Source organism: Onychostoma macrolepis, chromosome 01 (genome assembly GCF_012432095.1).
Source record: "Onychostoma macrolepis isolate SWU-2019 chromosome 01, ASM1243209v1, whole genome shotgun sequence".
Classification (NCBI taxonomy): Eukaryota; Metazoa; Chordata; class Actinopteri; order Cypriniformes; family Cyprinidae; genus Onychostoma; species Onychostoma macrolepis.
In genome coordinates, this window is record NC_081155.1 from 24,286,020 (window position 1) to 24,358,108 (window position 72,089).

Here is a 72,089-nt window from a genome sequence, read left to right on the forward strand (position 1 = left end):
TGCTCTTTTAAAATGCATTTCAAATACAATTTTGCTGTTTCTTATAGTTGGCATGAAATAGAAGTTGTGACTGACTTTATTTCTGTATCGTGACTGATACAATTTATCGAGCTTGAAATGGCACAGAGCAAGACTTGATGTAATTTATTGGTTGTTGATTTGATTGTAAAAAGCGAGTGTTGCATACTCTATTGGAAGCAGATCTGAATGTGATTTGCTGAACTGCAATGCATTCTTGCATTTGTCAACAGAGAGAAGAAACGGTGCATCTCAAAAAATTACAATATCGTGAAAAAGTTCATTTTTTTGTAACTTATTTCAAAAAGTGAAACTTTCATATATTCTAGATTCATTGCATGTAAAGTAAAACATTTCAAGTTTTTTTTTTTTTTTTAATTTTGATGATTAGAGCTTACAGCTCATGAAAGTCAACAAAGTCAGCAAACCACTTGGAAATGGTTTTGGCACTGTGGCCAGGTGCTAAAATCCTGCTGGAAAAGGAAATCAGCATCTCCATAAAGCTTGTCAGCAGATGGAAGTATAAAGTGCTCCAAAATCTCCTGGTAGACGGCTGCATTGACTTTGGACTTGATAAAACACAATGGTCCAACACCAGCAGACGACACCCCAAATCATCACTGACTTTGGAAACTTCACACTGGACTTCAAGCAGCTTGGATTCTGTGCCTCTCCACTCTTCCTCCAGCCTTCAGACCTTGATTTCTAAATTAAATGCAAAATTTACTTTTATCTGAAAAGAGGATTTTGGACCACTGAGCAGCAGTCCAGTTCTTTTTCTCCTTAGGCCAGGTAAGATGCTTCTGACGTTGTCTCTGGTTCAGAAGTGGCTTGGTAGCCCTTTTCCTGAAGACGTCTGAGCGTGGTGACTCTTGATGCACTGACTCCAGCTTCAGTCCAGTCCTTGTGAAGCTCTCCCAAGTGTTTGAATCGACTTTGCTTGACAGTATTCTCAAGCTTGCGGTCATCCCTGTTGCTTTGCATTTAATATGTTTTGATACAGCACTCTGTGAACAGCCACCCCTTTCAGTAATGACCTTCTGGGACTTACCCTCTTTGTGGAGGGTGTCAATGATTGTCTTCTGGACCATTGCCAAGTCAGCAGTCTTCCCCATTATTGTGGTTTCAAAGAACAAGAGATACCCAGAATTTAAATTGTAGGGATGGTCATTTAATGAAACTCAAATGTAAATATTATAACATTTTGAGATACTGGATTTTTGATTTTCATGAGCTGTAAGCTCTAATCATCAAAATTATATTATATTATATTATATATATATATATATATATATATATATGCATGGATCAGCATGCAATTACTCACCAGTCCAAACATAATGAGTCCAAGTGGAGAATTAAAATATCCAAACAAGCAGTGCTTGCTGGAGCGATGAAACAAAGCTATGACAAACCTCAAGTGGGAAGCATGAAAACACAGCAGATACAACTGTACCACAAAATGCTTCCGTTAAGGACCCAGCTGGGTTATATATACAGTGTGTATATGTAATTTATTACAGTTATAATAATACAAAGTAATACCTTAAAATAAACTAGATTTTGATTTTATTTCCAGTGGAGCAATTCAAGCTTGAACTGCTACCTTCACATGCAGTTACAAAAGGCAACGTTCCTCATCAAACCAAACTTACACAGGATGTATAATGGAACAGAATGGACAGGTCTACAATGCATTTTACAAACTGAACTGTTTTTCACTGACATCTTGATATCTTAAAAACGTGGCACTCGTTGCATTAAATAATAGCCAGGCGCAATGCTGAGAGACATCTTTGATTATATTTTTGTGTGTAGATCTTAAACTTGTTTTCATAAGCAAAATTTTGATGCCATTACTCACAAGCAAGAACAAAGACGAGACATAACAAATCAGTCAGTTCCCCATTATGAATAAAAACCAAGCTGAGTCAATCTGATGATGCAGACTGACCACCAAGCAATTCATTTACAAAGAGCCTTGCCATTATTTGCAGACTTTGAGGAAAACAACTGTTAAAATGATTTATTTGTGTCATACATGTGTGTCTGCTTTTCTGTAAAAGTCTGAATAAAGTCAGATCAAATTCCATTAACAATTCACTCAAAACAACCCTGGATGAACAGTGAAGGAATCTGGTACCCATAAGGCCCCAAGAAAAGCATTGCAGTTAATTAAATAGAAACGTTGAGTGTTTTAAATCAGTCTTTTGTGCGAGTCCAAATCGTGATGAAACTGATGCATTCTGACAGTTACAGCCATAAATCATAAATATGTTCATATAAAAGTCTCCTCTATTGCTCTTATCCACCGCTTGGAAAAGACGCAGATCAAATATAATATTATTTCAATTAGATCTTCTACTTCTCCATGCAAGAAGATCCCCTCTAATTTCATTCTCATTTCCGTGCAACGACGTCCCCTCTAATCAGACCGTTAGACTGTAATCATGAGAGCTACAGTTCACTCCTTCCCCAGAGGCTCTGCAAATGGACGTTTAGATCTGAGTAAGCATATTTGTGCAATGACCATCACCAGAGAGGCCTGCTCTAAATTCAGCTGCTGTTACACTCAACAGCTGGTTAATCAAGAAATATTACAGCATTGCCGGTGGTCAAATGGGGACTCTAGGCTGACCTAGATATGGTCTCTATGGCTCTTATATATACTGACCTTAACTGTTCCCAAAACTGCAGGGTTTTGTGCCTGATATCCGCTTGCTTCAACTGACACTTTAGTTTATCAAAAATTTATTTTTTGTAATCATTACTCACCCTCATGTTGTTCCAAACCTGTATGACTTTCTGGTTACACTTTATTTTGATAGTCCACTTTAGACATTCTACTAACTAGAAGTAACTTTGTAACTACATGTCAACTAATTCTCATTAATTTGCAACTACATGTCTACTAACTCCCAGAGTAGAGTGTAAGGGTAAGTTTAGGGTTAGTAGAATAAGTTGACATATACTTGCAAAGTTTCTCTTAGTCAGTATGTTGTGGACCCATCAAAATAAAGCGTTAAAAATGATTAAGCAGACAGTCTACTAATACTCTAATGACTGCTAGTTGACATGTAGTTGCAAAGTAACTTACTGTTAGTAGAATGTCTAAATAAAGTGTTACCAACTTTCTTTATTCTATGTAATAAACAACATTAGATCCCACTGTCTTTCATTGCATCGATAAAAACAGTTGATAACATTTTTCAGTATAAAATTATGAGTGTGAAGTAAATGATCATTTTAATTTCTGGGTGAACTATTCCTCTAATAATAGTTGGAATAGTTTTTGAATATAAATGTGTTAGAAATTAGATGGCTTCATTCATAAACCATTGCATGGATTCTCTTTTGATCAGAAACCTTCTCCAAGTCTGCAAAAGTAGTTAGATTAGATTGTGTGTTTACCTTGATCGACTAAAGGGGACGGGGATATGGAAATTATGAGAAGAGAAATACAATTAGTGCATAACTTAGAAACAGATGCACTTTGAGTTATTCCTGTTACAATATCCAGCTGCCTGCTTTCTTTGTTTACTTGAAACAAATCTCTAAGAAGTATGTTCCCAACCATGCTTCAAATGAAGTAAGCGGTTTAACTATCTGATGATTTGCTTTTCGTCTGCTTTATCGCATTTAATTGATGTTCTTTTTTTCTTTCTTTTTAAAAAAAATCAAAGTCCTTACCATACAACGCACATCTGACTGAATTACTGGAAAACATCAGAATGGGAATAAACACTATATAGACTTAAAGTTGCTGTAAGTTGAAATTCAGCGACTCATTTTGCAGGTTTGCTGACATGTCTTTGGAGAGAGGGTGGAATTTGGTAATGGAAGTTAGCGAAATGGTGGAAACTAGGAAAATGCCTGAAATCGCTTACAGCTCCTTTAATTACCAAGAAGCTGCTCCCAGTGAGTGCACTTACAGGAATAGTAAACTATGCCTTTAAAACCTAAAAGGATATTTAGTTTGAACTTAGTTAATACCTTGCCAGGAACTTGCTGTTCTAAGCCGTTTTTACTCCCAGGTCCTCTGATATTGCTGCATGTCCAAAAGAAATGCGGCCATTATACAGACACCAAAAAAAAAATCTTAGCCTGTTCAAAGTCAATGCTTTTTTATATTATTATATATTTTGGGTCCCATGTAATGTACTTTAATGTAAGCATTTTTTATTTTATTTTTATAATGGACAATTAGAGTTTCACGACTCAGTGCTGATAGTGCTGGATCTCAACAATGCAAAGCTTCTCCAGGAGACTGAATGTGAGCCAAATCTGGGATAAACCATCACTGTTTTTCTATTGACCGAGACAAACTCTCAGACGGTGAGCTTCCCTTCCTAAGTACTAACAGGTGTGTATCAGTGAAAGACCTGCATATGATAATTCTACACAGAAAACGTTCAAATCAGAGCCAAATGCAAACCAAGTCAAGTATCTGAAGGCAGCTTGATCACATTCACAGACACACTCCTCCTTTCAAAAAAGAAGGACATTGCTTGGTGTAGCCCACTAACAGCTTTCTGATGTGTGCACAATGTACAACACATCTACAGTAACTATAAAAATGTTGGGTCTTTAAAATTAATTCATAAAATGATCAAACATTTTTACTACAATAGATTGAATATTAATTCAACAGAATGAGTCAAAATTATGGTGCATGATTTTATTTGTTGGATACAGCTGAGAAGGTCAAGACCTCCAAGTTGGCACAAGGCATGCTAGATGATAAGGTAAGCCGCCATATCCAATAGTTCTCAAAACAAAAACCACAGTGAATTTCTACATTTATCTGATCTAGTTTCTGCCTTTATATCATGATTAGTTTGGCATTATGGACAAGAATCTGTCTAATTCTGCCTAAACATGCTGATTTCCGACTTCCCAATTCTGAAGGTTTAAATACAAATTACAAATCATGGAGGACACCAGGTTCATATTTGCTCATTGCTTGCGGAAATCTTATTAAAGCCAAAATGCATTTCAGATATTTAGTCAATATCCAACAGATTTCAACAGATCCAATGTAGTGTCCCATTTCTTGCCAACCATATAAACATCATTTTAAAAAGTTTTGCTCACATGGATCTGCAAAAACAACTAAAAACGCTGTATGATGCAGGCCAGTAGTTGGCGTTGTGACTTTGTAAAGAAAGACTATGCTTTTGTGCATATACGCATTCATCTACAGAGCTGGAGAGCGGTAAATACACATAATACACGATGCGACCGCTTTTACAAATTTGCATAATTGTAGTTTACATGGAATCAATAACAGTATCATTTTCAACAATTTGCCCTTTGAACCCCCAATTCTCAGGCCCCCAAAACAAATTGTGTAAATGAACAGCAAAAAAAAGCATAAGTTTTCTGTTTTTAGTTCAAAACGGTGTTGTGTAAGTGCCCCCTTAAACTGCCCAACTCTGAAACTCGGGAATCAAAATAATCTCAGAGGTTCCTAGTTGTAAACTTGAGAGGCCGTTCATGTCTGATAGCATGTGAAGGCAGCATGAGGTGTAGCTGGTAGATGGGTGGAGTTTCCTCTATGATAATATCTCATTGCAGGTGTGGTGGTAGTCTGATGACAGGACTCTCTGATGAGATCAGAACCTAAAGCCATTTAATTGCACTGATCACTGTGGTTACCAGTCATTACAAGGTGTCGTCCCGCGTAGTTTTGTTTCTAAATGGAGGTTTTTGGGGGTTTACTCCAGGAGGTGAGGGGTTAAGTGAGAGCCATGTAGGTGAACGATGGAGTAATGGTAGGTTTGTTGGGTTTATAGAAGTAGACTCCACCACACTCAGCAACTTTTAAGATTCCTTGCTCCAAGCTGCAAATTCACATCAGGTTTATTTCCAACACAGCAGCACTGACACTGTAATTTCTTTTGCTAATAAATAAAGTAACTCTGATGCAATAAACGAACAAAATCAAGTCTTCTACAGGACAAAAAGAGATTAAAGAACAGCATTCAGCGCCACTGACTCAGCCAAAAAGTGTCATCAGGTATAGAGCTGCGTTGACAGTACCAAGAATTAAAACAGCAGCTGCAACCTTTCGGAGAACATTTTTCAAATGGCGATGCATCCAAAATTTGTTGTATTTAAGCAACCCGAACGCAAACAGACGAGTGTACACAAAGATGAATACACCATAATCGTGTTGTTAAATGAAAATGTGTTTTTCTGCTTTCCTGTCACAAGTAGAAATATATTACGCAGAGCTGCCAAAGTGCGGTGGGTACATATACCATACATTAAAACCATTTCCTATAAGGTTGGGGACAGATCCATCGTACAGGCATTTTGAAGACCGTAAGGGAACTATTAAGTAAAATTAGTCTGTCCCAGCGGTGTGTCTGAAAGGACTAAATGTCTTTAAAATGTTTAAACTGTAGTCAGATTTTACAAGGAGCAGAGCGAAGAAAGAAAGTTACGTTTGAACATTTCTCTACGGGTGAAGTCTAACCACAGGGGTTAGAGAGTGAAATAACCTCTTAAAAATGCAACCGTCTCAAGGCACCTTAATGAATGAGATCATTCATCTGCTTTTGCAGGGAAGGAGTGATGCTAATTTGTTCTGTTAATGCACATTTAATATACATTTAACATGAATACTTAAGGAAAATAAACTATAAAGGGACCAACTGAGGGAAATACTAGCATATGAAACTGTGGCAAGCACTTAATCGTGGGTATATAGAAAAATGAGAATATATTAAGACTCTTACTAACAGTAAATGGTCTAATAATTTCCACTAAGCTTGTAGTTTAAAAGGTTCCTGAGTGAATGAGCGTATGGCTTGGTGCCATCAAACTGAGAGTCCAACCCATCTCAATAAGACTTCAGCAAGTTTGGTCAGAGTACACTGAAAAGTTATAACAGGCTGCAGGTCTATTAGTTTTGCCCACATGAAAAGTTCAGTTTATTTTCATGGATATAGGATTTGCAGATTTTCTCAAGTTTTTGTAACAGCTTGGTTGCAGGTAACATTGCACTTTTACCATCCAAAATACACCATAATGTTCAGAAGGCAATAAAATGAAAGTACCGATAAACTAAAAAAAGAAAAGTGTGATTAAAATCCAGTACAAAATCCTATGCTGGGTGTGTGTCAATTTTTAAGTTCATAGAACTTCAGTTTAGTTTTTGCTGTTGCAAACAATATAAATTACATTTTTTTTTTCTCAAACAAGTGTAAAAAAGAAAACTCTAAAAATTGAAAATACAGCAAAATTATTCACACAGGAAACAATGACCAACAAACAGTGAGAGAGAAAAAAAAAAAAAACCAACAAATATCCACAAGATGGTAACAGCTGTCAAGTCCATATGAAATCTGCAAGTTGCTTTCCTTAGTATAAAACTGCATTTGCAATTTAAAAAGAACAGTCATTTCAAGAAATTATATCAAATAAATGATATTCAGTAGACACTGTACAATGATAGATTACTGCTTCAGACAAAAGCAGTTAAGAAAATCTATGGAAGTCCAGAAACAGGAAGAATTGTTTTGAACATACACACAGTAGCTACATTTCTAAAGCATTTCACACCATAGTCAATTCTCTTCCCATTATGCAAGGCTTTTAAACGCCAAACATATATAAAGTAGCATTACAAAGCAATGTAAACTGTGTTTGCTAAATTCACCCCCATGACTATGCAAGGCAACTTTAGAAAACACCTGGCTAGTAAATTGTTTATGCACTTAACCAATTAGTAAACACATACAGAACATCAAGCACAACAGCCAAAGTATGTGAACAGGCATCTCATAATACAAGCATTAATGCTAATTTATTAGTTACCTACAGGTTTGTGAGGTCATGTTTGATTAGGTAAGTGCTACTGTGCCTCTACTTCACCTGCTATTCTTAGTCTGAAATCCTGGTAGGAACGTGTTCAAAAGCTCTTTGGATTCTTGGGGCCATTCACACAAACTGCGCTTTTGTGGTCAACTTGAGATGATGCACAATAGTATCTAACTGCAGAGCCGCAACACTGATGAACACTGATGAATGGAAAACAAGGCAGGGCAGTTGTACTTATTTGAACATTTTTAACTTGCCGCAATTATAGCGCTGATGCAAAAGGAAAACAAAATAAGCGAGACAGCGCAATGGTCAAACACATCGGTCTAATGTATGTATACTTAGAAAAAGAATGAAAAAGCAGCACAACACAAAAACACGTTCTGTTTCACACTGTAGACGACTCCTGTGCATTTATTTTGGGACTCATATGTTTGAAAGCTTTGGTAAATAAATCATGACAAAGTGTCTAAATTATTACTTGAGCAAGTCATAATTCTAAAATAAAAGCTTGCAATTATGACAAAGAAACTGTTACGAGATAAAATGATGCGATAAAAGTAGAAATAAAAATACAAATGACGAAAAGTCCAAAATCTCATATTATGAGATAAAATGGCATGACAAGTTGAAACAGAGTCATGACATTTTAATCTGAATTTCCAATTATAATTACAACTTTTTTTTATTTCAAAGTTATAATTTCGACTATGGGCGGGGGGGTCATAAAATATATATAAAGTCATAAACTGAGATCAAATTTAACTTATAATTCTAGCTTGACTCATAACTTCATCCTTTCCCCCTCATAATTATGATTTAATGTAATAATTAATTTGCCAAAGCATTTTTTTTTACATAGCCTACAACATCAAAAGGTTGCAGTATATAAATAAAAAAAACAGGAGTAAACTATTGACTTATCAAAACACACACACAGCAGCACTTTCTGTTTAGTAAATATGACTGAATCCAAGTCATCGCTATAGTTTGAAATTTGGGTTCTGTAGATTAATGACATTTTGGATGTACATTTTGTAGTCTTAATTATTTTAATAAATTATCATTTTAAAATGCATTGCCGTCATTTACATTGACTATGCATTTTTTGTTTTTTTGAATAGGCTGGTTAGGTTGTTATGCTGGAAAAATGCTGCTAGTATAAAAGCATAATGTTGCAGTTACGCTTTTGCTTTGTTTACATGTCTGCTCGAGAGTGCAGTGTGAAACAGGCCTAATGTTGCGAAATGTATATAGCAATACCATGTGGGAGGAAAGGATCAACACGGCAAGTTCAGATAACCAGAAAACTAAATTTGTCAGGCTTAAAGCTCTAATTCAGCAAGATTTTTAAGATATAAAGCCAAAACACAACCATGACCATACATGTTTAGGCATAAGCGAAGACATTGTTTTGATCCAGCAAAAAGAACATTGAACAGAACCTTGATATTGCTTATTTAAACTCTTTAAAAACATTACTTTTGCATAATATAAGAGTGTTGAATCAAGTTGCTCATCACTTACTAGATGATGCTGAAGTGATGAACTGTTTCCTCTGTAAATGTTTGACCATGATTATGTTGACAACAATGATGATCAGAAGAAGTCTGTTTCTGTTTCTCAAGTGTGCAGGACTCAGGGACAAGCAGGCAAAACATGCCTATAATAATGCAACTATGACTTTTTAAATGTCCCCTGAATGGTTAGATTAAAACTTCAGCTCTAAATCATTATCTTCTACCAGTCCTGTCTTTTTATTCATTAAAGAATATATATTTTTTCAGAAGTTCTTGAAAATTTCCAGATCCTTAGCTGGTACTGGTGTGTCCTTCTTCCACTCATCCTCTGGATAGGTGTCAAAGTTAGACGTGTCACCCTCGTGAGATACCTTGGGAACTATGGGCGGCTGTCACAGCAATGAGAAAAAACTCATTAAAGAGGCTTTAGATAAAGTGAAATACACATTATCATTCCAAAATGTACAGTCAGTAAAGAAATGAATCATTAAATTGATCAAAAGTGACAGTATTCATCAAAAAGGCTTTTAAAAAAATGTATCACAGTTTCTAAATGTATTACTGTTTTCCCTCCTCAACATTTATAATAATAAGAAATGGATCATGTGAAACTAAAAACTGGAATAATGGCTGCTTTGCCATCACAGGAATAAGCTAAGTAATTATATTTAATTCATATTTTGTTATGTTAAATAACCATTTTAATATTACAACAATATACAATGCTAGTGTTGGTCACACTTTATTTTAAGGTCCAGTTCTTGCTATTAACAAACCATTAACTATGACTTTTACCTCAATAAACTCCTATTTGCTGCTTATTAATAGTTAATAAGGTAGTTGTTAAGTTTAGGTACTGGGTAGAATATGGTCATGCAGAATATGTGCTTTATAAGTACTAATAAACAGCCAATGTGTTAATAATAGGCATGCTATAAAGCAAATAGTGAGAATCGGTCGCTATACTGAAGTGTTACCGTAATGTTTTTACTGTTTTCAATCGACTGACCCCAAACTGAATGGGCATGTAAACTTTCCACTATCTGCTACCAAGTATTTCTGGGGAACTGCAATACGTCCAGTAAACCATGGGAAATATTCCAGCAGTATAATTCTACCAGTAAATCAAGTAAAAGATGAGGCGTTGTCACGGTTTATGTGGCCAGTAATGACTTAGAAATCTTACAAAAATGAATAGTGGATCTTTAATAACAGGACATATTCTAAAGCTCTATACGATGCTTACCTTGAGTTTTCTACAGGGCACAGAATCCCAGTCTACTGACTTAAACCATCTGTGCTTCTTCACATCATCAGCTCCATTCTGGAAGACGACAAAAATAATACACAACACGATTGATTACTATAAGTAAATGAACATAAATGCAGAATGACGTCTAACATTTTGAGACAAACCACCAGAGTAAGAATAAAAACCTCATTTAACATTGTACATGACACTTCTCATTTGACCCCAAACAGTCTTTTCAGCCACCGTGCTGTCTTTTTAGTTTCTTAGAGAGGGAAAACAAAAGTAGGACAACTATGCTACCCTACTGAGGTCTTCTAGAAACCTCAGAATTTGGGCCATGCATTGCACTGTGGGACCATGACAGATACACATTCACTCAAGTGGAATAACAGATATCAGCACTTGTGAATGAGCGCTGTGGAAACAGTGCAAACACAGCTGCGATTAGGCTGCCGCGTCTTAAACTCTCATTGTATGTAGTCAGAGGAGTAAAAGCAAAAGAAAGAAAGTGCTAAATTAACAACAGAAGCATCTAGCCTGGGAAGTCCACCCAAAGTGACAAAAAAAGAGAAGCTTTTCCATCTTTGTCTCTTGCTCTGAATCTGATCTGATGACAAAAAGGAATAAACCCCAAACAAACAGAACAGTGAGATACATATTTCAGCAGAGCTCATTCCTCACGTGTGGAGAATTATAATAACGGCATTAACTGGATCTAATGGGAAAATGACGCACAAACTTCCCATGACATCACCGTCACAATATGCATCACATTACGCATGACAGGCCTGGCGCATGCTGCCACTTCATCTGGCGCCAGTTACTGAATTATTTCCTCTGAAAGGACAATTTAGAAAAGTAAATGCCATTAAACCGTAACTGTTTGAATTACTATAGCTAAAGATGCAGAAACCTTTTGCACAAGAACTCTGTCTGTAGTTCTTTCCCCAGTATCCACCTCGTCTGATGGGGGTTGGAAGGAGGTGTAGTGGGAGAGTTGCCCGGTGTCAGAATCACTCTCTGAATGTCCAGGGAGTTTCTCCAGAGCCTCATCTCATCTCCTCTAGGCAGATAGGAAGCCTTCTTATCGTAACTGGAAACATATGTGGCATACTGTGGCCTTTGGGAGAAAGATCTCGCAAGACTCAATCAAGGTCTTATTATTTGCCACGTGCAGCTTTATTAAGATGCATAGCTGGCCTAGAAACAGAGTTTATTCTGTTAGATGATTCATAGATTTTCAACATGGCCTTGAGTTTGAGATGACTATAAAAAGGCCATAAAGCCATACAGCCTTCTCAAAGGAAATATCCCAGATGCTGATTCCTGCTGAAATACTTTGCTCAACCATACAAGCAGTATTACCATATAAAATATCTGTCACCAGCATCTTGCTTACCTTCATGTTTCCAAGCCTTCTTGCCCGATCAATCACCAAAAACTTCTTGATTAGGTCCCTAGATAAACAAAGACAAGATGAGAACCAATATGCTAAAATGCACCTGATTTAAATATTAAATTATTTTAATAAACACAAGAAAATTAAGATGCTCAATTTCATGAAGGCAGGCATTACGAGTAGAGACACATCGATATTTTAAGGGGTCGTCGGATGCACATTTTCCACAAGTTGATATGATTCTTTAGGGTCTCAATGAAAAGTCTATAACATACTTTGGTTAAAATTTCTCAATGGTCAAAATCAGCTCTGTTTTCAGCAAGCCCTTTTAGTCCATGTTCCTTTAAATGCTAATGAGCTCTGCTCACCCCGCCCCTCTCTTCCGTGGGGTGACGAGCCGTTCTCATGATACTGTTTACTTTAGCCACGGAACTTGCTAACTAGCATGTTATTAGGAAAGGCGATTTGCAAAGATTCATAACAGAACCTAATACTCACTTCTGTAGGTGAGGCTGGATCACAAATGATTCGCGCAAATATAAATGCATTCAGATAGATCATGGGGCACATTCCCTTCAAAAACAATCCACTGTGTCTTCAGCGGCTCAGATGTCGAGAGTAAATGACGACTGCTATGTTCATTATTACATCCAACAACAAAACACCTTAATTGTCTTTCTTGTCAAAAACCGCTCCGGCGTTGAAACAATGGCGGACTGATGACATCTCACTCAGGGCGGGTCTAAGGTAAAGTGTCAATCAACAATCATGGGAGGGGCCTGGGTCTGTGTGACGTCACACAGACAGGCATCCGAGAATGGCTTGATATGAGAAAGGGGAAATGATTTAACGAGATAAAAAAAAAAAAAAAATCACTGGGTGGATCTTTATCATTATAGGGTGGTTGTGTACACACACTGCAAACATACATTTCAGTTCAAATAACTTGCAAAAGTGCATGTCGCGTCCGATGACCCCTCTAAATTTAATATTTAAATTTATATTCTATGGAAAAAACTGGGTTTGTATGCTTCAAGTGAATTTAGGTATCACAGCATTATAAACTTACAATATCTTAAATCTGCTCTTTAACATAATATACTATTTGAAAACTTAAAAACAAGTCCTGAAAAAGTAATGTAGTTAATACATAAATAATTACTTCAAAAAGAAACACGAATAAAGTGTGCTGTTCCCTTTTGCAAGAAATAAACTTTAAAGGAAATGGTCCCACTAGCTTACATTGCTTAATGCATTAACTAAAACTTTTTAAAGGAAAAGAAAAAGAAAAGCTTTACAGGTACAGTTTTATTATTAATCTTAGATAACATGGTTGTAATAAATAATAATAATTGTTATAGTTAACAACCATTCAACTGCTACAACTGTTTATTTTTAGTTTATGTTAGGTTGTATCCATTAAATAATACTAACAGATATGTGATTTTAATAATGTATTAGTAAATGTTAACTAACTGTTAATAAATACTTTAGAAGCTTTTTTTATTGTTAGTTCATGTTAGCTAATGTATTTAAATACTGTTAACAACAGGCCCTTACCAAAGTGTTAAAATATGCCAAAAACAAAATTCATGAAAATAACAAAAATGTTATTAAAAAATAAATCGCGCACACACCTATATTTTCTGACAAAGGCCTGCCGTACACCTACTGAAAAAGTATAATCACTCTCTTAAAGAGATTATTCATGATGCAGCTTAATAACATAAACACAATTTCTACACACATAAAAATCTAACTGCACTAAGCCTTTCACATAACCCTTATGCATTAGGTTTTAAAATCAATCTGTATCTATTACCCAACAGACTTCAAGCTGCGAACACGAGCGCATTAGCATGTTTACTGCTGTGCCGTTGATGTTCTCACTCAACCTAACACCAGAGACGCCTGGAGCAATCGTGCTACAGATGACCTTACCATTCACTCTAGCCTCCCTTGCAGATGTTATTCATTCTCCAATGATCATGTGTGTTTGACTTCAGGATACCATTATCTTATCAAGCTTGTTAAATCCCTACTGACATAAGTCGTAGTTTCGGATATTTTCACAATTGTAACTAGAGTAAACATGCCAGTCGAAAGGAAACATGGATTCGCTTTGCCTGAGGTGACTGTCTGTCTCTATTTCTGAGAGCTTCCTCAAGCTGTCTTTGTCTCTGGAGTGCAGACTACTTGCAGCAGTGAACGCCAGTTTAGCCCCTAGTGGACACTAGCCATATTAGGAAATGCAGCTGTGATGTCATTTTGTGTTTGTACAGCTGCAATGACTAAAACTAAGAGAGGATATTGTTGTATTTTATTAAGAGGGATAAACTAAAGGATTACTTTTTTGAACATCAAGAGGGGACAGTGGGTCATTTGCTGAATCCTGAGCTTCTTTAGATCAAAAGCACCATGAGTAATAGTGTAGAGTAAATAGACACCCGCCTGTCTGCAATCTGGAGGATGCCTCCACTCCAGTGTGTTTAGCTGACATGTTTAGACAAGTTCATTAGAGGACATGAGCTAGTTTGAAACAGTGCACATGAAAATGCATGTGTAACTGTGAGAGCATCTCTCTTTTAACTATGAACTCTCTAAAACAGGGGTCTTCAACTTTTTTCATGTCAAAGACCCCTTTCTGGTTATAGAGATGCAGCAGGGACACCCTGTTATTACTGAAAATAAAAAATGTCTATAAAAGTTTCATCTATATAACATGTAGAGTACCGTATTAAAAAATGTTTTTACTGTATACAAGATGCTTTTGTTGCGGAAGCATTAAATAGTCATTACTGATGTTCAGGGACATATATTTCTGTATATTTAATGTATTTTTGTTTTTAACAGTGTTATTTTAGAATTATTTACATAAAAGTATTTATCAATCATTTGAATGATCTTTTATTGTTATATTTTCTGTTAGTTTTAGTGTTATATGCTTTTGCCATTTTTATTAGATCTTCTTTAATATTTCAATTTAGTTTATTTTTATTTCAATTTGAGCAATTTTAGTACTTCAACTTATTATTTCAGTTCCTAATTTTCATTCAATCTTTTCAAGTTTTAGTTACATAGTTTTTCACCTAATATTTTTAAAATCTAAAAACAAAACTAAAAGGTCACCTCCCCCCAGATTTATTAAAAAACAAACAAACAAAAAAAAACACTACTTATTACTTTTATCTAGCAATAAACAGACTTGTGCTTTTCCCCCACACACATAAGTTTGAGATCAAGCAATATTTCATGTTGATGCTGACATGATTTCACTAGACGTTGTGTTTTATGTATGCTATAAATATGGCATGTGTCATTCGGTTGGGTTTTCTTGATCAAACTCACTTTACATAGAAATCCAGATGCCGTGGAAACTCCAGCTTTCCGGACAGGATCTTCTGGTAGATGCCAAAGGGATTATCATCAAAAAACGGTGGATACCTTAGGAAAAAAATAAAAAATAAATTAAAATTAAAAAACAACCAATTAATGTGTCAGAATGACACTGAACAGGAAAAGCCTTAAAAATATTTACTAGTGTCCTCTGTCTTTATCTGAATTCAATAAATTTCTACTGAAATACCAAAAACTAATGCACAAATTTTATCTTTGGCTTAGTCCTGTCAGTTTTTTATTTAATTTAATACTGACCCATAATAATTCAATAACAACAGATCCTTTTTTTTTTTTTGTATTTAGCATCAAATTTTGGTGTACATTTCACATATGCATCCCTGGTCTGCGCCACTGGAGGAGGACCACAAGGGCTGAGGGTGCCATTTAGGCCTCTAAATGACTACTGTTTACTGTGTCTCAGTATAATGCTTTTTGTCCATGTGATGTGTATTCTCTAATGTCCGTAAGAGTGATTCTCCAGCTCATACTGTGTAATCCATTACTCCTCCATTACAGACTTCCAGCCTCGACCAACATGCCATCAAACATCCTTGCAGTCTCAATGAGCTTGTGTTTAATGCCTGCATCCAGCTGGCACTGAAAAGAGCCGCTGAATATGAGGGATAGATGAGGTGAGAGATGCTAATGAGCCTGTTACTAGGCGACCACCCGAAGTCTCATGAGGGCACAGATCACTGACAATGACAGAACTTAAGTGTCAACAGTGAAGATGAGATGACGAGACATACATCAGCAGCAAAATATAGAGTGAAAGACCCTGCAGTGATTGACACTGAACAAGCCATTACCGCAGAGTTGCACAACAGGGAGGACAAATGTGAGATGGCTTAAAAGAGTATTACCCAGAATGACCGCAGTAACATATTATTTAAAGAAATAGTTCACCCAAAAATGAACATTTGCTGGAAAAGTACTCTGCAGGCTATCCAAGATGGAGATGAGTTTGTTTCTTCATGGGAACAGATTTGGAGAAATTTAGCATTACATCACTTGGATCCTCTGCAGTGAATAGATGCCGTCGGAATTAGAGTCCAAACAGCTGATAAAAACATCACAATAATCTACAAGTAATCCTCATGAGGCCAATCTATCAGTTGAAGTCTTTTGAAGCAAAAAGCTGTGTGTTTGTAATAAGCAAATTCACCATTAGGGCATTTTAACTTTAAACCATTGCTTCTGGCCAAAATATGAGTACATAATCCATAACAACACTTACTACAGTGAAAAAGTCCATCCCTTTTTGTCCTCTCACATCAAAATCCACAAACATATTTGTTTATAACTGATTATAAGTGACTGTTTTCACTTGTAAATGGTGCTTGATCTGTGCAGATTTCTCACCTGATTCAGAAGCTGACTTCTTTTCACTAAAGAAAGCAATATAATGGATAAAAGGACTTTTAGCGTTACTAAAGTAATGGTTGTTTCTTAAAAAAACGCAGCTTTTCACTTCACAAGATTCACTTCACAATTGATGGACTGTGGATTACTGTAATGTTTTTATCAGTTGTTTGGACTATTATTCTGATGGCACCCATTCACTGCAGAGGATCAATTGGTGTACAGGTAATGTAATGTTTTTTTGGTCCCACTTTATATTAGGTGGCCTTAACTACTGTGTACTTGCATTTAAATTAATCATTTGGTACAATGCACTTATTGCGTACATACATGTTTTTACATTGTACTTATATTTTTAAAAATACCTATATGTGTTTGCAATACAGTATGAACACAATAAGTACATTGTACTTATTTTTTGGTGCAAGTACATAGTAGTTAAGGCCACCTAATATAAAGTGTGACCGTTTTTTTTTTTCCCCTCGCCAAATTATTTCTTCAAATCGGTACCAAGTTCATCTACACCTTGGATGCCTTGAAGGGGAGTACATTTTCTCCAAATCTTTATTTTTGGGTAAGCTATTCCTTTTAGATTTAATACTTACCGGTAATTTAATTCTAGACCAACCATGTAGCATTAATTCTTGACAAATAAAAGCCATACACATATTTCAGTCGTATACATTACTGTTATGATTGATTTTTTGTATGATGCCTGAGAGTGTCTGGTCACCATAAACTTTCACTGAATGGAAAAGAACATTATAAACATCTACTTGTGTGTTTGACTGAATAAAGAAAGGTTTGGAATGACATTAAGGTGAGTAAATGATGACAGAATTTTCTATATCTTTAAAGACCTCTAGCTGCAGCCTTCTGAAAGAAGTAAAATAAGGTGGTTCCACATAATGGATTGACCAGGACTGACAGTACTGACTGAGTGTGGAAACCATAAACAGAGAGAGAAGCCAGGACAGCAGAACTTGCAGCTATTCCTTCTTGTGGCTGATGGAAAAGAGAGATGGAGAGAAGGAGAAAGTGAGCAGAAGAGACATATTAGTCTCTATAGTGTTACTGTAAGCAGTGGCCGGTAATGGGAAAAAAAAAAAAAAAGGAGAATTATTAAACTGAAACTTTTACATAACTGCACAGGTGTCGCCAAGATTCCACTGAGAAAAAGATAGAAAAAAAAAAAGAAAAAAGAAAAGTGTGCTCTTTAACTTGAAGTAAATATTGTACTATAACTAAGACTGTAAACGGATTTAAAAAAAAATCTAATTAATGACATGATTTGCTGATTAATTAATCAAAATAATTTATATCAGTCAATCAATTATCAATCAATTTATTGATATTTGCTAAGAAAGACATTATTGTGGCAGACAAGTTGTGTTTAGGATCAATATGTTGTTTGTTTTATTTCTTTATCATTGAATAGGCCTACTACTAGCCTGAATTTCAATCAATCAATCAATCAATCTGTCAGTTTCACACAGGATACATAATTGAATTCCACCTGGGATATTTTCAAATCTATGTACACATGCACAATAACATTTATTTGCACTTTTTCAGCACCTCATGCCATGACTGTAGTATTTTTAAGACACTTTGAAAAATGTGTTTTGACTCGAGACCCTTGCATTCGGTTACAGCTGTTTTTGAACTCAAGGGCACTCTGCTTTTAGTAAATGTGCTTGTTGCCTGTAAAGTTCCTAAAAATATAATAAAAATCCTTATTACGAAGTTTGTATACGGTCAGAAGATGATATATAGAAGATGTAATATAGAAGATGTATTGTATATGTAGGACATGAAACGTATAAACACTCCATGTTAAACCAACTGGGTTTTGTTTGTTTGTTTAGTTTTGTTTTCAGAATTTTGGCAGCCATAGATGTTTCTGTGAGTAATGGCTTCAGCCTAGTCATCCTACCCCACAGCCCAGACATATGAAGAAAACAGGATATTGTTGTCTCACACACACACACAGTCTGGCATTTGTGGTTTACGGGGACTCTCCATAGGTGTAATTGTTTTTATACTGTACAAACTGTATGTGCTATTGCCCTACACCTAAAGCTACCCCTTACAGGAAACTACTGGCAATTTTTGAATCTCATAAAACACTGTTTTGTATGTTTTCTAAGCCTTTAGTTTTACAGGGACACAGGAAGAGTCCTCATAAACCATAACATTGTAGTACCCATGTTATTATACACTCCTCATAAACCATATATACCAGTACACACACACACACACACACACACACACACACACACACACACACACACACACACACACACACACACCCCTGTACTTTGTTCTTTGGATTGCTGTTATGGTTCCCTAGTGTCTCCACTTGTTACTGACGGCCGTCAAGGTTTCCATGGCCAATCTATTGTTTTGGAAATACTTAGTACCCCTTTCCTGATTTGTACGTACTTCCTCTTAACAAGATTCCACACATCATTTGTAAGATCTTTGCAGGCAATGGCTTCAGCAATAAGAAATACCCAATTTTTTTTTTCAGGATGAATCAGCATCACTTAAATGACTGGAGGTTTTTAATTATAAAAAACAGCTGTTTTAACGGGTGTTTCAACATTTTCCAGTATATCCATTCCACTCTACCGTTCATATGTTTGAGGTTGGTAAGATATTTTGTAATATTTTTTGAAAGTTCTTGAACATCTCTTATGCTATTTTTGGATTCGGGATTTATTTATGAATAGAAAAAAAAAAAAGTTATAAAATGTATTTTGTCAGTTTTGATCAATTCAATGCCTCCTTAATCTTACCTTTGAATTTCTGATCATTAGTATATGTGATATCCCACCCCTCTCCCATAAAATCTGATTTCCTTTAAATGAAAAAATGTGCAGATTTTAAGGTGAATCAACATGGTGCATGGCCAGAAAAGCAAATCTTAAGCAAAATAAGCAAAACTTGTTTTACTGAGTTGCCAGTTACATTAAAACCAGTGGAAAAATGTACATCAAATTTTACATGAACTCTGAAGCTAATCAAGGAAATGATCTCTCTAGACAGCCCAGAGTGAGATTAGAGTTTCCGGAAGCAGTATGTTTCATTTCCTACGGACCCCCCTACGATTTGAGTGTGAGTTTCTCTCACATATGCATAAATGCAACCTCTCTGTATCTTTCTCACTCTCCAGACATGTGAAGCATCTAACCATGTCTCAATCTAAAAAACTTCTGTTTTTTTATTTAACCTGTTTGTGAACAATCTTTTGAATGCATTTGTAAGATAAGTTTTTGACATTTTCACCAATTTTGTACCTACATGTAGTTAGGTCTGAAATAGAATAGCACCAATAAGACATTTGCTCACATCCACATATGCGGTCACTGCGTTGAGGTTGCGACCCTTTTCATAGCTCAATCCAGAAGGAAGCATTTCAACTCTTGCTTCATTTTCCGTGAAGGAGTCTCAAACAACCTTTGACATACACAGACAAGCATACCCACAGTCTTAGAGATGACTGAAGGGAGCTTTTGTATGTCTGGGCAAGCTGTGCCTACGTCCATGTGTCTGTCTCTTGAAAAAAATAAGCGACCAGGTCTTTTTCTCTCACTCACATGCAGGAGCCAACACTTCAAAAGAAGTCTGGGATGAATGAAGAGGGTGGGTCACTTTTTCCTCCACACGAGAGCCTGTGAAAGCTCTAGGGCAGATTTTGAGGTGGGAGAATGGAGCAGTTTGGATGGGATATACACTACAACATCCAAAATTATACCAGGAGGGAAGAAGTTTAGTTTCACACTGGCTTTGGAGTCCATGTGACAAAATGAACACATTTACTTGTGCAAGACAGATATTATGCCAAAAGAAATAAAAATATCATGAATACCACACATTTATGCCCACATGTGTTGGTAATAAGAATTTAATCTGGATGTAATCTTTTTGTAAACAAGATAGATTCCAAGAAATGTATCCGCCCCCTGAGATACTGTAAATATGAGCAGATTATCTGTGTGCATATTAAATATGCCAGTTTGTGCACACTAAATGTAGGCTGCAGGGATAAACGTCAAAGGATAAATATCATAATAAGGATAAATATCAAGGCAGCACTGAAAGAGGCCATCTGCTTTGAGACATGCACATAGAGGTTTGAGCCTTTGGCAGAACTCAGTGTCTAATATTCCAATACTGCCCTCTAGTGGTGTATCTTTGACAATAGCTGATTTTTCCTGACCAGAAGCCAGTACAAACACAGTCTGAGCCACACAGGATGAAATAGCAAGTATTTTTCTTCATGTATTTATTCATGACTGGTTTTGGTCAAGGAGCCATTAGCTTAAGGGCAGTTAAATTATACATGGAAAATAGTTGTCATAAAATAGGATTTTAAATTCCCATTTATTTCTTTCATTTTTTTCACAAACACGTGAAAGTCACGCACATGTCGTGAAATTTTAAAAGATGGAAATTCAATTACTGAGTTGTTTTGCTGTAAATCAGGGGTTTTCCGACTCTCAACTACCCCAGTCACTTCCAATAATAAAAATACAGATATTATTGGTAAAACTTTGTAATAACATCATTACAATATACTATGTTTATCAGGTCATTAGATAATTTTCCTTTAAATTACTAAAACATGTAATAAACATTCATTCATAATCTGCTTTATACATCTCTGTGGAGCCCTTGAAGTAAATTACAAACATTCAGGGCTACACAGATTCCTGGTTGAAATCCCTGGTGTAAAATGTTTAGGAGGTGATCATAGTGCCGTCTTACCCTGCAAGCATTTCAAAGATGAGAACACCCAGAGCCCACCAGTCAACGGCTCGTCCATGACCTTTACTTTGAATCACTTCTGGAGCCAAATATTCAGGAGTACCACATAGAGTCCATGTCCTGGAAAGAAAGAGAGAATAAAATAGTGATGGACAGAAAGAGATGGAAATCCTACAGGGTCTCAAATTCTTAGACCACCGGGATTAAAATCTGATTTATATCTGGAAATAAAACTGAAAGTTTTAGCAGTATGAAAATAACAAAGAAAGAACAAATGTGTAAAATTCTGTACTATTTCTCAGCCAGTAAATGAATCAACAATACAATGACAATGACAATACAAATAAATGCATTTCACTAATGGCCTTTTGTATAAGTACGAGATATATGTGTGTAAGTAATGTCAGCCAATCATTATTGCAAAATAATGATCAGAAACCCAAAATATTTTGTGATGGCCAGTTTTCATTGTCATACTTATAGCTATTTACCATAAAAATAAATGGACATGAAATATTGATTTGTGTTGGCTATATATTTATCACCGTAAAAATAGATGCATAACCAGTGTAACATGGCCCACCTACTACAGTGACTGTTTACATAGCACACAGAGGGGTGTAATTACACTACACCTTTGTGACAGCTGGCTATCTGGACCCGGATTGTATTGGCTGATGCAAGGTAGAGACAGTATATCCACTTCAAGCCAAGGATACTATAAGCGTAACTGTATATTGAGCTAGAAGCTAGGGTGAAAGCCCACTACACTGTAGTAGAGGGTTTCTGATTACACGGAGTAGATACAGCTCCATGGGGTGAAATGACAAATCTGTGTTTGTTTGTTTGGGGCCATGGGGCCAGTTGATAAACGAGTCTGTTGACCTGTCCTTCAGCAAACGGCTGCCCTTTGCTTCTCTGTCTGGATATGGTTTTGTAACAGAATTATAAGATTGTATCTGTTGATACCAGAATGTCAATAAGGAGAATATATATGTAAAGGAGACTATTTTTTTTTTGGTATACTAATACCAGTATCTCAGTATAAGGAAATGATGAGTAACATAAATGCTATACTGGAGATTTCTCACAGAAACCTTTTGCGGTTTTAGCAGATGTTTTGCTTGACCTTCTGATTGTTCTAACTCCTGGGTCTTTAACCTTTTTTAGGACAAAGAACATTATACTGTATAAGTATGAGAGTATATAACTTTCTAACTGGGCCAATAACAACATAGTAAAACAATATTAATTTTCTAACTTAACATTTAAAAGTCCAGATTTATGAACTTGTCACTTGTACATTACATATACATTTGTGTTAAAACATTTGGTTACACTTTATTTTAAGGTGTCCTTGTTACAGTGTACTTATACATTTAAGTACTGAGTAAAATTAATTAACTACATGTACTTACTATATGGTTAGGGTTTGGCCTAAGGTTATTTAAGTGAAATTATGCATAATTTATTGTTATTATAATAGTAAGTACATGTAACGTGTAACAAGGGCGCCTTAAAATAAAGTGTTACCAAACATTTTTAATATGGGAGCAACAACATTTTGATTAATTTTATTTAATATTTTATTCAACATTAGCATAATATGTATTTCGTTTTTTCAAGGGTTGTCTAAATTACATCACAGAACTGAGGTACCTCAGGGTTCAGTGCTCGGCTCTCTTCTATTCTCAGTATAACTTTACTGGGCCATATTACTGTTGATACTTTCATAATACTGCCATGGTGACAGCAAACTTACACGAAAAGGGGTCCAGAATAGCTTGCGCGCATGTCTCTCGCAGTATTTATATTCCTTCTTTTCTTGCTCTCTATTTCAGTCTCTTTCTTTATCTTTCTGTGCTCAGCTGTCTGGTTTTAGTTCTTCTCTCTGTAATAGAGAGGATTAGTCTCCCTTGTGTTAACTGAAGCCTCTCAGTGTCAGCTCACAACAGCATTCCAATGAACTGTGAGAGGTTTGGTGTGACGTGATTTTCGATTGGCTCTGATGATTTATGTTTACTCTAATTATATCAGACTGCATACTAATAGGAGCAGCGAAGAAACTGATCCGGTTATCAAGATCAGATCCTGTTATTAATATAAGCACAACTGATGACTCACTTAACAATATGTTTGTCTGCATGGTTGTGCTTATATGTCTTGACTAGAAAAGGTAGACCTCTCTGTGTTTTATTTAACTGTTACTCTTTGCTGTGATGGCTGACTAGTTTATGTCATTGCTATAACAAGCGTGTAAACATCTCAAAATTCAGTCAAATGTTCAAAAAGAACCTTTAGGACATCAAAGCTGTTGTGATGAAGGTGACTTTTCTCTGAATTCCTCTCTATTTTTTTCTTTCTGATTGGCCACTTGAAGCTGTGCAGCTAGCGTTTGACAAGTTCCCTCCTTCGCCCCCAAACGCGACCACAATAAGAGCCCTGTAATTCATCAGTAACTCTGACACAATAATAAGCCCTCATATTGAGCAGACACTCTGACAAGATGATAGAAGAAAAACAGATCAAAAATGTCCTAATGCTGCCTACAAGAATAAAAACAAGGCCCTGATGCCTGAACTAGGACTGGATTTTTTAAGTCCTCATCATGTACTCTTTTTAACAATACAGGGGCTTCAAATGACCATTGATGAAAGTAAACAGCAAATATCTCTGAACATAAAGCCAAATGCAAATATAGCCACCAGGTGGCAATATTGCCACATGACAGTCTGTGCAAACGCCATCTACTCAGACTGGAAAAGCCAAAGCTGTTGCTTGCAGGGACAGTTGTCTTCTCCATTGGACCGGAGGCACTGCTTTCAGTTTCTATATGTGGGTCACTTGCACATCAGAGTCAGACCCCAGACGATCTGGGTCCTTCCTCATACACAGAGAAACAGAATCACGACCCACGCTTACACATCAGAGGGGTCAAGGCTTGCTCTGAGAAAGCACTGCAGTACTCTGCACTGCAGATGGATATACACGCATACAAACAAACAATCTCTTGTTCTTTTACTGTTTTGAATGATACTACCAGGGGGCACAACCAGAGGGATTTTCAATTTCAGCAAGGTTACTCTTAGATTGGTCTATGGTCCATTGGTTGCACTCATTCAGAATTAATAACGGTGGGTTGACTGATGCTCTAGGGGGCCAAACTAAGCCTTTTTTTGTAATAGACACTCATATTAGGACAGCTTTAATACCCGCAAAGAAGCAATCCTATATGTCTTTGTAGGGAGATTCACGCTTCATGATTGAATGAAGGCATTCATTTGGATATTTTGAAGAATGAAGAGTGACATGGTGGTTCGTTACTGCAATATGTGACCCTGGACCACAAAACCAGTCTTAAGTCGCTGGGGTATATTTGTAGCAATAGTCAAAAATACACTGTATGGGTCAAAATTACAGATTTTTCGGTAACACTTTATAATAAGGTGTCATTTATTAACATTAGTTAATGTATTAACTAACATGAACAAATAATGAACAATGCATTTATTACACTATTTATTAATCTTTGTTAATGTTAGTTAATGAAAATACAGTTGTTCACTGTTTATTCATGTTAGTTCACAGTGCATTAACTAATGTTAACAAACACAACTCATGATTTTAATAATTCATTAGTAAATGATGAAATTAACATTAACTAAGATTAATAAATGCTGTAGAAGTATTGTTCATTCTTAGTTCATATTTACTAATGTTGTTAACTAATGTTAACTAATGAACCTTATTGTAAAGTGTTACCAATTTTTCTTTTATGCCAAAAATCATTAGTATATTAAGTAAAGACCATATTCCATGATGATATTTTGTAAATTTACTACTGTAAATATATCAAAACGTCATTTTTGATTAGTAATATGCATTGCTAAGAATTCATTTGGACAACTTTAAAGGCGATTTTCTCAATATTTAGATTTTTTTGCACCCTCAGATTCCAGATTTTCAAATAGTTGTATCTCAGCTAAATATTGTCCGACCCTAACAACCCATACATCAATGAAAGCTTATTTATTCAGCTTTCAGATGATGTATAAATCTCAATTTCGAAAAATTGACACTTAAGACTGGTTTTGTGGTCCAGGGTCACATATATATTCACGAACATCTCAACTGAAATGTTCAAATGTTAAAATATTAAAATGCTCAACTGAATTTGATCCCCTACAGAATTTCAAAGCAGTTCTAACGGTTTACATTTAATTTGACAATGAGAACAATAGGAATGTTAAAATGCCATGGAATGAAGGTAAAAATCTGCAGCATGCCTAATCCAATCTTAAAATCATCTTTAATCTTCAAGGACACACACTTCAGATAACTGCTGCTCAGCTAGCTCTCTCTCCCTGGTTTCCGTACTTAAAAATAACTTCAAAAGATTTCACAACATCAACATATCTATCTAGGAGTGTATTAAGGGGAAATGACTATATTTCAACGTAATCAGCTGAGAAGACATCAACAACGAACAGAAAAACAGTGTGATATCTGCAGTTAAATTTCATCATATGTTGAGTGTTTCAGGTAGGAATGCACCAATGCCATTAGAGAACCAATATGAGAACCTACTCAACTGTCTGCAGCTCTAATGCTCCACCATATTGGCTTTTGGTTTTGGATTATTTATTGACTACATAAGCACAGGATTGGACCTAAATCATTGCATGTAATTAATTAAACAGATTTAATAGATAATTAATTTGAACATTAAAATAAATAAATAAAGCAAGATAGATTCTAATGTTTGTTTGGATGATTGTCCACTGTGGATAATTGTCATTTAAAAAAAAAAAATAATAATTAGGTATACCACTCAAATGGTGAGTGTCATGTGACAATGAAGACTTGACTAATTGGTGCTGAAAAAAAAAAAAAAAACTGCATTTTTGATCAAATAAATGCAGCTTTGGTGACCATAAGAGACTTTTGTGTGTGTTCATGACTTCTTGAAAACTTTTTGTGTAACTAATTGCCAACATACCTTTCTGACAGCTTTTTTGCGAACCCGAAATCTGTCAATCGAATATGCCCCTCACTGTCCAGCAGTATATTCTCTGGTTTCAGGTCTCTGTAGACAATTTCTTTGGAGTGAAGGTATTCAATGGCGCACACGATTTCAGCTGAATAAAACATTCCTGTGCTGTTGCTAAAACGTCCTCGGCTGCGCAAATAGCTGAAGAGTTCACCGCCATTCACATATTCCATCAACATGTACAGGAAACGATCATCATGGTGCGTCCAGAACCTGAGAAAGGTCCACATTATATGTGTTACATGTGATTTGGTCATAGAACACATATACATGCGTATACCTGCCATATGGTGTGACAAACAGGCTACACATTAAAGACCTGGACTTACATTACAAAAGCATTAAAAAAAATCATGCCAGGTCATGCCATAATGTCAATAACCATGATATAGAACAGTGGTTCTCAACCTTTTTGACTTCAAGGCCCCACATCACCCATAAATATATTCAAAGGCCCCATATCTCTTCTAGCTTTTAGAGTTACTTGATAAGGTTTTATATATATATATATATATATATATATATATATATATATATATATATATATATATATATATATATATATATATATATATATATATATATATATATATATATATTTTACCTGATAAAATATTTTAAAGCTTGGCATAATTACACAAATGTATATTCATTATAAAAATGCCCATGGAGTTATAAGCGTGTATTAATCTTTTAGAATTTTCCAGGTCTAGAAATCATACTTTTAAAAGACTACCTCCTATATCCAGTTTTTTAAAGATGTGATCCCTCTTCAAAAAATAAATAAAATAATATAAATAAATAAAATAAAACAAATACAAAAATATATAAATAAAATAATATATTTATTTCTTGACACCCCTAGTTGAGAACCACTGATATAGTATAGTATCTGTAGTTAAAAATATTTAATAATAAATTCAAAAGATAACAAATACAAATTCAAAGTTCAATATTGACTGAATTGATTGTACAAGGTCAAACAACATTTGGCATTGATGTTTTTGGTTAAGCAAACTGAAATGTTTATACAGCACACTTAAATGTTTATACAGATCATAACCTATAGTATTTTTATGAGATATCTGTAAACAGTGTTCTCATTTCTGTTGTAGCCTATATGTTAATGTTGTGCAGTCAGTGTTCACTTACAGTCTGACAAGGAAAGGATGGTTCACCTCCGTCAGAACCTCTTTCTCATTATGCACGTGTTGCTCCTGCTTCAGACGAATTACATCTGGGATTTTCATCGCCTTCAGAGCAAAAAAACCTCTTGTCTTTTTATCCTTCACCAGAAAAACCCTTCCAAAGGTTCCTGTACCTGAAACAATGTGGAATATTGATATAAGGAGAACAGCTACAATGTAGAAATCAATGTTAAAATATTTTCTTAATCCACAGTGAACCCAAAATATACAGACAACTAAGCCATACTTAAAAATGGGGGATAATTTATTCATCTTTGCTCAGTTTCTCTTCCCAGTATCCTAAGGAAACCATCAAATCTATAAATTCTTTTGTGACGACCACTTTAACCCGCTTCTTAAATATTATCTGAGAGTATAGAAGCATGTTTGTGTTTGGTCTCTCCACAGAGATTTGTTGTCCACAGATGAATGGTACTCAGAGCTGGGAGAGTAAAACTCTCAAAGACGACCCGTCTCAAAGAAGTCTTTGATTTCTACTGTACGGAGACACGAGTTTCAGCGGGTAATAGATCTTACATTACACACACATGATCAATGGCGACAGAGAGAGCTCTCAAGCTGAGAGAGCAGGGCACCTTGAACCACCCACCAAATTACAGGCTACTCAGTCTCACCGGAGTGCTGTTACAAGCCTGAGAGGTCAATACCTACTACAGGAGACAACTCGACAGGCTATTTGGACAATACATCCTATTATATGCTCTTAGACCTAAGCCTCACACTTAATGCTCAACTAATCCTTGATGATAAACCAAACAACTTAACAACATCATGGAAAAAAAAAGAACAGACATGCCCAGAAATGTGTACATGAGGAGTTGTTGTACACTACGTGTACTAGCACTCGGGTCAAGAGGCGGTAAACCACACTCGAGGAGTAGTGGCTGTTGTTTGGGTTTAAAGGCCATGAAGTGGATCAAGGAGCTGAGATACCGCAGAGAGGCTAGTGTTTTATTTGTTTAACCTTGCTTTGGCTTGAGAAAGACTTTTTACCTAGACACCGGAGACAGAACAAATACCCTTGACATTTTGATGGATGTTATTGTAAAAAGAAATCATGGTTTTTGATTTACACTAGCATTCAAAAGTTTTAGGTCAGTGAGATATTTTAACTTTATTTTTAATACTTTTATTCAGCAAAGATGTATTAAATTGATCAATTTACTTTATATTTATATTTATGATCGCTTTACATTTTTAAAAGCTGTATAAACATATTCATGACATAAAAACCATGCAATACAATTAAAGGAATAGTTTACATTTACATTTAGTCATTTTGCAGACGCTTTTATCCAAAGCGACTTACAATTTGGGAATACATAAAGCGATTCATCTTGAAGAGGCAATCCGACAAACGAAGTGCTTGTAACACCAAGTCTCAGGCATTGTTTAAATAAGTACAAGCTAGCAAGGGAAGGAATAAATAAGGAGAAAGAGGTTTTTCTTTTTTTTTTTTTTATGTGTAGGGTGAAGTCAAGTAGTGTCGAAAGAGATGAGTTTTCAGCTATTGCTTGAAGACTGACAGGGATCCAGTACTCCGAATATGGGTGGGAAGATCATTCCACCAGCCTGGAATGGTGAACGAGAATGTTCTGGAGAGTGATTTTGAGCCTCTTTGTGATGGTACCACGAGGCGTCGCTCACTAGCAGATCTCAGACTTCTGGAGGGGATGTAGATTCTTAATAGTGAGTGCATGTAGGCGGGTGACCAAAAGTTGTTGGTCCCCATGACTTCCGTAGTAGGGAAAGAAATGCTATGGAAGTCAATGGGGACCATCAACTGTTTGATTACCAGCATTCAAAATATCTTCTTTTGTGTTCAACATAAGAAAGAAACTCATACAGGTTTGGAACGACATGAGAGTGAGTAAATGATGACAAAATTTTCATTTTTGGGCCAACTGTCCCTTTAAATTTCTCACAAAATTAGTCTTTCTGTTTGAGATCTTCGAGTTTGATATTTGATAAAAAATTCAAAACCATTTCTAAAAAATATTAGGGCTGCAAAAAGATTAATCATGATTAATCACATTCAAAATTAAAGTTTATGTTTACATAATATATGTGTGTGTGGACTGTGCATATTTATTATGTTATATTATTATTATGTATTTTTCTAATAATTCAACGGACCGAAGTCAATTATTCCGCTTATACTACGGTTTCCACACCTCAAGACATCGATCAGATGATATATTTCAAGGCATTCGTCCAGTATTTCTACTTAAATCGCTATTGTGAGTAGGATTATTTCTTCCGCATTTCATCCAACGCCTCCGTTGCTAATTTCAAAACGCCATTTTAAACCTAGTAACGGAGGCTTGAGCCGTTGATAGCAGATTAATGCAGTTAATACAGTTAATAACTAGAGAGAGAGAGAGAGAGAGAGAGAGAGATTACCTCTGGGCGTCTCTCAATAGTGTTCGGCAGCAATGTCTCTAGTTATAGTGAAACTTAGTTCCTTTTTTCACGAACAGCGTCGTTATTGTTACCTCTCTTGTGAGAAGTCATGTAGTTTTTAAGTAGTTTACTGATAAAATCGTCAGAGTAGCGCTAACAACATTAGCACGATGTATGCTAGTGTGTGTGCAAACTGTAACTGTTCTGTATGTGCGGTCTGTGAGGGAGAGAGAGCGGGAGAGATAGAGTATGTGCTTTCCGTACATAATAAAGCGCAATTTTGTGGCAAAAAGATGGACATGATCTGCCGTTTTTATCATATTGTTTACTATATTTATGTGTTTGGCCAGTGTCGTTGTGGGTTTTGGTTATTTTGCTGTTGTAAGACCTTTGAAATAACAGAAATCATTTGGCGAACTGCTATGGTCATGTAATGCGGTCAAGAGATGCCTGGAACTACATTCGCCATGCGTTTCCCTGAAAATAATTGCACATCTCAGAACGTTTGGCAGCCAATCAGATTCATGCATTCAACGGCCCCGTAGTATAAGTATATATAAATAATTGTATAATGTATAATTTGTAATAATGTACATTTTCCTTAATATATACACATATTAATCACGATTAATCATTTTGGAGCCCTAAAAAATATTTATTATTGACATTTCTGAATAAAACCATTGCCTAGTAACATTATAAAAGGACAATCCAGTACTGAGACTTGTGGCTGCTTTTCCATGTACAGTAAAAATGAAAGCGTAAATGTCATAAGAGTTAGATTTCAAGAAATCAAGATTAATGCTGTACTGAACACCGAACTAAGCTCTGCTCTTTTTGTAACGGGGTAGTTTCAGACGACCTACATTTCCTTGTAGTTGCATTGTGATGAGTTACGAGCTACAATACTGATGGAATAACTGACATGGAATGTTGGCATTTAACACATTTACCTCACACAAGGAATCTTTGTTCAGAGACCACTGAGTTGACATGGTTACACAAGCGTGGAAGAAAACAAATGCCTTGGCTGTCAGAGGGGAGGGAACGGGGCTGGTAACATGTGAAGCAAGATACTTGATGACACATTATTAGATCATGTTTCCTGCCTGTTACAGGGGAATCTTATTCCGCTGGCAACACATTCAAAACATCAAAGGAGCTGTTATTGTGAAATTAGAAGTGAAGAAATCGAAGTCACAATGCTTCACTATTCTCCTCCACCTTCTTATTGGTCAGACACATTCAATAGCTATGTTTACATGCACCCAAATAATCTGTTAGTAACTGGGCTGATGGCTCGATCGGATTGAAAAGCCTTCATGTAAACGTCAATTGATCTGAAGAAGCTCGATCTGAACGACCTCAAATTTTGATCGGACTGAAAGGAGTGGTGTAGACCTGAAATAATCCAATTGATAAGAGAGAGAGAGAGAGAGAAAAAAAAACCCTAAGCATATAAACAGTTGAACGTGACTATGACAATATGATCTTCTCAATAGGATTCAAAAATACATTCCATGCATGCGCAGTGCTGTGATGCAAATGTTCACCGGAGACCTTTTATAATAAGATTTTTGTTTATGGTTCACTTCTTACAAAATTCCATAATGTTTATTCAGGTCTTACTGGTCAGTTGAGGAGACTGAATATTAACTAAAAAAAAATTCTAAAAAACTCTTTCCTTTTAGATATCTCAACAAGGCAGAATCGACAATGATACTCAAGGTGACATTATAACTGTGGCTTTTTCCAGTTCTGAATGAAGGGAGTAGGGCTTTTTGGGGTTCATATAAAAATAAACTATGTATTCTATCTAAATTAATGCATGCAAATATACCTTGTTTGGGTTGGGGAGCTAAAACATTGAGGGCAGTGTCTTCAATTCTTTCTCTCTCTCTTTCTTTTTTTAATCTTTCCACTAGGGTTGGGCGATGACTACCAAATTGGCATCGGACGATGTCTACAGTGAAACATTGTGATGGACGATGACACCGGGGGGCGGGGTTAGGGGTGTACCCGAAGCGTGAATCCGTATGCAGAAACACACGGAAAAAAAATAACGTGTTCTACGGAGCCACTAAAGGGACATGGTTAGCCGCTTGCTAGCAGCCTGTTACATTACAGTACATGAAAGTTCACTTACCACACACACAGAGTAAGGAGAGATGACTGATAGGACAATGGCGAATGATTTGCAGATACTGAGCACCACTGACAAACATCTAATCTTATAAAATTTATGGTACTGCTGTTCTGTAGTATAGAGTCCGTGTGATCGCGAATCTCGAAAGTGAAAGTAAAATAAGAGCGCGCATTCGAAAGCGGTTTCAGTGCCCTGCATATTAGTAACGGTTCCCTGATGCCAGCAATTTATATACAGTATAATTACCCAATGATATAATTGCAAGAGAAAGTATTTAATTAATTTATTTTTTAATCCTCCCAACTCGTAGGCAATTTATTCCCCTTAGGGGTTCCGTTACCGTAGTATACTTAATTTCCTTTCCGAACATGGAATTGGGATGCGGAGGATTGCGGAAGAGGGGGTGGGGGGGGAAGGAATCATCACAATGCTGGCTCAACATTGTGAAGTCTGTCAGCCATCGGCGATGGCATCGTCTATCAGCCCAACCCTACTTTCCACCAATGTTTTAATGCCCAACTGATTAAAAATGGCACGGTTCACTTTATAAATTAAATTAAATTAAATTAAATACAGACCATGGGACAATATTAAGATTTAAACATTTCAAACAGCCATGGGAAATATTTTTACTTTCAAGAGCAATAACCAAATCACCTCATCTTAAAATAAATAAACAAAGATGTAAAAACTTCAAAGCAAAAGCACATTTCTATGCAAGCCAAGGACAGTTTTCCTTAATAAATCTAAATTCTTCTTGTGGTGGGGTGATGTTTGTTCCATCTTATTAAGTTCAAGAGATGGATTTATTGATGTATTTTGACTGTATAGAACTACATCTTGAAATTATGACTAAGGCCAGATTAAAGCACAAGGTCAGGTTCTAAAAAAACTTATATTGATACACACTTAAAAAAATCTCAAAAATATACTTTTGTACCTTGATCAAATAATTTGTGACTGTGATTGAGCCACAGTTTACCTAGTTTTGTGTAGCCAGCCTGACGGCAGTATGTTTGGAAACCATTGCAGCATTGAATGGCCAAGGACTGGCCAAGAGGCCATATGACAGACAAGTAAAACAACCAATCATGTCTTGTTTTCTGCCACATCATGTTTAGGGGCGTGGAAATATGCCCACAATAACAGGCTGGTGTGTAAAACTCTTGGAAATACTTTAAAGGGTCTATGCCGCGAACGTACATATTTCACATAGTTTTGAAAATCCAGCATTTAGTTGATCCCAATAAGCGCTCATTATCAAAGTTGTAAACATGATGGCTTTCTTCTTCCATGAGGGGTTTGGCATCACGGCATCATTGTTTCCAGGCGGAACTTTAAAGAACGCAATACACATGTCTCCCAGAAATCTTGTAGAATTCAACCAATCAGATGACGACTCTGAAACTCTTGAAGTGTTTACAATTTTGTGTGCCATATAGGCCTGAACGGTTAATCAAAATCGAACCGAAATTGTGAAAATTTGGCTTGATGCGATTACTGAATTGCAAAAGCTGCGATTTTTAATAAAATAAACATAGGCACAGTGTCAGTAGTAAATGCTGCTCATCTCTGCAAGCGCTGTGAGTTTGAGTCGCTTATAAAGTGCATCTGAAAAAGCAACACACATGCCAAACATCCTCCCAAATTTAAAAAGGAATAATAATGCTTTTATCTAAAGAAATTTGAAGTAAACCTGCGATAATCCATGTTTTTCTGCAGGGTATATAAGTGAACAGAAATAGTTTTCCCCCCCACAGTGGATGCATAAAAGACTCATAATTCATATTAGAGACATGGGCTTTTTTTGGTTTTTACATAACTCTCGATTTAAAAAAAAAAATGAAAAGAAAGAAATTAAAGAAATTACTGTCAAAGATTTTTATCATAACAGTATCATATGATGTACAGTTATAGGCTGCCTGCATGTTAACAACAATGTTTTGTAAAACAATAGTTTTATGTAAAATAAAATTAGTATTATCTTATTAATTTTATATTTAAATTTTTTAAATCACATTTTAAATCGCAATTTTAACCAGAAAAATTGCAATTAGAATTTCCCCCCCAAATTGTGCAGCCCTAGTGTCATATGCATCAGACATTTAGCCATAGGCATGATGTCTGAGGCTGAGACTACAGTTGACCTGACTAGCCGACAACAACCATGCGTGTGCATCAACCAAGAGAAAGATATGATATGAATCACGTATTGAGAAAACATAAAATAATCATGCATAAGTATATATTACATAGTAAAAACAAACAAACAAAAAAAAGATTATACATAGCTAAAGTTGGAAATTTCCATCAAGGTCTATTGTTTTGTTGTGTTTTTATAGGCTATTCAACTCTTGATAATGAAACAATAATAATAAAACAAGAAATATGAGCTTTCCCTCTACTCCCTTTCTTTTAGAATAAACCACACATGGCTTTTGAGTAAATGCACTTCGTGGAAGTATTTAACAGAATACATTTCCTGCTGTCACTATATAATGTGGTAAACCCACCCCACAGCTTAGTGAATATTTTACATTCTCAGCATGTAATTTGTATGCATCTCACACAATGCAATCTTATAGCATAACCTTCATAGCTCAAAGTCTAAATTCTCTTGAGCGATTGTTTATTACAGCGATTTTATCACAGTTAAAGGGAACACGTAAGAGTTTAATTTATTTGAAATGATAAATCACAATTATTCTCAAGTAATATATCGCATTGCTCATAATTTCATAATAGATTGCTGCAGGGAAGAAGCATTCTGGTTCCCTCAAAAAAAAAAAAAAAAAAGCCAGTAGGATATTTTCATTGGCTTTGGGGTTATTGCAGAGAATAAGCTCTGTGACCAATAAAAGTACATGATTCTTAACCTAAATTATTTGTTCATCAAGCTATTTACAAATAAACAATTATCATGAACTTTGAAGACTAAATACAATTGCAAGATGTATAAAGCTAAAGTTAGGCTATAAACAAGCTACATCACAGTTGCATGACTATCCACATCACTAAGCTTCAGACAACTCTTTTCTTTTTCTTTTTTTATCTACAAGGCAGAAAGATTGGATTCAAATAGTTTGCAAGAGCGTAAATACAAAAAAGCTGTAAAAGTGAGTAGATGAGTTTTCCTGTGTGGCACAATGGCGTTTAATGACCACAACCTCTGTTAGCAACCACGTAAATGCTTAAAGAAAACAAAACACCACAAGTGTTACAGATGTTACAGATCTATTTCGTTTTGAAGAATTACCCAATAAAGATTAAGTTATTTTATTACAAGTGAATGTTGCACCTTTTCCAGGTTGTAGTGCTCAGGCTTTAGGGCATCAGTGTACACATTTCAATTCACTTTTTTTTTTTTCAACAGCTTGAATAAATATCCATAATTTACATTATACTTTATATATTTCCAGTTTTCTAAATAGTCAGATTACGTGTTTCGGGTGGCAGATGCCACTTTATCTATATGGGAATAGTTTTTTTACTTTTCAGTTATCAACCTTAACCATTATAAGACAATTAACATGATTATGAGACACTGACCTTATTTTGATTCATTAATGAATGCCTTAATTCAGTCATGAATGGTATCATTATTGGATTAGTTTAAGTCTTCTTGGCAAACCATATTCTAAAACTGGTCTTTATAAAGGCTGTAAAGGTTCTTTTAAAAAGCAAATCTCAAGCACATTTTCAGCCTTTCACTAGGAAACCCGTGTTTCAGTAATAGTCTGCCATCACATCTGACTTTATACTTGTGGGCAGGGATAACCTTCACTGAGCTGCATTTAGCCTTGCTGTGATATCAAATGCCTTAAAATGTTTTAGCTGCATTTGCCCTTAGTTAACAAAAGAACACTTTTGCTGTATTATCCACATTCATTCTCTATTCTGCCATAAATCAAATCAGAGCAAAACCCAAGAAAAAAGGGAGTTCTGACAACTATTTCCTCATTATTTTAACGGCAATGTAACGATAAGAGAATTCAGATAGAAGCTTAAATCATTCGTCATAGGCCGTAAATCTCTACCATCCCACAAAAAGCTCTTTAAATTGGATTATTTATGCTGGGCCTAATGCTATAGTATACACTTCAGATCCATTTTTATACAGGAGATCGCCTCTCAAAATGCTATGAAAAACATTTTCCCCTAAACCACAAAGCAATTTTCTTGTACAGTAAATCACAGATATGACAAAGATCGTTGTTTCTTGGAAATAGCACTTAAGTATCTGCTCCAAAAAAACTGTGAGGCTGCTCCGATAATTATGTGAGAATCAAGCATTTGCACTGTGTGTGGTGTAGCCTGAGTTAGGGGCAAGTACCCAAGTACCCAAAAACTGTACTCAAGTAAAAGTAAAAGTACTTATAGAAATATTTACTTAAGTAAAAGTAAAAGTAATAGTCTGAATAGTTACTTGAGTGAGAGTAAAAAAGTATCGGATAAAAAAAACTACTCAAGTAGTTAGTTACTAGTTACTTTGGATCATATACTGTATATATATATATATAGTCTATTTTTTATTTAGATATATAGATAAAATGTATGTAATGTGTATATAGGCTATATACAGTATATGTGTTTTTTTTTTTACGTAATTTATTTCAGTGATGCAAAACAGCATTTTCATCGACCTTTACGCCAGTCTTCAGTGTCAAATAATCCTTCAGAAATCATTCCAATATGTTGATTTATTATCAGTGCTGTTCTTTTTAGCTTTCTATTCATCAAAGAATCCTGAACAAAATGTCACAGGTTTCAAAAAATATTAAGCAGCAAAACTGTTTCCAACACTGGTAATAAATCAATATATATTAGAATGATTTCTGAAGGATCATATGACTCTGAAAACTTTATAGTAACAGCTGATGAAAATTCTGATTTGCATCACTGAATTAAATTATATTTTATTTTAAAGTATATTAATTATGTATTAAATGTATATATGTAGCCTATATATAACCTCTGACATGGAGAAGAGTGAAAACTCCTCACATGACCACTACCGAACATCTGAACATAACGAAACAAATGCACATTGACGGATCTGATTTTGCAAAATGTAAACAAATGTATATTGTGTACATGTTCAACAAACTGTCATAGTGGTATCGTGTACTGTAGTCAAATGTAGCCTATATATACCTGTGGAACCGTAGACAGCACACGCGGTGTTTATCTTTTAAAGATCTTCATAGCTAGTAAATAATAGCCTTTGCAGATTTGCTTTCAATTGACTGTAGATCCAAAGCCACGTCTTCAACGCTCTTGATGTTCTTAAACTTTCTGTTTAACTCTGAGTGAGAACCATTCAAACTGATTTGCGAACCAATTCACGGGTTTGCCAACTGGTTTGATCAAGCCTTTGAACAGAATTGACTCAAAAGAATGAATTATTCGCAAATGGGCATCACTCATTGCCCAGAGAAAAGTAGACGGCGCGTTTGGAATAAATTGAAGCATTTTTGTATTGCATTAAGATAAAGTAACGTGAGAAACGTCGCCCACAGTAACGAAGTAAACGTACCGTTTTTTCACTAAAAATGTACTTGAGTAAGAGTAAAAGTACCCATCTTCAAATATGCTCAAAGTATTACCGCAAAAAAATTGCTCAAGTAAATGTAACGAAGTAAATGTAACTCGTTACTACCCACCTCTGGTTAGGGGTGGGCGATATAGCCTCAAAATGATATCATGATATTTCAAGAAAATTTGCGATAACGATATTTATGACGATATACACAAAAATATGGAACAACGTTTTGTTGGTGATTGCAGCTGGCAGGCAGCAGCATTTATTAGTGCAAATACAATGAAGGGCATTTTCCATCATTTTCCAATGAGCTACTGTCATTGATGACAGACTATCTAATTCGAAGTGTAAATCTGTCATGAGGTGGCAGAAGCAGCATCATAGTGCAATAGTAGTGACCAGTGTTGGGCAAGTTACTTTAAAAAAAAAAAAGTAATTAGTTAGTTACTGGTAACACTTTACAATAAGGTTCATTAGTTAACTACATTAGTTAACATGAACTAATAATGAACTGCACTTATACAGCGTTAATGTTAATTTCAACATTTAATTATACATTATTAAAATCTTGTTAACATTAGGTAATGCACTGTGAACTAACAATGAACATCTGTATTTTTATTAACTAACGTTAGGGAAGATTAGTAAATACAGTAACAAATGTATTGCTCATGGTTAGTTCATGTTAGTTAATACATTAACTAATGTTTAACTAATGAACCTTATTGTAAAGTGTTACCAAGTTACTAGTTAGTTCTCACAAGTAGTAACTGAGTTAGTAACTGAGTTACATCATTATAAAAGTAATCAATTACCAGGGGAAGTAACTATTGTTCAAATACGTCAAATAACTTGGATGCCTCCAATATTAAATGTTAAATGAATGAAATGGACACTACATGGAATAAATTATTATTTTAAAACATTGTACACTAATACAAAACAACAACTTAAAAATATTTTTTAACATTCTAGCAGACATTATACCAACATAACACAATTTAACTTAAAATGAATAAGTTAGTAAAATAATATTTTGTGGCCATTTTGGAGACCCCCTTCATGCAAATAAATGCAGTCTTGCTGAGCAGAAGGGAATTCTTTTCAAACATTAGAAAATATTACAGATCCCAATTTGAATGCAATTGACCTATCGGTAAGCCCCGCCCCCCTTAGTTACTGTTGCTCCCTCGGACAAACAAAGGGAGTTGCTCTCTGTCTTACAATGACAGCTACAAGTGTGAAAACCTTGTCCCACGATGTTTTTGCACAATTTTGGACACAGAAGGCTACCAAATGGGAATTAAATATTCCATGGAGGGATTTATAAAATATTTAAAAATAAATACAGTGGGTAACTCGAAGGAGGGTTTACAGATCACAATGCAAGCGGAAGAAGTCTCATATTACATTTGTTTCCAATGTTTCTCTATGGCACTGAAACCTAAAGATGTCCGAGTTCCGCTCCCCGTGCAACTGATACTCAACTGCCATTGGCTAGTCTGCATTCGAGGGGAGGGGCTTACCGATAGGTCAATTCATGCGTGTATTAGAAAACAACATTCTGCAGTGTATTTAATTGTTAAAGGCCATTTTGCGATTTTAATCATCATACAGTAGCCAGCAACACCACCCCTTCCTCTTCTCATTGGAGACATGAGATGCAGTACTAAACGGTCTCTCGCTATCTGTGCTTGTAATAATTTTTGCATCTTTCAGTTTTAAATGCTTCAACACTGCCGTCATGTTTGCTGCATAAGTGCACGCCTCTATTTGATCGCGTCACGTCATTGTTCGGTACAATTTATTAGGTCTTTTTGTTTATTTTCGGCCGAATAATTTCAGCTGCCAAACAATTGGTGCATCCCTAGTAAATACATAATTGCGTCGTTATATCATTGATATCGTGATATGACACTTTTTTTATCATGTAATAATTTATACCGGTATTATCGTGGACATGGATATGATATGGCACACCCCTAGCCCGAGTATGTATGATGACAAAGATACTTCAATTATACCCCTAGGTTTACCTCCTAAGAACACATCTTAAACTTTCTGGAGAAGCATGTTAAATAAAGCACACAAAATCCAACTCCCATTTTGTCAGACAAACTCTTATTTAAAGGTATCAAATGTAGAAAAATGCAATAGCTTACATAAAATTTTTTAACCATTTAGTATAAGCAATTTAGAATATTAAACATATTTGAAAAAATATTCTACATTTTTAATATTAAGTTTAATGGTGAGGGTCGAACTAACAGGGTGCTGTTCGGTCAGTTGATGAACTTGAATAATGTGTTTTAGTCAAAGTATTGGGACTTATGATGGCATAAATATTTGTTATCCAGAATACATCATTTTTGTAATAATTGTGTTGTGTTATGTAAGTTACCATTACAAAGATTAGTGTTCTCTTTGGCTGATTCTCTTCCATTTCAATGAGTATACAACTTTTTTGGTGTAGAAGTCACCATATACAGTCATGGCCAAAAATATCGGCTCCCTTGGTAAATATGATCAAAGAAGGCTGTGAAAATTAATCTGCATTGTTAATCCTTTTGATCTTTTATTAAAAAAATTCACAAAAATCTAACCTTTCATTGGATAATAAGAATTTAAAAATTTTAAATACTTTTTGAAACCTCAATTTGCCAGTTTAACAGCTCTAAATTTTCTCCTATAATGCCTGATGAGGTTAGAGAACACCTGACAAGAGATCAGAGACTGTTCCTTCATCCAGAATCACTCCAGACACTTTAGATTCCCAGCTGTTGGTGTTTCTTCTCTTCAGTTCACCCCACTCATTTTTTATAGGGTTCAGGTCAGAGGAATGGCCAGCAGAAGCGTGGTTTTATGCTCAGTGACCCATTTTTGTGTTGTTTTTGAGGTTTGTGCTTGGATTATTGTACAGTTGGAAGACCCAAACATGGCCCATTATAAGATTTCTAACAGAGTCAATCACTTATTGATTTTTTATCTGTTGGTATTTGATAGAATCCATGATGCCATGTGTCTAATCAAGATGTCCAGGACCTCCAGCAGAAATATAAGCCCACAACATCAAAAATACAGCAGTTTATTTCATTGTACACATGGGGTACTTTTTATCCCTGTGTTCACCAAACCCATCTTGAGTGCTAAAAAGCCAGTCCCATTTGAAGTTCCAGTCGAGTCTTATAACTGAATATACTGGAGTTTGTTTTTGGATGAGCTCAGAGAATTTTTCTTGAAACCCTCCCAAACAACATGTGGTGAAAATTTTTTTTTTTTAAGGTTTTCTGACCCCGAGACTCAACTATTTTCTGCAATTCTCCAGCTGTGGTCCTTGGAGAGTCTTTAGCCACTCAAACTCTCCTTCTCACCATGCATTAGGACGATATAGACACATGCCTCTTCCAGGCAGTTTCGTAACATTTTATGTTGATTGGAACTTCTTAATTATTGCCCTGATGGTGGAAATGGGGATTTTCAATGCTTCAACTCTTTTCTTAAAGCCACTTCACTAGTTTGTGAAGCTCAATTATCTTTTGCTGCACATCAGAAATATATTCTTTGTTTTTTCTCATTGTGATGGATGATTAAGGGAATTTGGCCTTTGTTTTCCCTCCTATTTATATTTCTGTGAAACAGGAAGCCATGGCTGGATAATTTCATGTTCATAATCACCCTGGAGTGCTCAAAATTGGGAATATAAATGGGAATATACTTCAGAGATATTTTACTGATAAGAATTTCTAGGGGTGCCAATAATTGTGTTCAATGTGTATCTGAGAAAAACATTTAATTTAATAATGATATTTCCCCCCGTTTTAAATTCTAATTATATAAATGAAAGGTTTTTAGTGATTTAAAAAAAATAAAAGATCAAAAGGATTAACAATGCAGATTAATTTTCACAGCCTTCTTTAAACATATTTACCAAGGGTGCCGATATTTTTGGCCATGACTGTATAACCTTTTCAGTCTGCTCAACAAATGCACTGATAACTGATGGGTTCGACAAACATAAAGACTTACATCTCTATGCTTAGTTCAACTCAAAACACACTTTGAACTTGGATCCACAAGTAAAAAACATTACTGTTTTTGAGTGTATTTATGTTTGATAAAAGCATAGCCAAACTTCAAATATTAGGCTGATTCAATAAGTTTTTCATACATTGTATATACCGTATTCAGCCGAATATAGGACGATGATTTTTTCTTGAAATACATCTGAAAAAACGTGGTCGTCTTATATTCAGGGTCTAGACTTTGACATGTCAGTAATACACCCACAACAACAGGTGGCGCCAAAAACGCATAAAACGAGTGTGCCATGAAATATGTAATGTAATGTAATGTGTGCTGTAAAGATCGCGAGTGAAAACAAAAGAAAAAGAAAAGCTTACAGCGGCACGAGTCGTGACTGTAATGTTAGCCTGATGAGACCAAACTTCCTCTGTAAGTGATTTTAAAACATAAGACAGTACCCAGATTTGAAGACTACAATAAGATTTCACTTCTACTGTTAATAAAATTTTGGTAGGCTACTATGAGATGGATAGCCTAAATGTTATATAACTCAGATGGGCTACCTGTTATTTTTATGGTATATCAAAAAGTGCATATTTTTCAATGTCATTGTTGGTACATTTTACCAGTATTTACCATACTTTCAAAACAAAAATTAAAATAGGAAAAATATGCAATATGAAAATAATTTAAGAAAAAAAGTGTTTTACAGAGAGAGAAAAAACAAAACAAAAACAACAACAACAACAACAACAACAAAAAAAAACAAACAAGATTTGGTTTTCAAAAAGCCTTTTTCCAAAAGGTACATCTGGAGAAAGGGATATCATCTTATAATCAGGGTCGTCTTATATTCGGGACAATACGGTACTTAAAAAAAAAAAAAAAGTTTTCGAATCTACTCACATTTCACATTTTTGAGTTCTCTCACCTTCTGATTTTTTTTACAGTGTAAAACTAAAATTAAGAAAGGCTTCAATTAGTGATACACCATGATCATGATTTTTCATGGCCGATTCCGGTAAACTGGCCGATTCCGATACCGATTTCCGATTTTTTTTTCTTTAAGCAACAAATAAGAAAGAATGAAAGTATACATAAACAAGATGTTTATTTGGTATTTAACAGGCCAAACTGGCTTTTGGCTATTGAAAACAATAACTGTAACCATCTGAAAAAAAAATGGCAGTATCTGCGCAGTAAATACATTCAATATAAACATAGATGGTACTGACATCAGCATTTAGCTTTTGTTTTTAAATTGGGTTGAAACTACATAAAACTGGCCTTAAACTGTTCCTGTTCAACTGTCCACAAGTCGTCAAATAAAGTGCGCGCATCCATAATAAAACATGCCTCACATGGCTCCGGGGCATGAATAAAGGCCTCCTGTTGTGAATCCATGCGTTTTCATCAGAAAAATATCCATATTTCAAACGTAATAAACACTTATCTCTCACTTCCGGTATCTGACATATGCGGAAGGCATTCCGGAGGATGACGTAGGACGTCATTATCATAATTATAATAATAAGAACTCAGACACATGACAATCGTAGCTTCTGTCTAATTGCGATTGCGATTTCATTTTGATTTATCGTGCAGCCCTACTAGGATGCCTCTAGGGTGAGTAAAACACAGGCTAATTTTCATTTTTGGGTGAACTAACCCTTTAAATGAGAACATTAACTCTGACCATGTGAAATTAAAGGCAACAACTGCATAGTTACAATCCAAACAACACAATCAACACATTCAACAGTTCAAACAAAGATGTTACTTAATCAGTATTTGTTTTCATTTTTAAATTTGGTGTAAAGAAAAAAGGTCTTTACCAGTGAAACTAAATAAAACTAAAGCAGGCTATATAAATAAATGATTCCAAAATGTTAAATCAAATAATGTTTAGTGCAACTAGTAAAACAAAGATGCTACAGCATCTTATATAGTGCTTTTTAAATCAAATTAAGTCAATGTAATTTTAAGGTAAAATAAAAATAATCATCCTCTACAGAAGTGACGTTAACTTCACGCTTTTCAAAAGTGCATGCAAAAAGAAGCATTTCAGCTTTGTCACAAGTTAGTCCGTTTCGTTTCTCATCCAACACGCGAGAAGCTGTGCTGAACAACCGTTCACTGTCTATGCTTGTGCAGGGCACGGACAGATACACTCATGCAACTTCAGCAAGCGCAGGAAAGCGGCTCTTATTTGTGCGCCAGTACACCAACGGCTGTTCGCTTCTTGGTATCTGTTTTTCTGTGTTTGTTGTGCTTTTGCCAAATGTCTTCCACACAAATGACATGATCACAAATGATTATAATGTAGTGTGCACACAGGCAGGTCAACCGGTGCATCCCTAACTTCAGTGCTGCTGGACAGAGCCTGGCTAACCCTCACTGTTGCTAGTCTGCACTGGCTTGCTAGGCTTCCAACAGGAATCCTGCATGACAAGCTTATTCTCGAGAAACTGAAACCTCACAAGGTTGAGGGACTGAGATTAAGTTTCAACATCCTATTTACAGTGTACAGTATGTTTCTGCTTTAGAATAAAACAAATAAATAAATAGGTTAAAGTGAGCTAGGGTTTAAAAACAGTGAAATTCAAAAGTTGCAATTAGCTCACTTTTTTACTTAGCTAGGCAAAAATGGGTGATGCACTGAAATGTTTTTAGATATTTCATCTGAACAAATTTACATAAGCCTAGTGCTATTCTAGCATCAGCTTTGGTAACGGTGAAGTTCGTCCAGCTGTCTACAGCTGACATGGTTAACTGTTGTAGCTTATCCTTTTTTTGACTCTGACTGTGCAACTGAGTGTTGATGAGAGTAAAAAAGAAACAAGGGGAATCTTAATCAACTTAATCAATACAGTGTGACAACAACTAACACCACCAGAAAAACAAAAACAAAACATGCTGACACGTGCAAAATGCCTGTGTACACATTCCGACCTGGCCTGTTTTTTTTTTTCCCAGACATGAACTGCTCTCCTCCTCACCCTGAGGCCCTTTAACAATGAGCTATCCTTTCAGTTTTATACAGTTCAGCTAAAAGAAGTAGATATCATCACAACTACTAATAACTTAGACAGGAGGCCTTAAAAAGAATGGCAGGACTAATATTAGCAGTGTTCAAGAATGTCCATGACATGACTGTCATCTATGGCTAAACAACACTGGTGGAGCTAGTGCAGACTAGAATGATGTAGGTTGTCCTCTTAGTCATGATTGTTCTATGGCTTGAGTAATAATCCTGTCAGCTTTTGCCTGAAATCACATGGTGCTAATGAGAACGAGGAAGCACTTGGTGCTCAGAAAGGAGGTAACATGTTGTTGCCACGTCGTTCAATATAAATAGAGGGGATTGTTTAGAAACTGAACATTCTATTAACAGATACAATTCAGTCACATGAGATTTACTCCTTGTCAGATGGGCCTTGTTCCATCTGTTTGCAAGGCACGTATGCATTTAAATTACTTTTCACTGCCGAATGTGGGAGTAGAAGAGATGGTGTGTAATGAAACTAATTAAAATGTGTTAGAGGTGCGAGTGAACTAAGATAGTGAGGTCTTCAGGGGTGTAAAGGAAGAGGAAGAACAAAAATACATGATATTGAGTTTTCTTATTGGCTTATGTTTTAAAGACAAGAAAAGAACGGGCATAAATTAGAAGTAGTAAATTACAAAGTAAATTTGCCATTAGCAATTCTGCACACTGATCTATAAAGTGTGGATGAGAAAAACATTATGGGTTGTATTTTTAAGAGGATTTCAGCTGCTGAGAGGATCTAATTTGATATATTAAAAAACCCCAAAACATTACCACATAATTTTCAGCAGCCATCACCGCAGTCCTCAGTGTCACATGATCCTTCAGAAATCATTCTAATATGCTGATTTGCTGCTCAAGGAACATTATTATCAGTGTTGAAAATAGTTGTGCTGCTTAACATTTTTGTGCAAACCATGATACAAGATTTTTTGATGAATACAAAGTTCAAAGAACAGCATTAAAGTAAAATTATAAATGCCTTCACTGTAACCTTTTAATTAGTGCTGTCAAATGATTAATCGAGATTAATCGCATCCAAAATAAAAGTTTTTGTTTACATAATATGTGCGTGTGTACGGTGTATATTTGTTATATGTATATAAAGACACACACATACAGCATATATTTTGAAAATATTTACATGCATTTATGTGTATATATTCATATTCATATAAATTATATATGTAAATATATTTAATATAAAAACGTAACATCTTTTTCTTAAATATATACATGAATGTGTATGTGTGTGTGTGTGTGTGTGTGTGTATATATATATATATATATATATATATACACATAATAAATATGCACAGTCCACACACACATATATTATGTAAACACAAACTTTTATTTTGAATGTGATTAATCGTGATTAAATCTTTTTGCAGCCCTAATATTTTTTAGAAATGGTTTTGAATTTATCATCAAATATCAAACTCGAAGATCTCAAACAGAAAGACTAATTTTGTGAGAAATTTAAAGGGACAGTTGGCCCAAAAATGAAAATTTTGTCATCATTTACTCACTCTCATGTCGTTCCAAACCTGTATGAGTTTCTTTCTTATGTTGAACACAAAAGAAGATATTTTGAATGCTGGTAATCAAACAGTTGATGGTCCCCATTGACTTCCATAGCATTTCTTTCCCTACTACGGAAGTCATGGGGACCAACAACTGTTTGATTCTTCAAAATATTTTCTTTTGTGTTCAACATAAGAAAGAAACTTATACAGGTGTGGAATGACATGAGGGTGAGTAAATTAGTAAAATCTCGATTAATCGTTTGATAGCACTACTTTTATTTTAATGCGTTCTTGACTAATAAATGTATTAATTTCTTTGCTTTATGCTTCAGTTAAGCTTTTTTTCTTCATTATGATATCAGCTCAATTGTATCATGCTGATATTTGTGACCATACCCCCCAAAATATCAATTTGAATTTGAATACAGAAATCATAAAAACATGTTCATCATAAGCTGTATTCAAGACATAGTCATTGTGAATGAAAACTGTTAAAAGGGTGGTTGATTACGATTTCACTTTATTAATGTTAGTTAGTGCGTATTGTTGCTGTTTGAGCATAAACAATATCTACAAAGTTGCGGCGCTGAAAGTTCAATGCAAACAGAGATATCGCCTTTTAAAATTCTGGTAGTTTAATGCCTACAAAAATGGCTCGTAGGAACTAAAACGAGTTACTTCCCGGTTCCGTTACGTCACAAACCCAGATATACCCCACCTCGGGAACATGTAACAAAGGGGGCGAGGCCATGTTGTGCTGCTTTAGAAAAGAGGAAGAGAAAACTAGGTGCACGTAAAAATCTATTCATATGAATTCGTAATTCTGTCTTCTAACGATTCTAATAGACTCACAAGTTTCAAAATCAATGTTCTAAAACAGCCGTTCTTAATACTGTTCCTCGCATCCCCCTGCTCTGCATCTCTCTCTCTCATTCAGATCATCAGCTTAGCTCCCAACAAACTGTTACAATTATACACTTATTTTCACATAGCAATGAGAAGCGTTAAACATGGACACGCGTACGGTTGCTGTGCTGTATTAAAGCTTTAATCAGGATAAAACCGTATATTAAAAGCTAACAGAAGTAGTAGCACTTACAAATAACAGCACATCTAAAAGTATGAACCAACAACAAACAAAAAAAACATACCATTAAGAGTCGTGCTTGCACAGGTTCTGCACGACCCTCTTCACTAATATTCTCTGGGTCTTATTCGGGCTCAAATTGATAAGCAGAATAGACGACGCCATCGTTTACAATACAACCGGAGCACATGCCGCTGAGCTGAGGGGCGGGACGTTCAGATGCGCACTAGAGGTGGTTTAGCCAATCACAACACACTGGGCCAGCTGACCAATCTGAGCCTATCACGTATTTCTGAGGGAGGGGCTTCATAAAACCAGGAAATAATCGGGGCGTTTATCAGAGAAGGGACAGAGTGGTGTAGAATAAAAGGTCAATTATGTGAAAAATAATGCGTTTTTAAAAAAAAACGAAGCATGAACACATGTTTGACTGCACCCTATAAACACAATCAAGCCTAGAAAACAGTCAACCACCCCTTTAAATAGGTTGTACTGTTGTGTACTACCTGGGTGTTGAGCAGTCGGCTGATGCAACTGTGAAAATACATTTTTCCAAAAAAACTTCCTGGTGTTGTGAAAATTAGACCTCAGTGTTTCATTCATGAAAGGTTAACACCATTCACCCTTTCCAAAGATATATGAAGGGAGACACTCCTGATAAATTTCATAGTTTGCTCAGCAGTTTGTTCATGTTTTTTACCTTTACTTCCGAGGTTTCCCACCTGAGCCTCACTTTCAAAATGGCAGTTGAAATGTTAGTTTTCATGAATGGCCTCAATTAAATATAAAATAAGCTTAAATGTGACTAAATTCTACTGGTAACAAGCAACAAAGCATAACTTGCTCTGGCAAAGCAAGCATGCAGGTGTACTTGACAGCCCATTACTACAGTCATCCCCAAGGGAATTCCCAGGGCAACTTAATATGCTGCTATACAGCTCTAGGTTGTCTCTTTGTATAGTTGCGTAGTCTAAATGGTAAGCTTAGGATCAAAAACTGAACCTTGAAATGCCATACTAAAAAAGCCACTTGGTGGGACAAACACGGGTGAACACATTTTGGAGAGCATGAAAACGTTTTAGGACATATTTGTTGACTAAAACAGGTTTTATTTGGATGCATAACGCCTAGCTTACCAACAGTGGCAATGGTGTCCAGGTCATCTAGCGTGTAGGTCCTGTTGGTAGTCAGGGATGCGGCCCCTGCGGATAACGTGGGACTGCCTGCGTCTGTCCTGCCGCTATCCCGACCAGAACTGCTTTCATTATTTAGTCCAGCTTTGCCTTTAGTTGCTGCCATCTTCTTCCGTGTGATTTCCTAACACTAGCCACATTAATGGCCACTTCTAGATATCAAGTCCAGTATTTCCGCTTTTGGAAAACGCGCTATTAATAATATACACATTGATCCGTTTCGGTCAAGTTAACATATCCTTTGTTCGCACAAACCAGACTGTGACCCTCTGCTTTCCATCGCCTGGTAGCCAGAAATGTATCAGACCAGTAAAGACTCGTAAACATAAAGTCACTAAAATTGTAAGCTATTCATGTCAATGGTACTGTCATTTATGCTATACTTTATTACGGACGTCCCCTGTGCGACTACTGTACGTTAACAAAGACAGGAGTGGACAGGATTCAAACTTCAGTCTTACGAATCCAGGAGGTTATCCCGTCGATTTTTTTCAGGAGCAAGGAAACGGCATGGACGTTGGTTGATAGTCGCTTAATGTATATTGCCAGATATTAGAGACATTTCAATTATTTACTTCCCCCTTCCGTCCTCATCAAAGAAATCTGAACCCATTTCCCCTTCAAAACATCGCTCAGCGGCAAGGAAGCAGAGAAACGCTTGAAAACTGACTGACAGCGGCGTCGACCAATCATATGCAGCGCGCCATCTGTAATGTCCAATCGAATGTCTGAAAAGGTGGAGCACTTCCTGACTGACAGCTTGAGTGTACGTATTTTCCCTGTGGTTTGTAGCACATGTAGACACAACGTAGACATCACCACGCCTTGGGTACTGGATACTATTTCGGGGGAGGAGGACACGTTGTAGCATGAGTCTTTCTGACAGAAGAATTTTCACATTTCAGACAAGATGTAGGCTATTTTAAAATTTTACTAAGATGTAGGCTGTTTATAAATTTAATATTTCTTGACCATTTCATCAAAGCACATATGTAGCCTAATGTATTATGGTGCCTATAGTAGCACTATAATTCTCAGTCATCTAGGTGAATGTGTCCAAATAATAGGCTACTTAATATAATACTGAACAAAATGATACAATACAGAGTTAGAGAGCTGATAGTTACTGTCCCCCATTGGAGCTTTTTGTGTAAAGCAGTAATGGCAAATTCATAAATTATTAAAAACTAAGACTTGCAGAAGGCCTACCCTTTGGAGCATAGTAGTCTATCTATCTATCTATCTATCTATCTATCTATCTATCTATCTATCTATCTATCTATCTATCTATCTATCTATCTATCTATCTATCTATCTATCTATCTATCTATCTATCTATCTATCTATCTGTCTGTCTGTCTGTCTGTCTGTCTGTCTGTCTATCTATCTATCTATCTATCTATCTATCTGTCCATCTATCTATCTATCTGTCCATCTATCAACATATGAATGGGTTGTTATGCTCATTTAGTTATTATTTTGTCATGTGGACTATATGTAAACATGTTACGTGAAAACACTTATTCATGGCTAAATTCATTGCTTATTCATGTACTAAATAAGAGTGAATAGATTTATTTATTTATTTAATGATGATTTTGCAGATTCTTCACGGGGTAGTATATCTGCAGTATAACTATCTGTTTAGGCCTATTTATTTGGACTGTATATAATGGAGGTTATAGGCACAGTTTTCATTGAAAAGGGAGGGAATGTGAATGGGAATTTTTATTTGAATTTCTAAAGCACACTCTTTTAAAATTCTCATTTAGGACAGCTGCAGACAAAATTTACAACCCACACACATGGCCAGACTGGCTCACACACTTACTGTTATGGACTCACTGACCCATGTGTAAAACTTAAGTGTCAGTCTATTTATGCACTGTACTCTCTGACCAGCCTAGGGGAAGCGATCTAAACCTAAACTAGTTTACATGTGTCATTATCAACTTTCTTAGACTTCTAATAATGTGCTATTCAAAATCCAAAGCATTTGAATAAACTTAAAAATGCCAGTTTTTATTCTGTTACATGAAGCAGGCATCTTGCCCACCTTTTTTTCCCCCCTTATCCCTTTTTTATTAGAGATACAAATGTAATAGAATTAAAAGTGTTTAATAAACTATTACCTGACATAAAATTAACCAAAAATGAAAAACTTAAAAAGAAGTTTAAATTAATATGAGCAAAAATAAATTAGTTTTAATTACCAAAACAATAATATTTACAGTGGTGGCCAAAAATATTAGAACACTATTTTCAGCAGCTAAAAATGGTTTTAAGTCAGTTATTTCTATCTTTTGCTGTAGTGTGTCAGTAGGAAATCCAGAACAGTTCCAAACATTCATTTTTCCATTAATTGTGATAATCCAGTGAAATTTTGCACAAGGAGTCTGACATCAGCCAGTGCTCCACACAGAGATCTGATCTGATCATCATCCAGTCTGTCTGGAATGACATGAAGAAACAGAACAAACTGAAACAGACTATATCCAGAAGAACTGTGGCAACGTCTCCAAGATGCTTAAAGAAACCTACCTGCAAAACTACATGAAAAACTGTGCGCAAGTGCACCGAGGGCAAAAGCTGCTTTAAATGCAAAGGAAAAAATCTATTTATGACTTTTTTTTTTTGACAACATCTCCATTTTAAAGCATTTTTACACAAGTGACTAAAACTTTTAACAGTACTGTAGCTTTGCAGATAGGTCTCTTAAATAATCTTACATATACATTGTTAAATTAAATTAAATTTAAATAACATTTCTTAAAATCATGGCACTAAAGAAATAACATTATTTGAGCCTTTTATAATCTTACAAAAATAATCTTAAATAAATCATTACTTAAATAATCTTATAAATTGTTGTGATGTGTGCAGCTCAACCTTCAAAAAGTCCAAATATCATTTATTTGAAATATGTGCAGAAAAACATATAGCACATAAAACAGATTTTTCTTATATAATATCACCCTATGGAAAGTGCCTTTTATTCTCTCTAAAGCAGAGAAGCTCCAACCAGCTCAGTGTGTTTTTATTATAGATGGTTTCTGTGAAAGCTGTTACACTACCATTCCTCTCCAGATCAAATTAGAGCACGTCTTCAGCTTAGGCTCATAAGCTACTAACAGTATTTCTCAAGTCTTTCTGATGTATGTATTTTGTAACCTAACGATGATTGAGTCTTTTCTATGTTGCAAGTAATGCAATGTCATATCATTCAGCCGTCATTGGGGGAGGAAATAGACTGTTGGCTTGCATGGTTAGCTTGCAGAACTCCATTAAGTCTTTCAGAGGCTGTCAGTCTGAGTACATATCATATTCACTGACAGGGTAACAGCCGCTGCCACCACCAATGCCCTTGGAACACTGCGTTTCTGAGTGTTGGAGTCAGCTACAGTGCATGCATATTGTCAGCTCTAACATTTAGATTGTGTAGCATTCTGAAACACTGCTGCAACATGTATGGCTGGTAATCTGACATGTTCATGCTGACTGAAACTGGCAGAACAAGCCTTTGTTGAACATGAATCAATTCTACGCCAACTAACCTTTTTAGTCTGACAGAAACAAACTGCTCTGGAACAAAGGGTCTCCCACATCTTATTTAGCATGGTCATAGTGTGTCAGAGGAATTATATAATCAATGATTGACGTGGATGAGGCGGGATTCCATTATTCTCTCATATCATTGACTGAGCAGCACCAATCATGCAGCACCAGAGATGGTATAGAGTGGTTCTGGACCCCAGGAATTCAGAAAACTTCCAAGGGTGCCTCAAGAAGACATAAAATGTCTAACAAAACAACCTTTAAAATAAGATAAAAATAACTAAAAAAGAGATATTTCTTACCTGAATATACAAGAAAGCTTAATTTTTAAAACATGATTTCTAAAGGTTGTGTAAATTGATCAAATCTTAAAAATTTCATTGGAATTATTATAATGAATATATGTTTTAGTTATGCCAAGCTCTAAAATATTTTATTGGGTAGAAATTTTGAAATGTTAAAAAATACTTTCAACTTTTGGATATTGCTGTGGACAATGAAGCGACTTAAAGTCAAAAAGGTCACAAGGTCACTAACACAAGTTAAAACTGCTGGTATAGAGATTCACACCAGTTCACATCACTCATCCTTAAAGAAATGTTAAAGAATGTAAATTTTACATCTTTAGCATGTGATGCATTCTTTTCTGCAACAATAAATTGGAAATGATAAGAAGGCTGAACCCAGAGCATTCAAATAATTCCAAGACTACTTTTCATTTTTATGTAATCACATATAAATGCTGAATTCAGTTATGGAGACAAATTAACAGAGTAGTGCAAAATACATTGTTAGTTCATAAAGAGACAAAACATTAATCAGTGAAATGGATAAGCAGAGCAAGACAAATACCCTGTATGCATTTCCTGTTTGTGAACCAGCGTCTCTAAAAGGCTATGATCGCCAGTCTTATAAAAAGACTATATTGCAGAAAAAGAAGTGGGTTAGGCCATAATTCAGCTGTCTGGGTTGCCATTTATAGCAGGGCAACATTTGCTGAAGATGACCAGCTGCTCCTACTCCAGTGGGAAGAGGGAGATTATACGCAGAAGTTCTGGGAAAATTTCATTACATTTGTTTACCCATGACTTCTAAATGCACCATTTTCAAGCATGCTCTCGTTCACCGTCAGACATTTCTATTTTCAGACAGTAATGTTTGCTTTAGATGTATACATGTATGTTATCACCGTCCATATGTAAAAAATGCCAAGGCTGTCATCCCAATGGAGAGATCCACAGCCAGAATTAATTCTCCAACTCCACAGCAGCTGGATCCCATCTGTAGGAACAGGTGATTTAGAGACTTTGCTTGCTTTTTATAGAGTAACCACTCAAATTGTGTGTTTATTTCTCTTAATAAATCAAGAACGGAAGTGGCAGGCAGCACATCAGGAGTCACACATGTTAAAAAGTGGCTGTGCATTGACTGAGTAATTGATTGTTTCATTTATTCATAGTGCATTTTACAGTTGTAGGAATCATAGTCGACTAGAACTGGAAAATGTGTACTATATTTTCCAGCAACATACAACAACAATAAAAAGTTTATTTTATGCACCAGTCCCCTGCATATCATGACTGACTGTGGTAAATCCACATGCAAACACTTCAGCTTACAAGTACGGCCCAGATTCTTCAGGCATCTGCTTCGTTTACTCATCACTCAAATCACTGAGTGTGTAATTTCTCATTTAGAGACCGCTACAACTAAGAAGGGTGGAAGTGTGTCTACATATCCCTGTGTTGACGTGTCTCTTGTCCTGACCATCTGTTAGGTGGTTACTGTTGCCCCCTAGCTTGCATTTGTGTTACTGCAGTAAGATGTTTTCCATTTTGTCCTCAATCTGTAAAGGGAGAGTAACTGAGAATGAAAATCTGATGACAGAAGGAAATAAGTAAGTGTAGAAACGGATAAAATGCCAAGTGAAAATAAAAAGTGCAAAAAAAACAACAAAAAAAAAACTTAAAAAAGGGACCCTTAGCCCTTACTGGCGGGTGTCATAATTACACAGTTATGCTGGCTAAAAGCAAAAAAAAATATGACATTTCATATTTTATATATTGAAATGCAACATATAAATTATATTATTGTAGATGTTTTATCACTGGAAAATTATTTATTTATATCTTAAAAGCGTTTATATATATATATATATATATATATATATATATATATATTATATCAGCTGTAAATATAGCATTATTACAAGAGTATATCATATAATAATTAAGAAATTGCTCAATGCAGGGATTATCAAAAACAGCCAATCAGCATTGTCAAGATGACATAATTTTTTTGTGACATCACAGTAATTAGTGATATAATGTATGGTTCAGGTAAACAAACAATCAAACAACAACAAAAACATAAGCAAAGATGCACCAGCCTACCAACTGCCTTTGAAATGAACAAAATGGCTAATTCTAACAGCTGAATTTCTCCAGGTAATTTAGACCTCATTGAAGAAATCTATTTATTTATTTTTATTTATTTATTTGTTTTTTTTTATCTGAACATACAATTTTTTGATGCTAATCAAAAATGTCCTCTCTAAACTGAGACAGCTTGCAGAAAAAAAATAAAATAAAAATTAACAGTCACACTGGTAAAAACTCCTCACTTCACTTGACACAAACATGGCATACTGCATATTCTGAACCAGAGAATAAGATATTTATAAATCTGAAAAAACATAGACGCGCACAAAACTGTTCATGCAATCCAATTATCAGCGGTGAACTGAACTGAAGGGCTTGGATGTTGTGATGCTGTGTGCATCAACAGAACAAAAGAAATGAACAAAGCTCTGTGACTGCTGTTGATTAGAAGTCATGCCCAAAGGGAAAAGTCACAGATGGCAGTCTGCATGTTTTATAGGCACTCACTCTGTCAGCCAGCGATGGGAATACCAAGAGACCAACCAGAGATAGAGGGAGCACCACCCTGAGAGAGAGAGAGAGAAATTAAAGACATCTCTCGCAGGCATGATTAGAAATAACCCCCGTTTCATCACAGATAGTGAGCAGGATTTATGAGTGCACATATTGTGTCACTCTGTTGTTGATGGAGTGGAGGCAATCAGGGACAGAGGCCGTTGTTAGAAGCACGCTATAGATGTAAAGTGCAAAGCAGCAGTGCCTCCCATAGTGCAGAGACTGCAGTGACCATTTTATTTTCTGTACTGTATGAAAGCTGCCATTTTCCTTTCCCTCCTATTGAACACTTCTATATGAAAGCCTCCCTTTCTCACTGTGTGTGTCTATCTCTGCCTCCCCGTTTCGTTTGCTCTAATTCATACTGCTTGTGTGTGGGAAGGCACCTCTGCTCCTTGCATTGCACTACTGATAAGAAAGGGACAACTGGATTCAGTCCACTGCCAGGAGAAACTCAATTTTCAAAATGTTACAGCAGTTTGCCCTATGGGCCTTAAGCTTACGCAGTCACATTCACATGTACACACACATAAACCTTTTTTTTTTGCAGACACAGGCTGTAGTCTGGGTTGTGATGGACACTAATGGTGAAATGGAATGTCAAGTAAAGTGTTTGGTTGGTCAAACAGACAGACTGTCAGACTGAGAAAAAAATACCTTTGGTTTTTCTGTAACAGTGAAGGATAAGATCTCTGTAACAGTTTTTGTCCAAACAAAATCTCTCTTGCTAAAATAGATTTAGATTTTTTTCTGCCTTTTTGATGAATTTTCTTAGTTAATAATCCATATTGGTCTGTTCTTTTTATCACAATAACATGTTATATGATATATGTACATGATTGGTCACAAGCAACATTTTCATTATATACTGTATATATACAGTGGGGGAAAATTTATTTGATCCCCTGCTGATTTTTTGCCCACTTACAAAGAAATTATCAGGCTATAATTTTAATGGTAGATTTATTTGAACAGTGAGAGACAGAATAACAACAAACAAACCAAAAAAAAAATCCAGAAAAATGCATTTCAAAAAAGTTATGAATTGATTTGAATTTTAATGAGTCAAATAAGTATTTGATCCCCTATCAATCAACAAGATTTCCGGCTCCCAGCAATCTGTCAATCAGATTCCAAACTCTCCACCATGGCCAAGACCAAAGAGCTGTCCAAGGATGTCAGGGACAAGATTGTAGACATACACAAAATAACTGTCAGTCTCCCTCGGACTGGGGCTCCATGCACGATCTCACCTCGTGGAGTTTCAATGATCATGAGAACGGTGAGGAATCAGCCCAGAACTAGACGGGAGGATCTTGTCAATGATCTCAAGGCAGCTGAGGGCACACTACGCCCTCGAAGGACTGATATCCTGCAGTGCCCACAAGGTCCCCCTGCTCAAGAAAGCACATGTACAGGACCGTCTGAAGTTTGCCAATGATTCAGAGGAGAACTGGGTGAAAGTGTTGTGGTCAGATGAGACCAAAATCGAGCTCCAGGGCATTGAAGCTGGCCAGGGCATTGAAAATGGGTCGTGGATAGGTATTCCAGCATGACAATGACCCAAAACACACGGCCAAGGCAACAAAGGAGTGGCTCAAGAAGAAGCACATTAAGGTCCTGGAGTGGCCTAGCCAGACTACAGACCTTAATCCTATAGAAAATCTGTGGAGGGAGCTGAAGGTTCGCGTTGCCAAGAGTCAGCCTCGAAGCATTAATGACTTGGAGAGGGTTGTGGAGAGGATCTGCAAAGCGACAAAATCCCTCCAGAGATGTGTGCAAACCTGGTGGCCAACTACAAGAAATGTCTGACCTCTGTGATTGCCAACAAGGGTTTTGCCACCAAGTACTAAGTCATGTTTTGCGAAGGGGTCAAATACTTATTTGACTCATTAAAATGCAAATCAATTTATAACTTTTTTGAAATGCGTTTTTCTAGATTTTGTTTGTTGTTATTCTGTCTCTCACTGTTCAAATAAACCTACCATTAAAATTGTAGACTGATCATTTTTACTTTGTCAGTGGCCAAACTTACAAAATCAGCAGGGGATCAAATAATATATATATATATATATACAGTATATCTGTCAGGACCACTATCATCAAGGACAATTATCATACAGTTTGGATTGGCGGTATGGTTCTGTTCTGGGCAAGAACTCCTTGCGTATCCATGCAGCATGGATGAGAGCAAGGAGAGCAATGATAACCCCCTAGGGTAAACAGAACAGAACCATCGTAAATGTATTGCAGATATCATTTATGTTCAATAATTTAATGTAAACATTTTAGAAATTAGTCTGATTTAAAGGGGAATCAGAAGGCCAAATCCTAACTGGACGAGTGGAGAGTTAGTGATGGAGGAGGATAATTAGCTATTGAGCAACGTGAAAGCTGCTGATAATACTGAAGGACCTAATAAATAGGTGCTGTGATATGTGTCATATCCCTATAGGATCAGAAGTGAATAATAATAATAATAATAATAATGAATATGTACATGAATATATTCACAGATTACACGGCAGCAACTCAATGTAGACATGTACACATGGTAAAGACAATCTGCTGCAGTTCAAACCGAGCATCGGAATGGGGAAGAAAGGTGATTTATAGGGGTCATGAACTGAGAAATCAAAATTCCCTTGATTTTCTTGACATATAAGAGGTCATTGTACTATAAAAACATCTTGTAAGTTTCAGAACTCAAAACTTTTTAGTTAGTCTAAAAACAGCTTATATTGAAGGCAGTCTGCCAAAACAACAGCTTGTGGAATGTTCTACTGTATGACGAAATAGTGTGGATATCCACTGCCTCTGCAGAAGAAGATCATACCTTTCTTCTGATCCCAACGTTAGGAAAGAGTGAAAAAAAGTTATTTTTAATGAAGTTCCAGACGCGTCAGTAAGAACTTGGTCCAATGTTCACTTCTTTTTACCGCAGATTCGTTAACAAACAAGGCACAGTTTGACGCTGAAAGATTGAAACTAATAGACGATGCCGTGCCGACTCTATTGGATCATACTATATTGGACCTCAGATAACAGTACAAAAAAACAAAAACAAAGTTCAGTTCATGACCCCTTTAAGTGACTTTAAATGTGGCATGGTTGTTAGTGCCAGGTCTAGTCTGAGTACTCTACGCATTATTCTCATGCATAATCATTTTTTAGGGTTTACAGTAAATGGTTTGAAAATGAGAAAATATCCAGTGAGCGGCAGTTCTGTGATTAAAAATGCTTTGTTGATGCCAAAGGTCAGAGATGAATAGCCAGACTGGTTTGAGCTGATAGAAAGGCAACAGTAACTCAAATAACCATTTGTTACAACCATGATATGCAGAAGACCATCTCTGAAAGCACCTTGAACCTTTAAGCAGATGGGTTATAATGGCAGAAGACCACAGCGGGTGCCACTCCTGCCAGCTAAAAACAGGAAACTGAGGCTAAAATTTGCATGGGATTTCCAAAACTGGGCAATAGAAGATTGGAAATGGTTGCCTGGTCTGATGAGTCTTGATTTATGCTACAATATTAGGATGGTAGAGTCAGAATTTGGCATGAACAACATTTCCTATGGTGTGCATCTTATCCTCACAGACTGCACCAGATTTGCCAGTTCTTGCTGTGAGATGTTTTTGAACATGTTTTGGGGAACACATGGTTACGCATGATTTGTGTTTGTATCCACTCTTTCCCACATCCACAAACATACTGTTAATTGTAGTAAGTCTGAAAAATGTACACAAATGTTAGGGCTATGCTAAACGTTAAGAATAACCGACATAAAACACTGTGTTAAATTAAACTGACAATAAGATCAAATAATGCTAAAAGGAAAGCACCACACATGACAAAAACCTTTGGCCATTTTTATTAGCCTAATAAAACTCTATTAACTTTGAAAACAAAGTATCACAGTAGAGCCTAAAACCATGTTTAAACATGTGTAATAACAAATGGAGCAGGTATGTCGCCTTAACCCAGAGGTAACAGCTTTGTGCCCCTTGTATACTAACACCTTTCCACATTTGTCACTACTTACAAAGTTAAATTCTTTTCCATTTTTTCAGTGAAGACTGAAAATTGTTTTCAATCATTGCACATGCCTTGCTTTGGTTTTGTAAGAAAAATGGCTTCTATCATTTTCTTCTTGACTTCATTTGTTGACTCCATCATTCTTATTACAATTCCAGAGACCTGCACTATATTTTTTTGACCACCTACTTCCACCTGCAGCAAAGATAAAACCGCCCACTCCCGTGAGACCCAATCCCAATGCAGCCCTCTACCTCAAACTCCAAATTCAACCTCCTTTTAATGTCAGTGCTAACTCTACAGAAGCAACAGTTCAACATGTTTTGCCTCTTAGGAAGTAAACTCTTTTGAAAACTTCCTAAACCACAGCAGGATTCCTACATTTAATAAAGAACAGCCTTAAGTTCAGTCACATCAACAGAGAGTCTCCAGGGAGAATGTCCCCTTGACTGGCTTCCTGGGTTGATTTTGGTCCTCAGAGCACAGCATTGCAGGCCATCACTCCAGGCTGGTTGTGCTGATAAGCTTTGTGCCCTGATGGGAAACACAGTCCTCCAGGCTTTATCAATTTCAGACAGAGGACTTTATGCTCCATAACTTTTCAACCCTGCAGATAAGCGACAGCTTTCCTGCAACATCATGAAAGAACATTGAAGAACTCAGGAGCACTCCAGTGAGGTCAGGCAATGAGCGATAGATGATGTTAGAGAGATATGTACCATAAGTGTAACAAGCATGAGCTGCAAATTAAAATGGACAATTCAACAGAGATTTTATGGTGAAAGAGGGGGAAAAAACCCCCCAACAACTCCACAGAGATATCTGTTACTGGAACTGGACCTCCAAGTTGAACTTAAAAATGTAACCTATTGATTTGTTCAGAAAAACCTGAATACTGTATCATTTATGACACTTGAGATAGCTATTATTTAATTTTCATTTAACACATGCAATAAAACATTTTTATTCTAAATATTGGCACTCTCTTATGCAGAACATAGATGCATCTTGATGCATCAAAAGATTTGTCGTCTGTTGTTGTGTCTTGAAATGTACCAGAGCACATTCAATTATGCATGAAAGAACATACAAGGAGAACTGAGGTGGGAATTAATTGTTTAATTGTCTCCTTTTACTGTTTGTTTCCTCTTTCAGGTTAACTACTGCCATGACAATGTCATCATAATCTTCACAAATAAACAAAACTTATTAATTCTGAAACCTAAATACATTCATTTAGGCCATAAATTAAATACACCATGGTTAAATGACTTCAGCATCTCCACCACTAATTCATCTTTATTGAAAATCTAAAACTCAAAAAGTCGGAAAGTTTGACTGAATAATTTGCAAGTTTGCTATAACTGAGCCAGCAATTCAATTGCATTCTATTTATCAAAAATGCACTGTATTCATCAAAAAAAAAAAAAAAAAAAAGTTTTCCCCCTTTGTGTCTACAATTTATTACCTTTTCTGTAGCATTCTGGAAAAACCAAAGACATATACCTAACGACATTGTCCAGATTCATTGGAGTCATATAGTGTGTTTCTAATGCTAACAAAATATCTCTCCTTTCATTCATTTAGCTGTAATTACTGTAATTAAGCAGAAGCAATCAGGCAACACACACTGATGAACCTGACATCCGTGTCCTCGGGAAGGGAAAGGACGAATGTTCCGGATTAACAAGAAGGTGGGGAGTAGAGAATGCTGCAGTGTACATTAAAATGGATGTGATCAAAATGTCATTTCACTCATTTTTCTCATATTCTGTATGTGCCTAAGAGGCTCTTAGTAAGAGCAGTTTTTTTTCATAAAAGCATGTTAAGATGTTTATACATATATATATATTTATGTCTGCACTAGAAAATACACTGGGAGTAAATGAATAATAATCATTAGGTTCAAGTGCTTTTGTGAAAGTTGTACAAGGGGTGAGAGAGCGCGAAATTTATGTGTCTGAATTACTTCAGAAAACATCATAAAGAATAAATGATGAAAAATGATTGTAAATATTATCCTGACCACATTACATCATGAAAGGAAGCAGACACACTGCTTATGCTGCATTCTAAATAAAATAGGAGGTGAGAATGTGTGAACTGTATTTCTCAAAATCCAACCTCAAAAGCGTTCCAGTTTAAAGTCAAATGCAAACAAAACACGATGACGCATGATTGATCAAGACAATTTTTATCACTCAAACATGAAATGCTTGAGTTTGCTCTAGAAAAAAGCATGAAAAGTGAAATGAGATAATATTACATTACAAAAAGTAAGGCCTTCTCAAGCTAAACTTTCATATTTACACAACTTTTGTTTCATTGTGATTCATGACATTTAACATAACCCAGCTCTGATCAGTCTGCCGCAAATTTACAAGTCTAATCTTTGTCATTCTTGTGGTAATTTTTAAATCCAAGTTCTGAGCTGTCAGCAATAGCACATTAATGCTTCCCAAATATGACTTATGTTTATGTTTATGACACGAACAAAATGAAGATTATCTAAAAACTGTGAAGCCACAGGCTTAAAGGAAATGCCACAGTCTGATTCCTTTATTGTTTACTTATGGCCATATTTGAACTATCATTGAGAAGAGAAAGCAAAACAGGAGTGAAATGGAGATATTACTTAGGGACGAACAGCTGTATTAGATATGCATTATGTGTTTTTATAGTGCAGCTAACCCTAATCTTAACCAACCTTAAAATCAATTAAAATATAAGAGAAATCCATTAATCCATCAATAACAATAACTAGCGAGTTTTCTTACATGAAAGCTGGGAGACCAAGGTATCCAATAAGGTATCCAATTGTTAACTACAGAGAATGAAGGGAAGACAAACAACAGGTAGTTGAATATTTTAGATTTCTGTCAGGACCACTATCATCAAAATGAATTATGCTTAGCATACAGTTTGGATTGGCGGTATGATTCTATTCTGGGTAAAAACTCGCTGCCCATCCATGCAGCTTGTCATGAATGAGCAGAGAGAGCAGCAATGACCCCCTTAGGGTAAACAGAACCAAGCAGATATTCTTAATGACATTTTAGTGTACAACAGTCTGTCCTGACTGTGACAATAGGAGGAGTTGGGGATGGAGGAGGGTAATTTGCTCCTGAGCAAGCAATAAAGCTGCTGAATGATTAAAGGGATAGTTCACCCAAAAATGAAAATTCTATCATTAATTACTCACGCTCAAGTCGTTCCGAACCCGTAAAACCTTCATTCATCTGCGGAACACAAATTAAGATATTTTTGATGAAAGAGCCTGCATAGACAGCAACACAACTACCACGTTCAAGATCCAGAAACGTAGTAAGGTCATTGTTAAAATAGTCCATATTTTTTGTGTGCAAAGTAAACAAAAATAACAACTTTATATAACAATTGGTTACACTTTATTTTACAGAACATGTACTTACATGTGCTTACAGTGTACCTACCTAAGAAAGTATAGGTAATGTAATTACATGGGGTAGGGGTAGGTTCAGCGGTAGGTTCAGGGTTAGAACCTAGTTATTACCTAGTTACTGAAATTACTATAATAAGTTCTTCGTATGTACATGAGTAACATAAAATAAAGTGCTACCTAACAATTCTTCTGTTCCATGTCAGTGTTCACTGTGCATTCACATGCATGCGTTGTGGTACTCTTGTGAATGCGTGTCAAAGTCTGACATGGAAGAGAATAAATTATTGAATAAAGACCTAATTTTTTTTTTCTTTGCGCATAAAAAGTATTCTCATAGCTACATAAAATTAAGGTCACATGGACTATTTTAACAATGTCCTTACTACTTTTTTCATTTCAATTCAAGTTTATTTGTATAGCGCTTTTTACGATACAATCGTTGCAAAGCAGCTTTACAGGAAATTAAGTTTCTACTATACACATATATATACATATATACATACATGCATACACATATGCACACATGCACACATATATACGCATACATATGTGAAGAAGAAACCCAATATATTTAAGTTATGACAGACTTACGTTTCTTACAGTAGTACAGTAGTTTCCTTGAACGTTTCTTACAGTAGTACAGTAGTTTCCTTGAACATGGTTAAGTTAAGTTAAGTCGTGATGTATTGTCAATTGTCATGCTCTGCATTTAACCCATCTAAGTGCACACACACAGCTGCACTTAGATGGGTGCGCACACACACACAGTGAACAAGTGCACACACACACACACAGTGAACACACACCCGGAGCAAGTGCACACACAGTGAACAAGTGCACACACACACAGTGAACACACACCTTGCAGCCTTGCCTGGGGTTCGGTGCCTTGCTCAAGGGCACCTAAGTCATGGTATCGAAGGTGAAGAGAGTGCTGTTCATTCACAATCCCCACCTTCAATTCCTGCCGGCGCGAGAATCGAACCAGCAACCTTCAGGTTACAAGCCTGACTCCCTAACCATTAGGGGTGTTAGGCCACGACTATGGTAGTTGCATTGCTGCATTGCAGAAATATTTTAATTTGGTGTTCTGAAGATGAACAAAAGTCTTACTGGTTTGAAACGACATGAAGGTGAGTAATTAATGATAGAATATTTTATTTTTGGGAGAACTATCACTTTAAATAGGAATGCCATAATAGGAGTCGAATTCCTAAAGGTAGACTTGAATCAGCTGAGTCAGAACTAATGCTACACTTGATTTATGTCATATGTAAGCAATAACTTCAATCATGATTGCATAGAATAAGTAGAAAACTGTAACAATACAACCAAAAAATAAAAATAAATAAAAAAATTACCATCATATTAGCATCATAAAAACACCACCAAAGTCGTTCTGTGTATATATGTAGATAATACGCAAGAGTGAAAAAAGTGTTGCATGTGTCTAACATCATGCCTTACATTCTTCAGATATGGACATGTTTTATCTTGTGTTCCAAAATGTGTGTATGTGTGTGTGTGTGTGTGTGTGTGTGTGTGTTAGTGGTATCAATCGATTAAAAAAAAAAAAAAAAAACACGAATTAATCGCATTTTTTCTGAAATTAAACCCACCTAACATTAAATTATTTAATTATACCTTTATATTGCAATAATTTCACATTCAATATACAAATTAATGTAGAAACAACATAAAGACAGTAAATTTTTATATACTTAATATGAGAGGACAGGAAGATTCGTTAAACTGAAAAAATGAATCGCCTGCATTAACGCGCTAATTTTGACACCACTAATATATATATATATATATATATATATATATATATATATATTATGAAAAAAACTAAAAAGACAAAACAACAACAGCATGGGCTCACATACATACAATACTGGTTCCAAAACTGCTTATCAAATGTGTATGTCAAATATCATTGTATCTTATAGTTTTAAGTGTTTCTTGGCCAGAAAAATTACAATCTGCAAAAGACTTTGCTGTTAGTCAAATATTTGGCTTGCAAGACCAAGTTTCATACCATAACATGATATATGACATAACCCGACTTTCCAAATTCATCTGCTGACCATGCATAATTTCTTAAACATATGGGTTAATTCAATGATTAATACTCATAACAGGAATAAAACATGTGCGTGTGTGGCCTGATCCTTGTGTTCACAGATGCAGAAACATTTGTGATTACTGAACCAAAATGTCTTGTGCATTATGAGTATTAGACAAAATTGTGACAAATGTTATGTACTAAAACCATAATATGCAATTATTGATTACTGTGCAGTTAGATAACCAGCTAACCAGCTTTGTTTCCAGGAACAAGAAGAGAGGCCATATACCTGTTTGGATTTATTGTTCATCTATGACAATATCAATCAATATTATGAAAGTGAATACTGAGAAAAAAAGTACATTTACCTCAACTGTTTGGTAAAAGCTTATGATATCTGAACAAAAAGCTTTCTCAAGAGCCACGTTTTTGTGGGAAAACAACCCTGGTTCCATTCAAAGTAATGAGCCCTCCATTTAGGAGAGAGCACCATCAGTGCTAAGATCTCTCCAGCTATAAGCTTTCCCTATCCGCTGCGTTACATTTTCTAACAGCACAAAATGACACCATCGATTGCTCTTCAGAGAGGTTGCTTTGGCGTAATGATGTGATTATTTTGCTTGTGCCATCCCTCTGTTTTTTTCCCCACTGGTAAACTGATCCAGGGAAAAAAACATCTGATGTCAGTGAGCAGATAGAAATATCCAAGCTTTCTGAGAACACCTCTAATTCATGAGCACTCAAACCAGGAATCTGTCAAAGACTGAAGGTGAGTTGAGGAAGAGATCCAAAGAGCTGGTGAGATACGGCATTGCGATCGTGCTCCTACTGTCACAATAAAGACAATAACAACTTGATAAACATCTCACTGACCATGCAAACGCTTTGTGTGGCTTAAAAAAGATGTAAGAAACCTGCTTTCACACACTGCTATTGATGGAGACTTGTTTCTGAGAGGATGTATTGAGGTACATTGAGCTGTTTTTTTCTTCTTCAGCCGTCAGTTAGCTGACATTTTAAGAAAGCACGTCTAGTTCCTGCGTTTGTGTTTGTTGTTGAACCTTTTTTTGTACCTTGAATTGTCAATGAACCAACAAGTCAACTATAAGAGAAAAGATCTTGCTCTTTTATGTCAGAGCAACCCCTCCATTTCCATTTGTCTACTGCTGAAAGAAGAACAGCTGATCATCTTGGGCTTTGGACAAAGCATAAATCCTGATGTAAATACATTAAAGTAACTTGCTATTATCACTGAAACCCAGCAATAATGTTTTCCTTTTTGAATTCATAATAATGGCAATACATAAATGTCACAGTCAGACATGTTCATTTGGCAGCTGTGTAATGATTACTGGGATAAAATGACACAGATTTATTTTCTGAGCATTACTAGCTCAGATTCAGCACACCTTTATAGATTTACTGACTTGTTGCCAATTAGAGTTTAGAGATTTATAAATAGCTCTGGCATTGCCATGCTAAAAATTACATTCACTCACCCTAAACCTTACCATATCTACGTAAGTACATGTAGTTAATAAACTATTTAATCCCACCATTTTCATTTATAAAGCTCTAAAAATGTTACTGACAGGTGTTTTAGTGAATTTCCTGCAAATATGGAAAAAAATAAAGGGTCTTAATTAAATATGGCTAATGCAAATTGTCACGTGACCATAGCAGTTTACTGTCTGTTTGCACCATGAGATGATGCCTGCATCAAAGCTCCAAAACAAAAGGCTAGTAAAGTATGTTAACATAAAGATATGACAAAGATTTTTGTTACATGTTATAGTGTCTAGTGTCTAGTATTAATATATGAATTCACAATTATTCAGTTTTGTTGCGTGTGGCCACTTAATAAGTGAACATGTTTATGGCAACAATACACTGTAAAAAGTGATAAGTTGACTTAACTTTAAAAAATTGAGGAAACCCGTTGCCTTAAAATGATTAAGTAAATAATAATAATAATAATAATAATAAAAAAAGTTAAGTGAACTTGACAATTCACTTAACTTATTTTTTTAAATTATTATTTACTTAATCATTTTAAGGCAACGGGTTTCCTATTAAGTTAAGTCAACTTATCACTTTTTACAGTGTATAGTGACTGGTGGGATAATACAGTGCATGTAGGTATATACATCCAATTGCAGTTGTTAGTGAAGGTTGCACTAAAATGTTGCAATGACAAAGTTAGTGAATATTGCACTAAATTAAAAGTTCAAATGTTACAAATAAGTTACAATATTGATGTTGTAATACTGGTAGCACTAATATAACAATTTTATGATATATTTTACAATAAAGTAACAATTTTGAAAAATGCTGATGGTTTTTTGTCTTTTATCTCAGTATTCCTATCAGGGTTGTATAAGGGTTTTAATGCATAATAGTAACCCTAGAATTGATGAAACAGTTGACAAATTTTTGAAACAAAAAACACATTTTCATGAATGCAGAAATATGTTAATTCATTATACACATTCTCCCACTGATCACATTTGTCATAAAACATAATTTTTCACACACTTTTCCAAAACAAACAAACAGACAAAAAAAAAAAAAAACTACATCATTAGTAACCCTTTGAAATAATCAATATATATATATATATATATATATATATATATATATATATATATTGTAACAAGGACATTGTTTCTCAAAACAAACTTTGATGACACTTGAGAAAATCTAGTTAGAAAGTCTGAAGTAGTTTTAAAAGCTTGAAGTTTGAAGGTTTTCAGTTTGAAGAAGTTTTAAAAGCTTGAAGTTTGAAGGTTTTCAGTTTGAAGAAGTTTTAAAGCTTGAAGTTTGAAGCAGTTTTAGTTTAAAGTAGTCTGAAGGTTTGAAGTTGGATGGTGGTTGCTTGGGTGCTGTGCAGTTTCTCAGGTGTTCTGGCTGGTGAATGCAAAGTCTTGCAAAATTATTCATACTTACAGTATGTTGTCCAAAGCTATACTTTGCCTAGAACATTTTCTGACGTTTGGAGGACACTGCAACTTGCTTTCTGGATGCTCTTACTGACACTATTGATCCATGATGGCTCTTTAGCAAGAATAAAACAAAACCATCAAGACGTTATTGGTCAACCAGCTAGGTTTTGTTGCTGATGACCAGCTAGACCACCAAACCAAAATAAACCTTTTCTTATCTGTCCCTCACACCAGGGTAAACTCTACTGAACTCTCCTTCCCTTTATGGTGTATTTTTGTCTCTGTCTCAGGTAGCCTTCTCTGTTATGACTTTCTCTCCTTCTCGCCTGTAATGTTATCACATGATGTCTTGGGCTTTCTTGCTCTTGGCTTTCACTCCCTCTCTCCGTCTCTCAAGTCTCTCGCCCCTCACAGCTGTTTCTGACAGTATGTGCTCATTCTGGCTGTATGAGAGGGGCAGCCATGTAAGGGGGTGGCCACGCATAATTAGGCCTCTCATAACCACCACTGTATTGCAGCTAAACATAGAAATCCCTCTGGCCATGAGGGAGCCATTGTGAGGTGACAAAACATTTACTCTTATGGCCAGATGGGGGCGATGTGGCTCTGTTCTGATTGTACAAACCACTGGCTTGCCATTTATGTCCTTTCAGGTTTTCTCTGCAGTGATCAGTTAAACATAGAGGAGAGAGATGAAAGAGATGAGAAGGCTGAGAGAGAGAGAAGGGGAGAAATCTGATGGTAATCAGTGATTGTGCACGAAAGTCTCACATCTGTACTGGAAAACTTAAAAGTACACTAGTTTGGAACCTCATCAGCTCTCATATCTTTAGGCAAAAGCATTCAGAGGGGAAAAATATATAAATGTTGTATATATGTGCAAACCAGATGTATGATGACCTTGTGTAACTCTGGTGTTTGTGTTATAATAACTAAAACTAATAAAGCACACAGAATAATACTTTTTAAATTATTTGCACAGGTTTCTGTAAATAACAACCTAGCATTACAATTTGCAATCAAAATTATATTTGCAAGTTGAATCAGATGTACTCCAAATGTACGTCTACATAATGTAGATGTATTTTGAATAATATGTAACAACATTAAACACTTATTATTATTTTAGATTTCTGATGATAAAATGAGTATTTAGTCATTCAGCTTTATATTTAAAAGGCCTTTACCTCTTTTTTTCATTTTTTCAAAACTTTACACACAAATCCAAGAATTGCACACACAAAATGCAAAATGCCTCGCATCTCTTGCAAAATGAAGCAAACATTTGCAAATACCTTTGCCATAATATTAATTCCTGTTAGATATTTGTGTGTTACATAGAGAATTTTGTGTTTTGTTTTGCAAAAAGTGTTTTATTAAATTGAAAAGGCAGAGAATTAATGTATGGTTTTGCAGATTTGGTGTGTGGTTCTGGTGTTTGGATGTTAGGTTTCAGAAACTGTGTGACAAGTAAAGATTTTGTGTGTAAACAGTTGAAAAAAAAAAAAAAAAAAAGTAAATGTTTGGTAATACTTTTCAATAAGATTCCCTTAGTTAACATTAACATTACATGGGCAATACATAGCTTTAATAATGTATTAGTAAATATTGAAATTAATATAAACTAAGAATACTGTAAATGCTTTACGACTTTTTCATTATCAGTTCATTACTAAACTAATGTTGACAAATAGAAACCAAAGTTTTTATCATTACTTAACAATTACAGAAATTATTATGTAATCAGTCTTATAAAGTATATACTGTACTGTACAAAAGTCTTAAGCCATTAGTATTTTGAACAAAAGAAAATGGTTTAAAGCCAGTTATTTCTATATAGTCTGACAACAGCCAGTGCTCCACACAGAGATCTGATCTCACCATCATCGAATCTGTCTGGAATGACATGAAGAAACAGAACAAACTAACACAGACTAAAAAACAGAAGAACTGTGGCAACGTCTCCAAGACACTTGAAGAAACCTACTTGCAAAGCTACCTAAAAAAGTTGTTTTAAATGCAAAGGGTGGTCACACCAAATGTTGATTTGATTTATAATTTAATTTAATTAATTAGTTAACTGTTATTAATTGTTAGTTATTAGTTCAATAAAATTATGACATTATTTTTGAAAGTATCCTCACTTTACAGCATTTTTACACAAGTGCCTAAACTTTTCACAAACTGAAGTTTTGCAATTAAGTTTCTTCAAGTGTCTTGAAGACGGTGCCACATTTCTTCTGGATTTAGTCTGTTTCTGGAGCATACTAGCTGTTGTCAGATATATCCTTGTGCATATGAAAATCTCACTGGAATATTACAATTAATGGCAAAAGGAAACATTTGGAAATGTAAACTGATATTTCCTACTGACACAAAACATAAATAACTGGATTAAAACCATTTCCTTTGGTGAAAAAACTAATGGACTAAGACTTTTGCAAGGTACTGTATATCTAATAATCATCACATAAACCCTATAAATTTCACAGTTAGTTTTGCATTTGTTTAGTGTGAAATAACTCAAGATGTTTCTGTCTCTTCTACCACCTCTTTGTGTTTCAAACACCAGTAGCAAAATTTTTATGTGATAACTGACACAATATAGGTAGCCTACCGAAAGTATCGTTCCTGCAGCACACAAATAGTGTGCAAATAATGTTAGTCACAGGAAGTGGGGGAAAAACACATTGGTGTAGCCTCAGGAAGTGAAAAAAAAAAAAAAAAAAGAATGCTGCATTAATTGTTTATTTTTCTGAAAAAATAAATAAATAAATAAAAAAAGCTCTGATTAGCACTGATCACAGGACTTTAATATATAATTACTGCAATCAACCACTCTCACATAATAAAGGCACCAACAGAGAATGCATTCACTTCAACAGAAATCATTTAATTCTGTCAGTATGCAATTAATCTGTGATGCATAAATGCTTTTGACCAATGTAATCACAATGTAATACAAGTAAGTGCGTGAAACAGACTGCAGGCTCAAGCTGCGTGTTATGGGGGGGCTACCACTTTGCCTGCGGTAAAGTGTGATGTGATTTCACCTACAGCCTATTTGGCTTACTGGGTATAATCTTTTATTCATTCAGCTCTTGTGTGACAGTGGGATACCCACACAGAATCTGGCTGCTCATATCAATCAGCAACTTTCAGTGAGCAAGAGAAGAGGCATAGTGAATGCTGCATTGCTGCATATGATCCAAGCGGCTGTTGGTGTGTTGAAAGCTTGTCATTGTTCGGACTCATCAGGTGTTACAACATTGTACAACTCCACAGAGCTTTGTTGCATTATAGGGTGGTTTGTAACATTATTATTGACAATTTTGGTGCGCTTCAAGCCCCTGACTCTAAACATGAGTGAATCAATGACTTGAACACAGGCCCTCCTGGTCACTGCAGTGCTAATTTAGAAATTTAGTAAAGTTGACTGAAATAACAAATACGTTCACATGATGCACAATTTTATATTGTAAACATGCAAGGTGGGTACGTTTATCTTTCATAATTTGCATGCATGTTAATGAGTAAATATAGCAATGGACTTGAGTGCCATGCTTTTAGAAATGGCTACAATATATATATATATATATATATATTATATATATATTTAATTTTAACTTTGCACAGCATATCCTGTATGCTGTAAAAGACACAATGGTCAAACATGATTAGTGGATGCTTTTGCATTAAAAATGTGAAAAGCAGGGCAGTGGAATGATGCAAAGTCTAAAAACAAGATTAACTTATAGTTCCTCAGGGGCAGAGGCTCAAATGTAAAAAAGAGTCAATTCCAATTGAACAATTACTACAGTAAATTAGTATATATATACACATGATACTGACACTTCACATAACTGACACTTCTTTTAAGCAGCTATAGTTTCATCATGTGCTAAACACAACATCTTCCATGTTAGCCATTTCATGTTTATATAAAAAACAAACAAAACTGAAAACAGACAGGCTACGTGGTTTTCAGTCGATTTATGAATATGACTGGGAAGATATTGCTCCATTTCACATTGTTCAATGAATTTTGGGCTTGTTTAAGTTGCACACAATCTATAGTAACACAATAGCAACGACGTCTCAGACTGACATTAGTAAAAATAAACAGGTATTTTCAGAGTTTTGAACCAGTCGTTACTGCTTTGTACTCATTGTCATAATAATTATAATTCAAATGCATTTTGTTTTATTGACCACACTATTTTTGATGATAACTATTGAGAGATGGGCACTTTGGTTCATTTAGGAGAAAGGGCAGGGACTTGAGCCCCCAAAGCACCCCTCCCGGCATGTGCCTGGAATGGTCAAACATATTTATGTAGTGCAGG

The 72,089-nt window shown here is 35.6% G+C and overlaps 1 protein-coding gene across 1 annotated transcript; it reads right to left on the reverse strand.

Annotated features, from left to right (window-relative positions):
- Window positions 1-1,639: 1,639 nt before the first annotated feature.
- prkx (protein kinase X-linked) lies at window positions 1,640-49,426 on the reverse strand. The gene is made up of 8 exons (XM_058782253.1): window positions 48,724-49,426; window positions 27,753-27,921; window positions 26,550-26,813; window positions 21,551-21,670; window positions 15,365-15,460; window positions 12,017-12,074; window positions 10,612-10,689; window positions 1,640-9,754 (listed from the first exon to the last, which is right to left on the reverse strand). The coding sequence occupies exons 1-8, from the start codon at window positions 48,884-48,886 to the stop codon at window positions 9,629-9,631; spliced, it is 1,074 nt and encodes a 357-aa protein (XP_058638236.1). The 5' UTR covers window positions 48,887-49,426; the 3' UTR covers window positions 1,640-9,628.
- Window positions 49,427-72,089: the final 22,663 nt, after the last annotated feature.

Bases quoted from the DNA above. Each gene is read 5' to 3' on its own strand.
- prkx (XM_058782253.1), bottom strand. From the start codon at position 48,886: ATGGCAGCAACTAAAGGCAAAGCTGGACTAAATAATGAAAGCAGTTCT. The intron at 26,814-27,752 runs GTAAGTGAACAC...GACCTTTCTCAG, and splicing joins CATCCTTTCCTTGTCAGACT to GTTCTGGACGCACCATGATG. The intron at 12,075-15,364 runs GTGAGTTTGATC...TTGTTTATCTAG, and splicing joins CATCTGGATTTCTATGTAAA to GGACCTAATCAAGAAGTTTT.